Source organism: Fundulus heteroclitus, chromosome 15, assembly GCF_011125445.2.
Source record: "Fundulus heteroclitus isolate FHET01 chromosome 15, MU-UCD_Fhet_4.1, whole genome shotgun sequence".
In the NCBI taxonomy this organism is placed as follows: Eukaryota; Metazoa; Chordata; class Actinopteri; order Cyprinodontiformes; family Fundulidae; genus Fundulus; species Fundulus heteroclitus.
In genome coordinates this window covers 14026650-14098738 of record NC_046375.1, presented here as the reverse complement: position 1 = coordinate 14098738, position 72089 = coordinate 14026650, and the positions used below count along the sequence as shown (strand labels likewise).

At 40.9% G+C, this 72089-nt stretch overlaps 3 protein-coding genes across 3 annotated transcripts; all 3 read right to left on the bottom strand.

Moving 5' to 3' along the window:
• Positions 1-36080: 36080 nt before the first annotated feature.
• LOC110368805 (gastrula zinc finger protein XlCGF57.1) lies at positions 36081-46776 on the bottom strand. The gene is made up of 2 exons (XM_021318900.2): positions 46514-46776; positions 36081-38248 (listed from the first exon to the last, which is right to left on the bottom strand). Exons 1-2 carry the CDS (start codon positions 46632-46634, stop codon positions 36669-36671), a joined length of 1701 nt encoding a protein of 566 aa, XP_021174575.2. The 5' UTR covers positions 46635-46776; the 3' UTR covers positions 36081-36668.
• Positions 46777-49182: 2406 nt separating this feature from the next.
• On the bottom strand, positions 49183-55019 carry eif2b2 (eukaryotic translation initiation factor 2B, subunit 2 beta). The gene is made up of 8 exons (XM_012867370.3): positions 54848-55019; positions 52838-52958; positions 50440-50591; positions 49995-50158; positions 49817-49912; positions 49600-49737; positions 49455-49521; positions 49183-49373 (listed from the first exon to the last, which is right to left on the bottom strand). The coding sequence occupies exons 1-8, from the start codon at positions 55017-55019 to the stop codon at positions 49216-49218; spliced, it is 1068 nt and encodes a 355-aa protein (XP_012722824.1). The 3' UTR covers positions 49183-49215.
• A 7823-nt stretch (positions 55020-62842) lies between these two features.
• tmed10 (transmembrane p24 trafficking protein 10) lies at positions 62843-71271 on the bottom strand. The gene is made up of 5 exons (XM_012867389.3): positions 71073-71271; positions 68637-68757; positions 68282-68355; positions 65309-65435; positions 62843-64131 (listed from the first exon to the last, which is right to left on the bottom strand). Exons 1-5 carry the CDS (start codon positions 71256-71258, stop codon positions 64010-64012), a joined length of 630 nt encoding a protein of 209 aa, XP_012722843.1. The 5' UTR covers positions 71259-71271; the 3' UTR covers positions 62843-64009.
• Positions 71272-72089: the final 818 nt, after the last annotated feature.

The following is a 72089-nucleotide window of genomic DNA, read 5'->3' as shown; positions in this document are numbered from 1 at the left end:
GAGGACATATGCCACTACAACCTGCTCCAACTTCACTGCTTCATTGACTTGAGAAAATCTTTTCTGTCAAACAATCATCTGCGTCAAACGTGCAAAACGAAATTCTCAAATTTACTGAATCTAATTCTCATATTTAGAAAATTGAACATCTAGAAGATCATAGAGGTCTAAAAACAGTAAACCACGCAAAACATTTACTCGTATTCAGAAAACTTAAAAATATGAAAAGAAAAAATCAGGTCAGAGAGACCAAGTTCAAAATTCTTTAGTTTATTCTTCTATAAAATGTTTGATAGATTCAGCTGAGGACAGGTGAACTTATTGTGTCTTTGCTGAAGGCAGCTTGTAGAAAAGTTGAGCTAACTTGTCAATCACTCGGTTGATCAATCAATACAAACTAAACAAGTTTATACAAAGAGAATGTAACATATACAGAAAGTAGAAAGCAGTAAAAAGCAACTAGAACAACACAAACAAGTTTGGACAGAGGTGAAAAAGCTCTAAAGAACAGTCAGTGTCTAAAGACAGAAAGACTTTAAATTAAGAAAAAAAAGCAGAAATGAACATGTGCAGTTGTTATTTCCACCACTTGGTGGCCCTCTCCTGTCTCTCCTGCATGCCACCACCTCCTCTCTCCTGGTCATGCTCCTGTCGGAGCAGCTTCTTCTTGCCGGGTGGGGTGGCTCTCACCTGTAATCCAAGCTACCTGGAGGCTGAGGCTGGAGGATTGTTTGAGCTCAGGAGCTCTGAGCTGCAGTGGGCTATGTTGACCGGGGGTCTGCACTAAGCTCAGTATAGATATGGTGTTCCTGGGGGAGCCCGGGACCACCAGGTCGTCTAAGGAGGGGAGAACCGGCCCAGGTCGGAAACGGAGCAGGTCAAATCCCCCGTACTGTCCAGTAGTGGGTTCGCCCCTGTGAATAGTTGCTGTAGTTCAGCCTGAGCAACACACTGAGACCCAGTCTTTTTATACTCACCACTACACTACCGTCACACCATCAGTTACATTTCAATACCACGCAGATGCTTTATCGCTCATTTTACCTTCTGATTTCATCAAAAACCTTCAAATACCAGCTGTGATAGTCATCCAACAGCGCCTCTTTCTGGAGGACATATGCCACTACAACCTGCTCCAACTTCACTGCTTCATTCACTTGAGAAAATCTTTTCTGTCAAACAATCATCTGCGTCAAACGTGCAAAACGAAATTCTCAAATTTACTGAATCTAATTCTTATATTTAGAAAATTGAACATCTAGAAGATCATAGAGGTCTAAAAACAGTAAACCACGCAAAAAATTTACTCGTATTCAGAAAACTTAAAAATATGAAAAGAAAAAATCAGGTCAGAGAGACCAAGTTCAAAATTCTTTAGTTCATTCTTCTATAAAAGTTTTGATAGATTCAGCTGAGGACAGGTGAACTTAGTGTGTCTTTGCTGAAGGCAGCTTGTAGAAAAGTTGAGCTAACTTGTCAATCACTCGGTTGATCAATCAATACAAACTAAACAAGTTTATACAAAGAGAATGTAACATATACAGAAAGTAGAAAGCAGTAAAAAGCAACTAGAACAACACAAACAAGTTTGGACAGAGGTGAAAAAGCTCTAAAGAACAGTCAGTGTCTAAAGACAGAAAGACTTTAAATTAAGAAAAAAAAGCAGAAATGAACATGTGCAGTTGTTATTTCCACCACTTGGTGGCCCTCTCCTGTCTCTCATGCCACCACCTCCTCTCTCCTGGTCATGCTCCTGTCGGAGCAGCTTCTCCTCGCCGGGTGGGGTGGCTCTCACCTGTAATCCAAGCTACCTGGAGGCTGAGGCTGGAGGATTGTTTGAGCTCAGGAGCTCTGAGCTGCAGTGGGCTATGTTGACCAGGGGTCTGCACTAAGCTCAGTATAGATATGGTGTTCCTGGGGGAGCCCGGGACCACCAGGTCGTCTAAAGCCGGGCGTACACTGTACGAGTTTTTCAGTCGTGGTACTTATATACATCTCAAACTGTGCGAGGGAACCGCGGGGTTTAAAAGTTCACCGCTCACGATCTGTGCGGCGCGACGCTCGGACGAGACCGGACTGCTCACACTGTACGTCGTGTCCCCTCTGGGACCGCTCGCTGTGGTGGCAGAGGCAGGCGAGCGACGGTAGGTGACAGGGACCCAGAGCAGGGGTTCGAGCCCAGCTCTGGCGAAGCCCGCAGGAGGCACCGGGCGTCAGGGGAACGGAGGGGAGAGAGGAGGGACGAGATGCACCGGCGGCCGCGCGGCACGGCAGGTCGCCCAGCCCGCCCCCCCCAACAAGCGGAGGAGTGCCGAAACAGGCAGCCTGCGCGTTGCGGACCGCGGAGGAGTGCCGAAACAGGCAGCCTGCGCGTTGCGGACCGCGGAGGAGTGCCGAAACAGGCAGCAAGCGCGTTGCGGACCGCGGAGGAGTGCCGAAACAGGCGGCCAGCGCGTTGCGGACCGCGGAGGAGTGCCGAAACAGGCAGCAAGCGCGTTGCGGACCGCGGAGGAGTGCCGAAACAGGCGGCCAGCGCGTTGCGGACCGCGGAGGAGTGCCGAAACAGGCGGCCAGCGCGTTGCGGACCGCGGAGGAGTGCCGAAACAGGCGGCCAGCGCGTTGCGCGGACCGGACGGCTCGCCCTCCCCAACACCGGCCGGAGGTTGCTTCAGGGACGCCCGCTTCCCTCCCTCCGCTGGCGGGGACGGAGAGGAGGGGAGGGCGCCCCCTCGTAGCTCTGCTTGAACAGCAGGATGCGCTCACGAAAACCTCACGACAGCCGACTGAATTTCAAACATGTTTGATTTTCACCGATCGTCCGATTCCTGATCTGGAGGTAGTCGTGAGAAGCCAGTCCCCCCTCCTCCCCCCCTCTACGGTCAAGCTGAAATTCGGCCGATTCAAAAAATGCTCGCACGACTGAAGAATCGGCCCGAAAAGGGGAAAAACTCGTACAGTGTACGCCCGGCTTAAGGAGGGGAGAACCGGCCCAGGTCGGAAACGGAGCAGGTCAAATCCCCCGTACTGCCCAGTAGTGGGTTTGCCCCTGTGAATAGTTGCTGTAGTTCAGCCTGAGCAACACACTGAGACCCAGTCTTTTTATACTCACCACTACACTACCGTCACACCATCAGTTACATTTCAACACCACCCAGATACTTTAACCCTCATTTTACCTTCTGATTTCATCAAAAACCTTCAAATACCAGCTGTGATAGTCGTCCAACAGCGCCTCTTTCTGGAGGACACATGCCACTACAACCTGCTCCAACTTCACTGCTTCATTGACTTGAGAAAATCTTTACTGTCAAACAATCATCTGCGTCAAACGTGCAAAATGAAATTCTCAAATTTACTGAATCTAATTATCATTTTTAGAAAATTGAACATCTAGAAGATAGTAGAGGTCTAAAAACAGCAAGCCACGCAAAAAATTAACTCGTATTCAAAAAACTTTAAAATATGAAAGGAAACAATCAGGTCAGAGAGACCAAGTTCAAAATTCTTTAGTTTATTCTTCTATAAAATGTTTGATAGATTCAGCTGAGGACAGGTGAACTTATTGTGTCTTTGCTGAAGGCAGCTTGTAGAAAAGTTGAGCTAACTTGTCAATCACTCGGTTGATCAATCAATACAAACTAAACAAGTTTATACAAAGAGAATGTAACATATACAGAAAGTAGAAAGTTGAAGCAGTAAAAAGCAACTAGAACAACACAAACAAGTTTGGACAGAGGTGAAAAAGCTCTAAAGAACAGTCAGTGTCTAAAGACAGAAAGACTTTAAATTAAGAAAAAAAAGCAGAAATGAACATGTGCAGTTGTTATTTCCACCACTTGGTGGCCCTCTCCTGTCTCTCCTGCCACCACCTCCTCTCTCCTGGTCATGCTCCTGTCGGAGCAGCTTCTCCTCGCCGGGTGGGGTGGCTCTCACCTGTAATCCAAGCTATCTGGAGGCTGAGGCTGGAGGATTGTTTGAGCTCAGGAGCTCTGAGCTGCAGTGGGCTATGTTGACCGGGGGTCCACACTAAGCTCAGTATAGATATGGTGTTCCTGGGGGAGCCTGGGACCACCAGGTCGTCTAAGGAGGGGAGAACCGGCCCAGGTCGGAAACGGAGCAGGTCAAATCCCCCGTACTGCCCAGTAGTGGGTTCGCCCCTGTGAATAGTTGCTGTAGTTCAGCCTGAGCAACACACTGAGACCCAGTCTTTTTATACTCACCACTACACTACCGTCACACCATCAGTTACATTTCAATACCACGCAGATGCTTTATCGCTCATTTTACCTTCTGATTTCATCAAAAACCTTCAAATACCAGCTGTGATAGTCATCCAACAGCGCCTCTTTCTGGAGGACATATGCCACTACAACCTGCTCCAACTTCACTGCTTCATTCACTTGAGAAAATCTTTTCTGTCAAACAATCATCTGCGTCAAACGTGCAAAACGAAATTCTCAAATTTACTGAATCTAATTCTTATATTTAGAAAATTGAACATCTAGAAGATCATAGAGGTCTAAAAACAGTAAACCACGCAAAAAATTTACTCGTATTCAGAAAACTTAAAAATATGAAAGGAAAAAATCAGGTCAGAGAGACCAAGTTCAAAATTCTTTAGTTCATTCTTCTATAAAATGTTTGATAGATTCAGCTGAGGACAGGTGAACTTAGTGTGTCTTTGCTGAAGGCAGCTTGTAGAAAAGTTGAGCTAACTTGTCAATCACTCGGTTGATCAATCAATACAAACTAAACAAGTTTATACAAAGAGAATGTAACATATACAGAAAGTAGAAAGCAGTAAAAAGCAACTAGAACAACACAAACAAGTTTGGACAGAGGTGAAAAAGCTCTAAAGAACAGTCAGTGTCTAAAGACAGAAAGACTTTAAATTAAGAAAAAAAAGCAGAAATGAACATGTGCAGTTGTTATTTCCACCACTTGGTGGCCCTCTCCTGTCTCTCCTGCCACCACCTCCTCTCTCCTGGTCATGCTCCTGTCGGAGCACCTTCTCCTCGCCGGGTGGGGTGGCTCTCACCTGTAATCCAAGCTACCTGGAGGCTGAGGCTGGAGGATTGTTTGAGCTCAGGAGCTCTGAGCTGCAGTGGGCTATGTTGACCAGGGGTCTGCACTAAGCTCAGTATAGATATGGTGTTCCTGGGGGAGCCCGGGACCACCAGGTCGTCTAAAGCCGGGCGTACACTGTACGAGTTTTTCAGTCGTGGTACTTATATACATCTCAAACTGTGCGAGGGAACCGCGGGGTTTAAAAGTTCACCGCTCACGATCTGTGCGGCGCGACGCTCGGACGAGACCGGACTGCTCACACTGTACGTCGTGTCCCCTCTGGGACCGCTCGCTGTGGTGGCAGAGGCAGGCGAGCGACGGTAGGTGACAGGGACCCAGAGCAGGGGTTCGAGCCCAGCTCTGGCGAAGCCCGCAGGAGGCACCGGGCGTCAGGGGAACGGAGGGGAGAGAGGAGGGACGAGATGCACCGGCGGCCCGCGCGGCACGGCAGGTCGCCCAGCCCGCCCCCCCCAACAAGCGGAGGAGTGCCGAAACAGGCAGCCTGCGCGTTGCGGACCGCGGAGGAGTGCCGAAACAGGCAGCCTGCGCGTTGCGGACCGCGGAGGAGTGCCGAAACAGGCAGCAAGCGCGTTGCGGACCGCGGAGGAGTGCCGAAACAGGCGGCCAGCGCGTTGCGGACCGCGGAGGAGTGCCGAAACAGGCAGCAAGCGCGTTGCGGACCGCGGAGGAGTGCCGAAACAGGCGGCCAGCGCGTTGCGGACCGCGGAGGAGTGCCGAAACAGGCGGCCAGCGCGTTGCGGACCGCGGAGGAGTGCCGAAACAGGCGGCCAGCGCGTTGCGCGGACCGGACGGCTCGCCCTCCCCAACACCGGCCGGAGGTTGCTTCAGGGACGCCCGCTTCCCTCCCTCCGCTGGCGGGGACGGAGAGGAGGGGAGGGCGCCCCCTCGTAGCTCTGCTTGAACAGCAGGATGCGCTCACGAAAACCTCACGACAGCCGACTGAATTTCAAACATGTTTGATTTTCACCGATCGTCCGATTCCTGATCTGGAGGTAGTCGTGAGAAGCCAGTCCCCCCTCCTCCCCCCCTCTACGATCAAGCTGAAATTCGGCCGATTCAAAAAATGCTCGCACGACTGAAGAATCGGCCCGAAAAGGGGAAAAACTCGTACAGTGTACGCCCGGCTTAAGGAGGGGAGAACCGGCCCAGGTCGGAAACGGAGCAGGTCAAATCCCCCGTACTGCCCAGTAGTGGGTTTGCCCCTGTGAATAGTTGCTGTAGTTCAGCCTGAGCAACACACTGAGACCCAGTCTTTTTATACTCACCACTACACTACCGTCACACCATCAGTTACATTTCAACACCACCCAGATACTTTAACCCTCATTTTACCTTCTGATTTCATCAAAAACCTTCAAATACCAGCTGTGATAGTCGTCCAACAGCGCCTCTTTCTGGAGGACATATGCCACTACAACCTGCTCCAACTTCACTGCTTCATTGACTTGAGAAAATCTTTACTGTCAAACAATCATCTGCGTCAAACGTGCAAAATGAAATTCTCAAATTTACTGAATCTAATTATCATTTTTAGAAAATTGAACATCTAGAAGATAGTAGAGGTCTAAAAACAGCAAGCCACGCAAAAAATTAACTCGTATTCAAAAAACTTTAAAATATGAAAGGAAACAATCAGGTCAGAGAGACCAAGTTCAAAATTCTTTAGTTCATTCTTCTATAAAATGTTTGATAGATTCAGCTGAGGACAGGTGAACTTATTGTGTCTTTGCTGAAGGCAGCTTGTAGAAAAGTTGAGCTAACTTGTCAATCACTCGGTTGATCAATCAATACAAACTAAACAAGTTTATACAAAGAGAATGTAACATATACAGAAAGTAGAAAGCAGTAAAAAGCAACTAGAACAACACAAACAAGTTTGGACAGAGGTGAAAAAGCTCTAAAGAACAGTCAGTGTCTAAAGACAGAAAGACTTTAAATTAAGAAAAAAAAGCAGAAATGAACATGTGCAGTTGTTATTTCCACCACTTGGTGGCCCTCTCCTGTCTCTCCTGCCACCATCTCCTCTCTCCTGGTCATGCTCCTGTCGGAGCAGCTTCTTCTTGCCGGGTGGGGTGGCTCTCACCTGTAATCCAAGCTATCTGGAGGCTGAGGCTGGAGGATTGTTTGAGCTCAGGAGCTCTGAGCTGCAGTGGGCTATGTTGACCGGGGGTCCACACTAAGCTCAGTATAGATATGGTGTTCCTGGGGGAGCCTGGGACCACCAGGTCGTCTAAGGAGGGGAGAACCGGCCCAGGTCGGAAACGGAGCAGGTCAAATCCCCCGTACTGTCCAGTAGTGGGTTCGCCCCTGTGAATAGTTGCTGTAGTTCAGCCTGAGCAACACACTGAGACCCAGTCTTTTTATACTCACCACTACACTACCGTCACACCATCAGTTACATTTCAACACCACGCAGATGCTTTATCGCTCATTTTACCGTCTTATTTCATCAGAAACCTTCAAACACCAGCTGTGATAGTCGTCCAACAGCGCCTCTTTCTGGAGGACACATGCCACTACAACCTGCTCCAACTTCACTGCTTCATTCACTTGAGAAAATCTTTCCTGTCAAACAATCATCTGCGTCAAATGTGCAAAATGAAATTCTCAAATTTAATGAATCTAATTTTCATATTTAGAAAATTGAACATCTAGAAGATCATAGAGGTCTAAAAACAGTAAACCACACAAAAAATTAACTCGTATTCAAAAAACTTTAAAATATGAAAGGAAACAATCAGGTCAGAGAGACCAAGTTCAAAATTCTTTAGTTTATTCTTCTATAAAATGTTTGATAGATTCAGCTGAGGACAGGTGAACTTATTGTGTCTTTGCTGAAGGCAGCTTGTAGAAAAGTTGAGCTAACTTGTCAATCACTCGGTTGATCAATCAATACGAACTAAACAAGTTTATACAAAACAATGTAAAATATACAGGAAGTAGAAAGCAGTAAAAAGCAACTAGAACAACACAAACAAGTTTGGACAGAGGTGAAAAAGCTCTAAAGAACAGTCAGTGTCTAAAGACAGAAAGACTTTAAATTAAGAAAAAAAAGCAGAAATGAACATGTGCAGTTGTTATTTCCACCACTTGGTGGCCCTCTCCTGTCTCTCCTTCAAGCCACCATCTCCTCTCTCCTGGTCATGCTCCTGTCGGAGCAGCTTCTCCTCGCCGGGTGGGGTGGCTCTCACCTGTAATCCAAGCTACCTGGAGGCTGAGGCTGGAGGATTGTTTGAGCTCAGGAGCTCTGAGCTGCAGTGGGCTATGTTGACCGGGGGTCCACACTAAGCTCAGTATAGATATGGTGTTCCTGGGGGAGCCCGGGGCCACCAGGTCGTCTAAGGAGGGGAGAACCGGCCCAGGTCGGAAACGGAGCAGGTCAAATCCCCCGTACTGTCCAGTAGTGGGTTCGCCCCTGTGAATAGTTGCTGTAGTTCAGCCTGAGCAACACACTGAGACCCAGTCCTTTTATACTCACCACTACACTACCGTCACACCATCAGTTACATTTCAACACCACCCAGATGCTTTAACCCTCATTTTACCGTCTTATTTCATCAGAAACCTTCAAATACCAACTGTGATAGTCGTCCAACAGCGCCTCTTTCTGGAGGACACATGCCACTACAACCTGCCCCAACTTCACTGCTTCATTCACTTGAGAAAATCTTTTCTGTCAAACAATCATCTGCGTCAAACGTGCAAAATGAAATTCTCAAATTTACTGAATCTAATTCTCATATTTAGGAAATTGAACATCTAGAAGATCATAGAGGTCTAAAAACAGTAAACCACGCAAAAAATTAACTCGTATTCAGAAAACTTAAAAATATGAAAGGAAAAAATCAGGTCAGAGAGACCAAGTTCAAAATTCTTTAGTTTATTCTTCTATAAAATGTTTGATAGATTCAGCTGAGGACAGGTGAACTTATTGTGTCTTTGCTGAAGGCAGCTTGTAGAAAAGTTGAGTTAACTTGTCAATCACTCGGTTGATAAATCAATACGAACTAAACAAGTTTATACAAAGAGAATGTAACATATACAGAAAGTAGAAAGCAGTAAAAAGCAACTAGAACAACACAAACAAGTTTGGACAGAGGTGAAAAAGCTCTAAAGAACAGTCAGTGTCTAAAGACAGAAAGACTTTATATTAAGAAAAAAAAAGCAGAAAAGAACATGTGCAGTTGTTATTTCCACCACTTGGTGGCCCTCTCCTGTCTCTCCTGCATGCCGCCATCTCCTCTCTTCTGGTCATGCTCCTGTCGGAGCAGCTTCTTCTCGCCGGGTGGGGTGGCTCTCACCTGTAATCCAAGCTACCTGGAGGCTGAGGCTGGAGGATTGTTTGAGCTCAGGAGCTCTGAGCTGCAGTGGGCTATGTTGACCGGGGGTCCACACTAAGCTCAGTATAGATATGGTGTTCCTGGGGGAGCCCGGGGCCACCAGGTCGTCTAAGGAGGGGAGAACCGGCCCAGGTCGGAAACGGAGCAGGTCAAATCCCCCGTACTGTCCAGTAGTGGGTTCGCCCCTGTGAATAGTTGCTGTAGTTCAGCCTGAGCAACACACTGAGACCCAGTCTTTTTATACTCACCACTACACTACCGTCACACCATCAGTTACATTTCAACACCACCCAGATGCTTTAACCCTCATTTTACCGTCTTATTTCATCAGAAACCTTCAAACACCAGCTGTGATAGTCGTCCAACAGCGCCTCTTTCTGGAGGACATATGCCACTACAACCTGCTCCAACTTCACTGCTTCATTCACTTGAGAAAATCTTTTCTGTCAAACAATCATCTGCGTCAAACGTGCAAAATGAAATTCTCAAATTTACTGAATCTAATTCTCATATTTAGAAAATTGAACATCTAGAAGATCATAGAGGTCTAAAAACAGCAAACCACGCAAAAAATTAACTCGTAATCAAAAAACTTTAAAATATGAAAGGAAACAATCAGGTCAGAGAGACCAAGTTCAAAATTCTTTAGTTTATTCTTCTATAAAATGTTTGATAGATTCAGCTGAGGACAGGTGAACTTATTGTGTCTTTGCTGAAGGCAGCTTGTAGAAAAGTTGAGCTAACTTGTCAATCACTCGGTTGATCAATCAATACGAACTAAACAAGTTTATACAAAGAGAATGTAACATATACAGAAAGTAGAAAGCAGTAAAAAGCAACTAGAACAACACAAACAAGTTTGGACAGAGGTGAAAAAGCTCTAAAGAACAGTCAGTGTCTAAAGACAGAAAGACTTTAAATTAAGAAAAAAAAGCAGAAATGAACATGTGCAGTTGTTATTTCCACCACTTGGTGGCCCTCTCCTGTCTCTCCTGCATGCCACCATCTCCTCTCTCCTGGTCATGCTCCTGTCGGAGCAGCTTCTTCTCGCCGGGTGGGGTGGCTCTCACCTGTAATCCAAGCTACCTGGAGGCTGAGGCTGGAGGATTGTTTGAGCTCAGGAGCTCTGAGCTGCAGTGGGCTATGTTGACCGGGGGTCCACACTAAGCTCAGTATAGATATGGTGTTCCTGGGGGAGCCCGGGACCACCAGGTCGTCTAAGGAGGGGAGAACCGGCCCAGGTCGGAAACGGAGCAGGTCAAATCCCCCGTACTGTCCAGTAGTGGGTTCGCCCCTGTGAATAGTTGCTGTAGTTCAGCCTGAGCAACACACTGAGACCCAGTCTTTTTATACTCACCACTACACTACCGTCACACCATCAGTTACATTTCAACACCACCCAGATGCTTTATCGCTCATTTTACCTTCTGATTTCATCAAAAACCTTCAAATACCAGCTGTGATAGTCGTCCAACAGCGCCTCTCTCTGGAGGACACATGCCACTACAACCTGCTCCAACTTCACTGCTTCATTCACTTGAGAAAATCTTTCTGTCAAACAATCATCTGCGTCAAACGTGCAAAATGAAATTCTCAAATTTACTGAATCTAATTCTCATATTTAGAAAATTGAACATCTAGAAGATCATAGAGGTCTAAAAACAGCAAACCACGCAAAAAATTAACTCGTATTCAGAAAACTTAAAAATATGAAAGGAAACAATCAGGTCAGAGAGACCAAGTTCAAAATTCTTTAGTTCATTCTTCTATAAAATGTTTGATAGATTCAGCTGAGGACAGGTGAACTTATTGTGTCTTTGCTGAAGGCAGCTTGTAGAAAAGTTGAGTTAACTTGTCAATCACTCGGTTGATCAATCAATACGAACTAAACAAGTTTATACAAAGAGAATGTAACATATACAGAAAGTAGAAAGCAGTAAAAAGCAACTAGAACAACACAAACAAGTTTGGACAGAGGTGAAAAAGCTCTAAAGAACAGTCAGTGTCTAAAGACAGAAAGACTTTAAATTAAGAAAAAAAAGCAGAAATGAACATGTGCAGTTGTTATTTCCACCACTTGGTGGCCCTCTCCTGTCTCTCCTGCATGCCACCATCTCCTCTCTCCTGGTCATGCTCCTGTCGGAGCAGCTTCTTCTCGCCGGGTGGGGTGGCTCTCACCTGTAATCCAAGCTACCTGGAGGCTGAGGCTGGAGGATTGTTTGAGCTCAGGAGCTCTGAGCTGCAGTGGGCTATGTTGACCAGGGGTCCACACTAAGCTCAGTATAGATATGGTGTTCCTGGGGGAGCCCGGGACCACCAGGTCGTCTAAGGAGGGGAGAACCGGCCCAGGTCGGAAACGGAGCAGGTCAAATCCCCCGTACTGTCCAGTAGTGGGTTCGCCCCTGTGAATAGTTGCTGTAGTTCAGCCTGAGCAACACACTGAGACCCAGTCTTTTTATACTCACCACTACACTACCGTCACACCATCAGTTACATTTCAACACCACCCAGATGCTTTAACCCTCATTTTACCGTCTTATTTCATCAGAAACCTTCAAACTCCAGCTGTGATAGTCGTCCAACAGCGCCTCTCTCTGGAGGACACATGCCACTACAACCTGCTCCAACTTCACTGCTTCATTCACTTGAGAAAATCTTTTCTGTCAAACAATCATCTGCGTCAAACGTGCAAAATGAAATTCTCAAATTTACTGAATCTAATTCTCATATTTAGAAAATTGAACATCTAGAAGATCATAGAGGTCTAAAAACAGTAAACCACGCAAAAAATTAACTCGTATTCAAAAAACTAAAATATGAAAGGAAACAATCAGGTCAGAGAGACCAAGTTCAAAATTCTTTAGTTTATTCTTCTATAAAATGTTTGATAGATTCAGCTGAGGACAGGTGAACTTATTGTGTCTTTGCTGAAGGCAGCTTGTAGAAAAGTTGAGCTAACTTGTCAATCACTCGGTTGATCAATCAATACGAACTAAACAAGTTTATACAAAGAGAATGTAACATATACAGAAAGTAGAAAGCAGTAAAAAGCAACTAGAACAACACAAACAAGTTTGGACAGAGGTGAAAAAGCTCTAAAGAACAGTCAGTGTCTAAAGACAGAAAGACTTTAAATTAAGAAAAAAAAAGCAGAAATGAACATGTGCAGTTGTTATTTCCACCACTTGGTGGCCCTCTCCTGTCTCTCCTGCATGCCACCATCTCCTCTCTCCTGGTCATGCTCCTGTCGGAGCAGCTTCTTCTCGCCGGGTGGGGTGGCTCTCACCTGTAATCCAAGCTACCTGGAGGCTGAGGCTGGAGGATTGTTTGAGCTCAGGAGCTCTGAGCTGCAGTGGGCTATGTTGACCGGGGGTCCACACTAAGCTCAGTATAGATATGGTGTTCCTGGGGGAGCCTGGGACCACCAGGTCGTCTAAGGAGGGGAGAACCGGCCCAGGTCGGAAACGGAGCAGGTCAAATCCCCCGTACTGTCCAGTAGTGGGTTCGCCCCTGTGAATAGTTGCTGTAGTTCAGCCTGAGCAACACACTGAGACCCAGTCTTTTTATACTCACCACTACACTACCGTCACACCATCAGTTACATTTCAACACCACCCAGATGCTTTAACCCTCATTTTACCGTCTTATTTCATCAGAAACCTTCAAATACCAGCTGTGATAGTCGTCCAACAGCGCCTCTCTCTGGAGGACATATGCCACTACAACCTGCTCCAACTTCACTGCTTCATTCACTTGAGAAAATCTTTACTGTCAAACAATCATCTGCGTCAAACGTGCAAAATGAAATTCTCAAATTTACTGAATCTAATTCTCATATTTAGAAAATTGAACATCTAGAAGATAGTAGAGGTCTAAAAACAGCAAACCACGCAAAAAATTAACTCGTATTCAGAAAACTTAAAAATATGAAAGGAAACAATCAGGTCAGAGAGACCAAGTTCAAAATTCTTTAGTTCATTCTTCTATAAAATGTTTGATAGATTCAGCTGAGGACAGGTGAACTTATTGTGTCTTTGCTGAAGGCAGCTTGTAGAAAAGTTGAGCTAACTTGTCAATCACTCGGTTGATCAATCAATACGAACTAAACAAGTTTATACAAAGAGAATGTAACATATACAGAAAGTAGAAAGCAGTAAAAAGCAACTAGAACAACACAAACAAGTTTGGACAGAGGTGAAAAAGCTCTAAAGAACAGTCAGTGTCTAAAGACAGAAAGACTTTAAATTAAGAAAAAAAAGCAGAAATGAACATGTGCAGTTGTTATTTCCACCACTTGGTGGCCCTCTCCTGTCTCTCCTGCATGCCACCATCTCCTCTCTCCTGGTCATGCTCCTGTCGGAGCAGCTTCTTCTCGCCGGGTGGGGTGGCTCTCACCTGTAATCCAAGCTACCTGGAGGCTGAGGCTGGAGGATTGTTTGAGCTCAGGAGCTCTGAGCTGCAGTGGGCTATGTTGACCGGGGGTCCACACTAAGCTCAGTATAGATATGGTGTTCCTGGGGGAGCCCGGGACCACCAGGTCAGTCTAAGGAGGGGAGAACCGGCCCAGGTCGGAAACGGAGCAGGTCAAATCCCCCGTACTGTCCAGTAGTGGGTTCGCCCCTGTGAATAGTTGCTGTAGTTCAGCCTGAGCAACACACTGAGACCCAGTCTTTTTATACTCACCACTACACTACCGTCACACCATCAGTTACATTTCAACACCACCCAGATGCTTTAATCCCTCATTTTACCGTCTTATTTCATCAGAAACCTTCAAACACCAGCTGTGATAGTCGTCCAACAGCGCCTCTTTCTGGAGGACATATGCCACTACAACCTGCTCCAACTTCACTGCTTCATTCACTTGAGAAAATCTTTACTGTCAAACAATCATCTGCGTCAAACGTGCAAAATGAAATTCTCAAATTTACTGAATCTAATTCTCATATTTAGAAAATTGAACATCTAGAAGATCATAGAGGTCTAAAAACAGCAAACCACGGAAAAAAATAACTCGTATTCAGAAAACTTAAAAATATGAAAGGAAACAATCAGGTCAGAGAGACCAAGTTCAAAATTCTTTAGTTTATTCTTCTATAAAATGTTTGATAGATTCAGCTGAGGACAGGTGAACTTATTGTGTCTTTGCTGAAGGCAGCTTGTAGAAAAGTTGAGCTAACTTGTCAATCACTCGGTTGATCAATCAATACGAACTAAACAAGTTTATACAAAGAGAATGTAACATATACAGAAAGTAGAAAGCAGTAAAAAGCAACTAGAACAACACAAACAAGTTTGGACAGAGGTGAAAAAGCTCTAAAGAACAGTCAGTGTCTAAAGACAGAAAGACTTTAAATTAAGAAAAAAAAGCAGAAATGAACATGTGCAGTTGTTATTTCCACCACTTGGTGGCCCTCTCCTGTCTCTCCTGCCACCATCTCCTCTCTTCTGGTCATGCTCCTGTCGGAGCAGCTTCTTCTCGCCGGGTGGGGTGGCTCTCACCTGTAATCCAAGCTACCTGGAGGCTGAGGCTGGAGGATTGTTTGAGCTCAGGAGCTCTGAGCTGCAGTGGGCTATGTTGACCGGGGGTCCACACTAAGCTCAGTATAGATATGGTGTTCCTGGGGGAGCCCGGGACCACCAGGTCGTCTAAGGAGGGGAGAACCGGCCCAGGTCGGAAACGGAGCAGGTCAAATCCCCCGTACTGTCCAGTAGTGGGTTCGCCCCTGTGAATAGTTGCTGTAGTTCAGCCTGAGCAACACACTGAGACCCAGTCTTTTTATACTCACCACTACACTACCGTCACACCATCAGTTACATTTCAACACCACACAGATGCTTTAACCCTCATTTTACCGTCTTATTTCATCAGAAACCTTCAAATACCAGCTGTGATAGTCGTCCAACAGCGCCTCTCTCTGGAGGACATATGCCACTACAACCTGCTCCAACTTCACTGCTTCATTCACTTGAGAAAATCTTTACTGTCAAACAATCATCTGCGTCAAACGTGCAAAATGAAATTCTCAAATTTACTGAATCTAATTCTCATATTTAGAAAATTGAACATCTAGAAGATCATAGAGGTCTAAAAACAGCAAACCACGCAAAAAATTAACTCGTATTCAGAAAACTTAAAAATATGAAAGGAAAAAATCAGGTCAGAGAGACCAAGTTCAAAATTCTTTAGTTTATTCTTCTATAAAATGTTTGATAGATTCAGCTGAGGACAGGTGAACTTATTGTGTCTTTGCTGAAGGCAGCTTGTAGAAAAGTTGAGTTAACTTGTCAATCACTCGGTTGATCAATCAATACGAACTAAACAAGTTTATACAAAGAGAATGTAACATATACAGAAAGTAGAAAGCAGTAAAAAGCAACTAGAACAACACAAACAAGTTTGGACAGAGGTGAAAAAGCTCTAAAGAACAGTCAGTGTCTAAAGACAGAAAGACTTTAAATTAAGAAAAAAAAGCAGAAATGAACATGTGCAGTTGTTATTTCCACCACTTGGTGGCCCTCTCCTGTCTCTCCTGCATGCCACCATCTCCTCTCTCCTGGTCATGCTCCTGTCGGAGCAGCTTCTTCTCGCCGGGTGGGGTGGCTCTCACCTGTAATCCAAGCTACCTGGAGGCTGAGGCTGGAGGATTGTTTGAGCTCAGGAGCTCTGAGCTGCAGTGGGCTATGTTGACCGGGGGTCCACACTAAGCTCAGTATAGATATGGTGTTCCTGGGGGAGCCCGGGACCACCAGGTCGTCTAAGGAGGGGAGAACCGGCCCAGGTCGGAAACGGAGCAGGTCAAATCCCCCGTACTGTCCAGTAGTGGGTTCGCCCCTGTGAATAGTTGCTGTAGTTCAGCCTGAGCAACACACTGAGACCCAGTCTTTTTATACTCACCACTACACTACCGTCACACCATCAGTTACATTTCAACACCACCCAGATGCTTTAACCCTCATTTTACCGTCTTATTTCATCAGAAACCTTCAAATACCAGCTGTGATAGTCGTCCAACAGCGCCTCTCTCTGGAGGACACATGCCACTACAACCTGCTCCAACTTCACTGCTTCATTGACTTGAGAAAATCTTTTCTGTCAAACAATCATCTGCGTCAAACGTGCAAAATGAAATTCTCAAATTTACTGAATCTAATTCTCATATTTAGAAAATTGAACATCTAGAAGATCGTAGAGGTCTAAAACCAGCAAACCACGCAAAAAATTAACTCGTATTCAGAAAACTTAAAAATATGAAAGGAAACAATCAGGTCAGAGAGACCAAGTTCAAAATTCTTTAGTTCATTCTTCTATAAAATGTTTGATAGATTCAGCTGAGGACAGGTGAACTTATTGTGTCTTTGCTGAAGGCAGCTTGTAGAAAAGTTGAGCTAACTTGTCAATCACTCGGTTGATCAATCAATACGAACTAAACAAGTTTATACAAAGAGAATGTAACATATACAGAAAGTAGAAAGCAGTAAAAAGCAACTAGAACAACACAAACAAGTTTGGACAGAGGTGAAAAAGCTCTAAAGAACAGTCAGTGTCTAAAGACAGAAAGACTTTAAATTAAGAAAAAAAAGCAGAAATGAACATGTGCAGTTGTTATTTCCACCACTTGGTGGCCCTCTCCTGTCTCTCCTGCATGCCACCATCCTCCTCTCTCCTGGTCATGCTCCTGTCGGAGCAGCTTCTTCTCGCCGGGTGGGGTGGCTCTCACCTGTAATCCAAGCTACCTGGAGGCTGAGGCTGGAGGATTGTTTGAGCTCAGGAGCTCTGAGCTGCAGTGGGCTATGTTGACCGGGGGTCCACACTAAGCTCAGTATAGATATGGTGTTCCTGGGGGAGCCCGGGACCACCAGGTCGTCTAAGGAGGGGAGAACCGGCCCAGGTCGGAAACGGAGCAGGTCAAATCCCCCGTACTGTCCAGTAGTGGGTTCGCCCCTGTGAATAGTTGCTGTAGTTCAGCCTGAGCAACACACTGAGACCCAGTCTTTTTATACTCACCACTACACTACCGTCACACCATCAGTTACATTTCAACACCACACAGATGCTTTATCGCTCATTTTACCTTCTGATTTCATCAAAAACCTTCAAATACCAGCTGTGATAGTCGTCCAACAGCGCCTCTTTCTGGAGGACACATGCCACTACAACCTGCTCCAACTTCACTGCTTCATTCACTTGAGAAAATCTTTTCTGTCAAACAATCATCTGCGTCAAACGTGCAAAATGAAATTCTCAAATTTACTGAATCTAATTCTCATATTTAGAAAATTGAACATCTAGAAGATCAGTAGAGGTCTAAAAACAGCAAACCACGCAAAAAATTAACTCGTATTCAGAAAACTTAAAAATATGAAAGGAAACAATCAGGTCAGAGAGACCAAGTTCAAAATTCTTTAGTTCATTCTTCTATAAAATGTTTGATAGATTCAGCTGAGGACAGGTGAACTTATTGTGTCTTTGCTGAAGGCAGCTTGTAGAAAAGTTGAGCTAACTTGTCAATCACTCGGTTGATCAATCAATACGAACTAAACAAGTTTATACAAAGAGAATGTAACATATACAGAAAGTAGAAAGCAGTAAAAAGCAACTAGAACAACACAAACAAGTTTGGACAGAGGTGAAAAAGCTCTAAAGAACAGTCAGTGTCTAAAGACAGAAAGACTTTAAATTAAGAAAAAAAAAGCAGAAATGAACATGTGCAGTTGTTATTTCCACCACTTGGTGGCCCTCTCCTGTCTCTCCTGCATGCCACCATCTCCTCTCTCCTGGTCATGCTCCTGTCGGAGCAGCTTCTTCTCGCCGGGTGGGGTGGCTCTCACCTGTAATCCAAGCTACCTGGAGGCTGAGGCTGGAGGATTGTTTGAGCTCAGGAGCTCTGAGCTGCAGTGGGCTATGTTGACCGGGGGTCCACACTAAGCTCAGTATAGATATGGTGTTCCTGGGGGAGCCCGGGACCACCAGGTCGTCTAAGGAGGGGAGAACCGGCCCAGGTCGGAAACGGAGCAGGTCAAATCCCCCGTACTGTCCAGTAGTGGGTTCGCCCCTGTGAATAGTTGCTGTAGTTCAGCCTGAGCAACACACTGAGACCCAGTCTTTTTATACTCACCACTACACTACCGTCACACCATCAGTTACATTTCAACACCACACAGATGCTTTATCGCTCATTTTACCTTCTGATTTCATCAAAAACCTTCAAATACCAGCTGTGATAGTCGTCCAACAGCGCCTCTCTCTGGAGGACAATATGCCACTACAACCTGCTCCAACTTCACTGCTTCATTGACTTGAGAAAATCTTTACTGTCAAACAATCATCTGCGTCAAACGTGCAAAATGAAATTCTCAAATTTACTGAATCTAATTCTCATATTTAGAAAATTGAACATCTAGAAGATCGTAGAGGTCTAAAACCAGCAAACCACGCAAAGAATTAACTCGTATTCAGAAAACTTAAAAATATGAAAGGAAAAAATCAGGTCAGAGAGACCAAGTTCAAAATTCTTTAGTTCATTCTTCTATAAAATGTTTGATAGATTCAGCTGAGGACAGGTGAACTTATTGTGTCTTTGCTGAAGGCAGCTTGTAGAAAAGTTGAGCTAACTTGTCAATCACTCGGTTGATCAATCAATACGAACTAAACAAGTTTATACAAAGAGAATGTAACATATACAGAAAGTAGAAAGCAGTAAAAAGCAACTAGAACAACACAAACAAGTTTGGACAGAGGTGAAAAAGCTCTAAAGAACAGTCAGTGTCTAAAGACAGAAAGACTTTAAATTAAGAAAAAAAAGCAGAAATGAACATGTGCAGTTGTTATTTCCACCACTTGGTGGCCCTCTCCTGTCTCTCCTGCATGCCACCATCTCCTCTCTCCTGGTCATGCTCCTGTCGGAGCAGCTTCTTCTCGCCGGGTGGGGTGGCTCTCACCTGTAATCCAAGCTACCTGGAGGCTGAGGCTGGAGGATTGTTTGAGCTCAGGAGCTCTGAGCTGCAGTGGGCTATGTTGACCGGGGGTCCACACTAAGCTCAGTATAGATATGGTGTTCCTGGGGGAGCCCGGGACCACCAGGTCGTCTAAGGAGGGGAGAACCGGCCCAGGTCGGAAACGGAGCAGGTCAAATCCCCCGTACTGTCCAGTAGTGGGTTCGCCCCTGTGAATAGTTGCTGTAGTTCAGCCTGAGCAACACACTGAGACCCAGTCTTTTTATACTCACCACTACACTACCGTCACACCATCAGTTACATTTCAACACCACACAGATGCTTTATCGCTCATTTTACCTTCTGATTTCATCAAAAACCTTCAAATACCAGCTGTGATAGTCGTCCAACAGCGCCTCTCTCTGGAGGACATATGCCACTACAACCTGCTCCAACTTCACTGCTTCATTGACTTGAGAAAATCTTTACTGTCAAACAATCATCTGCGTCAAACGTGCAAAATGAAATTCTCAAATTTACTGAATCTAATTATCATTTTTAGAAAATTGAACATCTAGAAGATAGTAGAGGTCTAAAAACAGCAAGCCACGCAAAAAATTAACTCGTATTCAGAAAACTTAAAAATATGAAAAGAAAAAATCAGGTCAGAGAGACCAAGTTCAAAATTCTTTAGTTCATTCTTCTATAAAAGTTTTGATAGATTCAGCTGAGGACAGGTGAACTTATTGTGTCTTTGCTGAAGGCAGCTTGTAGAAAAGTTGAGTTAACTTGTCAATCACTCGGTTGATCAATCAATACGAACTAAACAAGTTTATACAAAGAGAATGTAACATATACAGAAAGTAGAAAGCAGTAAAAAGCAACTAGAACAACACAAACAAGTTTGGACAGAGGTGAAAAAGCTCTAAAGAACAGTCAGTGTCTAAAGACAGAAAGACTTTAAATTAAGAAAAAAAAGCAGAAATGAACATGTGCAGTTGTTATTTCCACCACTTGGTGGCCCTCTCCTGTCTCTCCTGCATGCCACCATCTCCTCTCTCCTGGTCATGCTCCTGTCGGAGCAGCTTCTTCTCGCCGGGTGGGGTGGCTCTCACCTGTAATCCAAGCTACCTGGAGGCTGAGGCTGGAGGATTGTTTGAGCTCAGGAGCTCTGAGCTGCAGTGGGCTATGTTGACCGGGGGTCTGCACTAAGCTCAGTATAGATATGGTGTTCCTGGGGGAGCCCGGGACCACCAGGTCGTCTAAGGAGGGGAGAACCGGCCCAGGTCGGAAACGGAGCAGGTCAAATCCCCCGTACTGTCCAGTAGTGGGTTCGCCCCTGTGAATAGTTGCTGTAGTTCAGCCTGAGCAACACACTGAGACCCAGTCTTTTTATACTCACCACTACACTACCGTCACACCATCAGTTACATTTCAACACCACACAGATGCTTTATCGCTCATTTTACCTTCTGATTTCATCAAAAACCTTCAAATACCAGCTGTGATAGTCGTCCAACAGCGCCTCTCTCTGGAGGACATATGCCACTACAACCTGCTCCAACTTCACTGCTTCATTGACTTGAGAAAATCTTTTCTGTCAAACAATCATCTGCGTCAAACGTGCAAAATGAAATTCTCAAATTTACTGAATCTAATTCTCATATTTAGAAAATTGAACATCTAGAAGATCATAGAGGTCTAAAAACAGTAAACCACGAAAAAATGTACTCGTATTCAGAAAACTTAAAAATATGAAAGGAAAAAATCAGGTCAGAGAGACAAAGTTCAAAATTCTTTAGTTTATTCTTCTATAAAATGTTTGATAGATTCAGCTGAGGACAGGTGAACTTATTGTGCCTTTGCTGAAGGCAGCATGTAGAAAAGTTGAGTTAACTTGTCAATCACTCGGTTGATCAATCAATACGAACTAAACAAGTTTATACAAAGAGAATGTAACATATACAGAAAGTAGAAAGCAGTAAAAAGCAACTAGAACAACACAAACAAGTTTGGACAGAGGTGAAAAAGCTCTAAAGAACAGTCAGTGTCTAAAGACAGAAAGACTTTAAATTAAGAAAAAAAAGCAGAAATGAACATGTGCAGTTGTTATTTCCACCACTTGGTGGCCCTCTCCTGTCTCTCCTGCATGCCACCACCTCCTCTCTCCTGGTCATGCTCCTGTCGGAGCAGCTTCTTCTCGCCGGGTGGGGTGGCTCTCACCTGTAATCCAAGCTACCTGGAGGCTGAGGCTGGAGGATTGTTTGAGCTCAGGAGCTCTGAGCTGCAGTGGGCTATGTTGACCGGGGGTCCACACTAAGCTCAGTATAGATATGGTGTTCCTGGGGGAGCCTGGGACCACCAGGTCGTCTAAGGAGGGGAGAACCGGCCCAGGTCGGAAACGGAGCAGGTCAAATCCCCCGTACTGTCCAGTAGTGGGTTCGCCCCTGTGAATAGTTGCTGTAGTTCAGCCTGAGCAACACACTGAGACCCAGTCTTTTTATACTCACCACTACACTACCGTCACACCATCAGTTACATTTCAACACCACACAGATGCTTTATCGCTCATTTTACCTTCTGATTTCATCAAAAACCTTCAAACACCAGCTGTGATAGTCGTCCAACAGCGCCTCTCTCTGGAGGACATATGCCACTACAACCTGCTCCAACTTCACTGCTTCATTCACTTGAGAAAATCTTTTCTGTCAAACAATCATCTGCGTCAAACGTGCAAAATGAAATTCTCAAATTTACTGAATCTAATTCTCATATTTAGAAAATTGAACATCTAGAAGATCGTAGAGGTCTAAAACCAGCAAACCACACAATTAATTAACTCGTATTCAGAAAACTTAAAAATATGAAAGGAAAAAATCAGGTCAGAGAGACCAAGTTCAAAATTCTTTAGTTCATTCTTCTATAAAATGTTTGATAGATTCAGCTGAGGACAGGTGAACTTATTGTGTCTTTGCTGAAGGCAGCTTGTAGAAAAGTTGAGTTAACTTGTCAATCACTCGGTTGATCAATCAATACGAACTAAACAAGTTTATACAAAGAGAATGTAACATATACAGAAAGTAGAAAGCAGTAAAAAGCAACTAGAACAACACAAACAAGTTTGGACAGAGGTGAAAAAGCTCTAAAGAACAGTCAGTGTCTAAAGACAGAAAGACTTTAAATTAAGAAAAAAAAGCAGAAATGAACATGTGCAGTTGTTATTTCCACCACTTGGTGGCCCTCTCCTGTCTCTCCTTCATGCCACCATCTCCTCTCTTCTGGTCATGCTCCTGCCGGAGCAGCTTCTTCTCGCCGGGTGGGGTGGCTCTCACCTGTAATCCAAGCTACCTGGAGGCTGAGGCTGGAGGATTGTTTGAGCTCAGGAGCTCTGAGCTGTAGTGGGCTATGTTGACCGGGGGTCCACACTAAGCTCAGTATAGATATGGTGTTCCTGGGGGAGCCCGGGGCCACCAGGTCGTCTAAGGAGGGGAGAACCGGCCCAGGTCGGAAACGGAGCAGGTCAAATCCCCTGTACTGTCCAGTAGTGGGTTCGCCCCTGTGAATAGTTGCTGTAGTTCAGCCTGAGCAACACACTGAGACCCAGTCTTTTTATACTCACCACTACCGTCACACCATCAGTTACATTTCAACACCACACAGATGCTTTATCGCTCATTTTACCTTCTGATTTCATCAAAAACCTTCAAACACTAGCTGTGATAGTCGTCCAACAGCGCCTCTTTCTGGAGGACACATGCCACTACAACCTGCTCCAACTTCACTGCTTCATTGACTTGAGAAAATCTTTTCTGTCAAACAATCATCTGCGTCAAACGTGCAAAATGAAATTCTCAAATTTACTGAATCTAATTCTCATATTTAGAAAATTTAACATCTAGAAGATCGTAGAGGTCTAAAAACAGCAAACCACGCAAAGAATTAACTCGTATTCAGAAAACTTAAAAATATGAAAGGAAACAATCAGGTCAGAGAGACCAAGTTCATAATTCTTTAGTTTATTCTTCTATAAAATGTTTGATAGATTCAGCTGAGGACAGGTGAACTTATTGTGTCTTTGCTGAAGGCAGCTTGTAGAAAAGTTGAGCTAACTTGTCAATCACTCGGTTGATCAATCAATACGAACTAAACAAGTTTATACAAAGAGAATGTAATATATACAGAAAGTAGAAAGTTGAAGCAGTAAAAAGCAACTAGAACAACACAAACAAGTTTGGACAGAGGTGAAAAAGCTCTAAAGAACAGTCAGTGTCTAAAGACAGAAAGACTTTAAATTAAGGAAAAAAAAGCAGAAATGAACATGTGCAGTTGTTATTTCCACCACTTGGTGGCCCTCTCCTGTCTCTCCTGCATGCCACCACCTCCTCTCTCCTGGTCATGCTCCTGTCGGAGCAGCTTCTTCTTGCTGGGTGGGGTGGCTCTCATCTGTAATCCAAGCTACCTGGAGGCTGAGGCTGGAGGATTGTTTGAGCTCAGGAGCTCTGAGCTGCAGTGGGCTATGTTGACCGGGGGTCCACACTAAGCTCAGTATAGATATGGTGTTCCTGGGGGAGCCTGGGACCACCAGGTCGTCTAAGGAGGGGAGAACCGGCCCAGGTCGGAAACGGAGCAGGTCAAATCCCCTGTACTGTCCAGTAGTGGGTCTGCCCCTGTGAATAGTTGCTGTAGTTCAGCCTGAGCAACACACTGAGACCCAGTCTTTTTATACTCACCACTACACTACCGTCACACCATCAGTTACATTTCAACACCACCCAGATGCTTTAACCCTCATTTTACCTTCTGATTTCATCAAAAACCTTCAAACACCAGCTGTGACAGTCGTCCAACAGTGCCTCTTTCTGGAGGACACGTGCCACTATATCCAGCTGCAACAACTCACACAATTATTTCAGCCAATTACGTGCGTCATAACAAAGAAATGATAATTTTACTTGGCAATCTCGTTTAAATCCCTCTACTCTGGTTATTTGTTGAGATTTTCCTGAATCAGAGATGTGATTATTCAGCAGAAGAAAGTATAGTTTAAATATTTAGGGCTTTTCTTTAAGAATTTTGTCAGCTGCCTCAAATCTCTGATGGCACTCACATCAGAGGGAGATAATTTTACAACAAAGTACAGTTACATAGACCCCCTTTTTCTATTAAAAAAATTATTTGTAGTTCAGTGAAACCTAGCAGTTAAAGTAATGATGTTTTTTTCACTGAATCAGCCTTGTTTGAGGATTAGTATATTGATTGTAAACTGTACAACGAGCAAATTTTAAGTACATGTATTAACTTGCGTAATATTTTTCGTGACAGCCTCATAGTCACAAAATATAGTTATCAGAATATGGTGCAGCAATTGTACTCTCATTATAGTGGCTAAAATTAGATTCAGTATACCCCCTTTTTGTTAAAGTTGATAGATTAATTGATAACCCAAATCATCAATATGCCCAGCATTATTTTCTATTTAATTAGGCCCTTAATTGTTTTCTTAGTCCCAAGGAGAAGCCCAACAGATTTACTTTCTCAAGTGGAGCATTATTGCTTTCGCTATAATGCTCTGGATGATGTTCGAATGTATATGAAATACTTTCTTTGAAATTATTTGGGGATTTTTATCAAATGCAGAGATCAAGGAGATAGAAATGAAAGGGAAAAATGAAAGATTATATGAGAGGTTGAGGCAAAAAGTTAAAAGGGAGAGAATCATAGAGAGACAAGAATAAAGCGAATACAAGACAAAATCCTAGGATTCTGCTTCTAAACTATACACAATATTATTTAATGCAAGATTAAATTAGTGGCCGCTGCAGCTTAACAGTGAGTAAATTGGTATTTCTGTCTATCTGTAATCACATGAATCACACATACGACTTTAAGAGTATGTGTGAACGCAGAAGTACCAAAATGTTTGCTCTGTAAAAACAAAAATGCTCAACAAGAGACAAAGAACAGAACATGACAAAAAGTTTCTCTTCTAAATGAGAAAGACAAATACTGTTTATTTGTCAAATGGATGGATCAATATAACTTATAGCTGCAGCCCAAATCTTGTTTTCAATATAATTATATTAGGTTGGTTAATTCATAAATCGGTTAAACTTCATCTACAAGAAACAGACCCAGTTTATATCCAGAAATATAAAATCAAATCAACAAATCTGATTACATTGCCAGACTTAACTACATGACAAAAAATAATTAAACCCTGTTTGTAAGACAACGAAGCCGATATTAGGATACAACAGCAATTAGTAAAAAGTCATCCTTTCAAGGGAGTCTAAATAACATCATAAAGGCATTGATTTTGCTGCAATCTTCTGTAGTGAGCAAGCATGTGGGGACATTGGAAAGGAAAAACTGAGTTTCAACAGGACACTTTCAGCAGAATCCAGGTCTGTATGAATCTGTTGTGACCAAATGGTGGTTGACAGGACAAAGTGACACACAGAAATTATCTTCACCAATGATTCACTTCATTAAGGTTTGTAGACAACAATTTAAGCACGGCTCTGGTGACATCCTAATATTTCAATCAAGTTTTGGTCTGGCCTTTAAACAGATCATTGCAGTCCCTTGATTCCTTATTTTTATAGTCGATTGGGGAGTTCATGGTCAACTGAATGATGGCAGCGAGCCCTGGTTCTGTCTCTGAAACCATAAAAGTATTTACGCACACCTGTTCGATATTTCGGTCTGAACAGAAGATCAAACACGGTAAATAAAGCACAAGGAAAATACGGTAAGTGAAATATTTTTCATGCCACTAAACAAATCTGTAGATTTAAATGTTCAGGAATGAAAATTAGCCCCTAGAGAAATGCTCTAGGGGCTCAGTTTCAGTGAGTATTCATAGCTGAGCCAATTCCCCTCGAGTATGGCTTCTCATGTGTGCATTTAAAGTTGTTTTTTGGCCAAATCTTTTCCCACACAGATCACAACAGAAAGGTCTCTCTCCTGTATGGATTCTCATGTGTGTGTTTAAATTGGCTTTTTGGCTAAATCTTTGTCCACATAGATCACAACAGAAAGATTTTTGTCCTGTGTGGATTCTCATGTGTCTGTTTAAATTTGTCTTTTTGCTGAATCTTTGCCCGCATAGATCACAACAGAAAGTTTTCTTGCCTGCGTGAATGCTAATGTGTGTATTTAAATTTCTCTTATCACTAAACCTTTGTCCACATAGATCACAACAAAAAGGTTTCTCTCCCGTGTGGATGCGCAGGTGGGTGTTTAAGTTTGTTTTATGGCTAAATCTTTGTCCGCATCGATCACAACAGAACGGCCTCTCTCCTGTGTGCATGCGTTTATGTATGTTTAAAGAGTATTTTCCAATAAATGTTTTACCACAGTCTTCACAGCAAAACTTCACTCTTGTCTGGATTTTTGTTAGAGAGTTCGCATTTTTCTTCTCTGTAAAAGATTTATCTGCACCCAGCGAGCTCGAAGACTCTATTTGTGAATTTGTCATGTCTTTTTGAGGAAAGCAATGGTGAACAAATTGTTCAGCAAACTCAGAGGAGCTAAAAGGTTTGTTAATGTTTCCATCTGACTCGGGAGTTCTGCCCTCCTTCCACACATTGCTAATTTCCTTCGTTTTCAGTCCAGTTTCTGACAAGTTTGTCAGCTCAGAGTCGCAGTGCTTTGCATCATCATCCTCTTCAGTCTTTATGTAAATGGACCCATCTTCATGGTCTTGTATCTTGATGGATTCTCCTTCTCCGTCGTTTTCTTCTGAGAGCTCTCTGAATTTAATTTGTTCTGGATAAAGCGATGAGAGCAGAGAAGGCCGTTCATTATCGACAGTCTTTATGAGAGTAGGAGTGACTGGAAAACTGATGCCATCAATCTCCTCCTTCCCACTGAGCTGCTCTCCCCAGAGAGTTGTGCAGACTTCGTCCTGCTCCTCTTTTACAGGGGGGTTCTTTGGGTCATCCAGGTCGGCACAAGGTCTGTAGTCTACAGGAGCTTCTTCTTTGACAATCAGCACCTGCATAATATCTGCAGGAAACAATGAAATATTTTGCATATTAGAAATTTTGACCTTAGCCTTGACTGAGTTGCTTTTTAACAACGAGACATGTAGGTGCTTAGGTTAAATTATTTATTTTGCTTACTATATTTTTATTATTTTGCCATATTGTTTCTGTTTATTTACAATTCTTTACAAAAGCAGTCCCCCTTAGCATGTTTTGTTTGTTTTTTGTTGCCTCACACTCTGGAAGTGTTACAGAACATACCAACAACAGTGTAGATGTATATTTTTATTGTGACTGAGGAGGGCGATAAATCAATTTGACTGATTAATTTGAATTAACAATGTGTTAAGATATAAAATTAGGAAAATCTGGATTTTATTTTTTCAATGCACCCGTTGGGCTTTTATGTAGAGAATAGCATGCAATGCTGAATATATGTTTAGGAAAATATATTGTCAAAACATTGTAAAGATTAATCTTTTTTACCATAATAAGAGGCACTAATATTTACTTATTTTTTAAGTTAGTTTGAAGTTGCACAAGTGAAGCCGCCTGTTTCTAGATTACTCTGTATCACCACTGGCAGCAAACCTTTTGTTAATTATTTCATTGTTCACAATGCCAGAGCTGCCATCTTGTTGTTAGTTGCACTTTGAATTCAGGTCATCTTCCAGACCAAAAGCTTGACATAGATACAAGTTTTAAAATAATTTGTTTTTGTGGAATGAAAAGGAGGGGGGATGTGGGGGGAGCGGTTTGGTATAATAAAATCTGCTATTTCGTTTTTAAGCCATATCGCCCAGCCCTAATCTTAAAATTCAAAGATGAAAATCCCTACTGTCCAGAAAGAGCACAAAGGGTCAATTAAAATGGCCAAAACACACCCTGATTATCCTCAAAAATTTGGGGAAACTACCTTTTGGACTGATGAGACAAAAAGGAGACTTTTCTAACCTAACCTAAATCAGATCGGCAGATTTAATGAGGCTTTCTCTCATTTTACACTGCACTGAACATTTTGTCTCGGTAGCAAGCAGAGAGAAGAAAGGGAAGGAACACGCCGGCGAGTCACCACAGAGCCTGTATCAAAAATATAAATATATTTCACTGCGGTCAAAAGTCCAATTTTTGCACTTTAAAGTCCTGTTGTTCTCAATAGGGCTGCAATGATTAGTTGACATTATCGACAATGTCAATAAGGAAAAATTGTCGATGCAAAAATTCCTGCGTCGACGCGTCGTTTAAAAATATAGAAACATTGCGGTGGCCTCAAAGTTTCACTTTGAGGTGTAGTTTAAATCACATGCAGTTCACTAAGGCTGCAGAGGGCAATATAGGGTCGGTTTCTTGGTGAGCAAATAGCATCCCTACCACAGGACCCTCTCACATGGCTGAAGGCACTTAAGTTGGTAAAGTTTCTTATTTAACTTTCTGTGATACAAAATTAACTTTCAGATTGGTCTTAGGACAGAATGTGGCAGTGTAAAGCTAAAATATCTGCTTGGTTTATCAATATATGTGGCTTAGTTGTAAAATGCTTGCTGCACTTCAGACACGTTTAAAATGTAAATATTTATATTAGATCATTTACCTTAGTCATGGTGGGAGCGAAAAGAACATGTTAACATAAAAAATTTCTAACCACAGCAAAATAATTTTTTTATTAGTTTGATTAGACACAGACTTCCTCGCTGTGGCCAAGAGAACTCCTCTCGAGTCAGCACAGGTTGACCCGGCTCTTCGGTATATAAGATGTTATATAGCATCTTGAAATATTTTGATCTTTCTCTGCTGAGTCTCAGGATCTGAAACAACAGATAAAAAGGGCAAGACCTGCAGCTGTCTGTTAGCAGTTTTGCAGGGTTTATTTACAACATGCAAGGTTACAGCAATTAACTACCTTTCTAATTATTTCTTAAGATCTTAATAGATGTCTTACCAATCCGATTAGCTTGCAATCATTTGTAGTTCCTAAAGTTGAACACCCATAGTTTATTTCCTGGTTTGGTAAAGCTTTCTTTTCTCTAAAGCCGCTTGTAAATCTCGTGAGTCGACAGTTGTAGTTTTTCTTTTCACACTGACCCTGCACCGGAATTTCATAGAGATTGAATGTGTTTAAATGCCCCCTGATGGTATTTGTTTTCATTTTACTGTATAGCTTTGTTCTCTACTGCCCTGCATTCCTGAATAAAGTCCGAAGCTCATATCCTGATCATAGACATCATATACGTAGACGCGTCGTTGGGCGGGTTCTACCTATGCTGCCACGCATCAGAGCTTCCGCCATGTTAAATGTGGCAAATTTGCAGTTACTTAAACAGTATCAGAGGGACTTTAATCTCAGAATATACTTTGTATTCGGAATATTTTTATTTTTGTAATATTACAAGTTTATTTTCGCATCCCTTTGGCTTCATTCTCCTGAATTTATTCTCGTAAAGAATAAAAATAATTAAAATAATCTAATCTGGCCCTATTACTCCAGGAGTGAAATAATTCTGCAAACTGTGGCTATTCTGGAAATGTTCCCCCTTAATTCTCATAATATGACATTTTTCTCATAACATTACCACTTTTATGTTTTGTTTTGTTTTTTTACTTTATTGTCCTAGGTCATTTTTTCCTCATATTAGTAATTTTACCTCTTTAATACTCCCCCAAAAAGTCTGTTCCTAAGGTTTCACATGTGACACGGTTTTATGAAATAATGAAGACCACAATGTTTAGATTTAAGAAATTGATCCTTACATTCATAACACATACACACACACACACACACACACACATAAATAAATAAATTATATATATATATATATATATATATATATATATATATATATATATATATATATATATATATATATATATATAAAAATCACACAGCTATTTATTTGGCTTATTTATAATACTTGAAAATCTATATATGCACATTTATGTCTAAATACAAAAGTCTGTACTGTATGCAAGCTAAAAACCTTGAAAAAGAATGGTCTTGCACAGCTTTTTTCTAGTGTTGCCACTCTGCAGCTTTAGTGTGTCCAGTTTTGCAACATGGTGCAGTCTTAGTTTATAGAAGGCAGATACAAGTAGTGAAATCAGCCCGAATACATTTCCATGAAACACAGGAATGAGGCATCTTCTCTGATCCACGTTCACTACAACAGAACTTAACTTTTTGTCTGCCACATACAATATGGCGGTGACGTTGACGTGCGAACCTGCGCCCAACGACGCGTCTACGTATATGATGTCTATGCCCATAATGGTGTTCTTACTGTGGATCAAATGAAAGATCAAATAACAGGACCTGTAACGTTTTCAGATGGAGCCGCAGTTTCGACAACAGGAAGTTCAGCGACCGGTTGGGTTTTAACGCCTCATTTGCTTATAAAAACGAACTATGAGTTCTTTCGGGGGAAAAAATCATTATTTATATATATTTTTAAAAATCTAGATAAACTGTCTGAAAATCCCCGTTTGTAGTAAGCTAGTACCGGTTTCCAAACTCGACTTACCACTCACAATATGGCGGACACGGTCGTTTCTACTGAGTGACGACGAGTTTACCGTTTTACGGATACATTTGGGCTTCAAAAAGCTAACCCATTAGCCGCATATGTTTATAAACTATTAGCTGACATGAAAACATATAAACCTGATCGGTGCAGCAGAACTTTGGGGTTGAAATCAGCCTCCAGGATGTTGTGACGCAGCTCATCGTCTTTGTCCTCTTTTTCTGCTGCCTCGGGAATCTCTCCCACTGCTGCCTCCTGCCCCCGTTCAGCCTGCTGTCTCCACATCTCTGCTTCTCCTCAAATGCTCAACAGTTTCTGTGCAGTTAGAGCTCAGCTTTCATCCAAACTCAGCGAAGCTTAGAAACGCTCCTTTGTTCGGATGAAGTACTTATTATTATTATTCTACTAGGATTTTTTTTCTTTGTTGGTTGAGAAAAGACTGAAAGTGCGCCTTACTTCCACCAGCTGGTATGGAGTGTAGACTGGAACGATCCCCCTCATCATTTCAAATAAACGAGTCTGTTTGTGATACCGTATCGAAAGCTTGAGAACTATCAGATTTTTTACTCCTCCGTAATAATTCAACAGGATTTAACCAGTTAATTTTAAATTTCAAATCCCTTGAACTATTTTATGTCTGTATTGCTAGCCGTAACCAAATCTGTTTCTACACAATAATCACATTTAGGCTACATGTATTATGTTTCTCTATTAGTAATAACGTATTGTTTAATCTTGAATCTAAGACTTTATATGACTTTTTCTATCCTCGTGTTCCTTCCAGCAGTCATTTCTCCCGTTTTTTCACTGAATTCTCCAAACCACCTTCTCTTTCCTCTTCCTAATACTTTTTCCCATATTTTAGTTGCTTTCTTTTTTATGACACTTTTAACTTCTGTTCAACTAAACTTAATATCTATATCAGAATCAGAAAAAGCTTTATTTGCCAGGTATATATACCCATATGAGAAATACTGTGAGGTATTAAAAATACAAATATAACCATTAATCCCAACATTTTTATTCTAAACACTGTTGTATTTCTTTCTAGATGTCTGGGCTGCTTTTTTTTAGTACAGTGAACTAGAATCAGAACAAACTATTGATTATCTTCAATCGACCAAATAACTGGTAAAATTACTACTATTTCTTCTGTAAAAGACTTATCACTTATCCTCTTCCCTACTTTCTCTCCAATCTCAGGAATGATGCATGCATACTACTGATCTTTTGTAGTCTTTGATTCATCTGTGTGTTTTGCAAGTCCATATTTCTGAAATGTATTACATGACTGTGTCTGGACTTAACACATTTTTATTTCTTATGTATTCTAATAACTCCTGATCTACTTTTCATTCAGTGAGAATCCATGTATTGGTGATCGGTACAGGTACTATTAAACTGACATTTCCAGAGATTCAGTAATTATCTAAATCAGAAGATGCCTCTTCTTCAGTCATCTGCCATGAACAGAGCCATCAGCCAGGAGGTGTGTCATCAGATGGTCATCGAGTGTTTCAACCCTTGATAAATAGTTCTAAATTTACTTATATTTGCAGAATCCTCTTCTTTTGGGATGAATAAACCTTCTGCTTTTTGCCAGCTTTGTGGTACAGCGCCTTTTTTCAAAATCCTCTGAAGAGCTTCCATAGCCACCGGAGAAGCTTTGGGCATTTCTTCTACACCCTGTGGGGTATTCCACTGGGGCTGAATCAGCTTGTTCCTTTTTAACTACTTCCTGTACCTCTTTACAGGTTGGTTCATTGTCGTTAAGCATAATAGTGAGAGGTTCTGCTTCCCCAACTTCTGGATTTGTGTCTAATGATAAAGGGTTATAAGGGTTGCAAAACATTTCTTTCAGGAATGCCTCTACCTCATCTTTGGGGCAGCTCAGTCTCCCAGACGTTCTTACTCCCAAAAGAGATCTGGTAAAGATGTTTGGGTCCTTTAGGAATTCAGCCCTCCTTCTCTCCTCTCAGCATCCTAACCCTCTCAACATTTCTAAATTTGTTGAGACGTGAACTAAGACTGCACGTAAGCTCCTCTATTCCTTCCCTTTCTTCAGCATGATTTATTTTGAACCTTCTGTTTAGGTTTTTGATCTCTGCCCTTAAGTTACAGATTTCTCTCTCTCTCTTGTTTGGTTGTTTTCTTGTGTTGGTGCCAACCGTTTACTCTATTTTCCCAAATTGCTCTCCTGCGAGACTGTATGTGATCTCCGTGGGAGCAGTCGTGTTTTGTTTTGTTCTGCTATGCTCATTAATGTAGATTCAAGGATGTTATCCAGGTCATTGTTAAACCAGGCCCACTCTTTGCTATCATCTTAGGCCACTTAATCCTCTCCTTCATGGGCTCAGCTGGCAGAGCTGCATTCGTGGCGATGCTCCCTTAGGTTGTGGGTAACACAGGTGCTAAAAAATCTCCTGTACTGTCGGGTACTTCCTGACTGGAGTTTCCCATTGTCTCACCAGACTCTGTCTGTGCGCTGCCTCTCTGTCTCCCACTTCCCACACCTGATCTTGGCAAAGTCAACTTTAACCAAATCTGGCAGTTTTAAAATATGCATTGTCAATTCCTGTATCTCTCCTCTCCTTTCAGCTACAGAGCCATGGCGTTATCCTGGACAGCCCTCTCCATCCTCTCCTTCACTCTCTACATCCATGCCATCACCTGGTTAACTTACTTTCATATTTGCAGCATCAAGCAGGTTATTCCTTCACACTTTTGACAAACTGGTTCACAGTCCACTCACTTCTCGACTTTACAATTTCAACTCCCTTTCCTCCCTGTAACCCAGAAAACCCTCCATAAACTGCGACTAGTACAAAAGACAGCAGCTTGCATCATTACATCATCTGCTTCACACCTGTCTATTAACTCCCTGTCACAGTCAATATAAATCAATCCTATGAACAAACAAGGCCAACCACAACCCTGTCATTTTGTTAATTTCTTTCATATCTATCCTTCAATGTTCAATTTGAAAAATGTTCTATTTGCTAGTTTGACAAAGTTTATAATTTTATCATACAAATGAAGGACCATAAATTTTTCTGAGTAGGTTTATATTGATTTTTAATCAATGTGTGACAGTTACAGCATCTATAATTTTGACCTTTCTGGAGGCCAGATGCAGAATCAACACTTCACCCAAGTCATCATCTTAATCGCACTGGTACATTAGTAATTCTGTTTGCATTTGTTGACTCATCTGCATTTAAACAAAACACCTTTTTTTGCAGTTTGGCGACAGTTACGTTTTATACTGAGCAGCAATTCAATGGGTGCAGAGATAAGAGACATGTGCATTTGATACCGACTGTCTTGAAAGTGCCCTCTGATCTTCAGCAACGACTTGATCAGGTCAAGGAGAGGCTGAGACATCATGAGGGACAGGTCATTCTCCGCCACATGTGCAAACTTTCTGATTACACGCACAGTCGGCCATGAATACAAGTGCCTCGGTTCTGCAACTCTTTCACAGGTAAAGAGGTGTGCTGCAGAAAACGTGTGGTATTTAGTGGCATATTATGAACATAAACAGTCCTGGCAGGTTACATTTTTTTTGCCCCAGGACCGACAGTCTTCCCATTTTCGTCCGTGTCTCTCAGCCAAGCACATCTCTATTTATTCTTAACACCACCATTAACGGTCTATATATCCAACCCTTCTTCCGCACAGTAATGCTAAATTATCATGAGCTAGCGTGCAACTCTTCTTTGTGTTTTAAACAAAACGTATTAGTGAATCGCGAAGAGATCCCTGGATGGTTGCCCGCATTTGTCAGCTGGAAGTGAGGAAATAAACGCTGAAAACTGATATGGCCACAGGTGGAAACACCACTCTTTAATATAACAAGAGCAGCGATAGACACACTTACCGAGGCAGTTGTTCTCAGATGTTTAAGCCGCTGCACTTTATGACTTGTTGGTTTGCATAAATCCAAAGAAAACCTTTGACCATCACCACTTTCATTCATGCCATCTGTGGCCAGTTTGATATTTTCTTCCAAAAGTTAAAAATGACTGAACACCAACAAACCTCAGACTAGTAGATGTCCACTTTGCAAAGACCCGCCTTACTCTCTTCCTGATTGGCTAATGTCGCGACTCTGCTAAGTTTCATTGGTTGAGAGCAGCTTAAGTTTAAAACCTTGAATGAAAAGTCTAAACGGAACCACGTGGATCTATTGTTTGCCCTTATTTTCAAATTGACGGATATCCATTGCAGCAACGGAGAACTTCAACCCATGTGTTAGACACATTATCAAAAAAATATTCAACCGATTAATCATTTAAAAAAAACAATTGTTGATTACAGCCCTTGTTACAGTGTCTAATGTTTTAGAGAGGGGGAAGTAGAGTGTGAATAGTGGTAGCCACCACTGCTGACACACCAACAGAGGAGAGCTGTAGTTAAGAAGTTACTCAAAGTATCCTTTTTTTAGGATAACTTGAAAAACAATTTATAACTGAAATAATTAATAGCTGCAGCCTCGATATTATATTAAATCATATTTTTATTTTGTTCATTTATAACTGGTTAAATTTCATCCAAATGCACTTTATAACAGATTCAGTTCACATCCACAAATGTAATATTAAATCATCACAACTGATCACATAGAAAGATTTAAATTACATAAAAAAAAAATAACTCAAGCATAGCTACATGCTCCCTCTAGCTCAGATATTAAAAAAACAACAACAGTTATCATAACTATGCAGCTCACACAAGAACTAGAACCAAACATGGAGAAGCCGCATTTAGTTCCTAAGTTTCACTTATCTGGAACAAACTGCCAGAGGACCGTAAAAGTGCTGAAACCCTAAATTCCTTTAAATCTAGGTTAAACCTATCTATTTAGAACTGCCTTTAACTGTTAACGTTGAAGTTTGTAGTCCAAATTAAATTTTCAATTCAATTTTATTTATATAGCGCCAATTCATGAAACATGTCATCTCGCGGCATTTTACAAAGTCAAAATCAATCATATTATACAGATTGGTCAAAAATTTCCTATATAAGGGAACCAGTTGATTGCTTCAAAGTACCGACAAGCAGCATTTGCTCCTGGAGAAGCGTAGAGCTACAGGGAGAGTCGTCTGCATTGTCCATGGCTTTGCAGCAATCCCTCATACTGAGCAAGCATGAAGCGACAGTGGAAAGAAAAACCACCCATTAGCAGGAAGGAAAAACCTCCAGCAGAACCGGGCTCAGTATGAACGGTCATCTGCCTCGACCGACTGGGGGTTACAGAAGACAGAGCAGAGACACAACAAGACAGACAAAAAGCACAGAAGCACACAAATTGTCTTATATCTTGGTCTTTCCACTGCAATGTGCGTTCCTTTGTAATGTATTCCCTGTGTGTAATGTTTTTCTTTCATGTACAGCACTTTGAATCATCTTGTTACTGAAAAGTGCTTTATAAATAAACTTCCCTTAAGATTTGCAGACATTGATTTCAGCTCAGCTCTAGTGAGATCATAATATTTCAATCAAGGTTTGGTCTGGGCTTTAAATAGGGCATTGCAACACCTTGACTCCTTATTTTTTAGTTAATCCTTACTTTGGTCCAAGCTTCAGCTAATCAGCCTTGACTCAAACATATTTTGGTTACAGAGGAGCTCATGGTTAAGTAAATGACAGCAACGTGCCCTTGTTCTGTCTCTGAAACAATAAAAGTGCTTATATAATGCACTAAAAACACACCTTAGCTCGGCTTGTTGTATTTTAACACATGCATTTGATAGCCATCTATAGCGGTGCAGTTTGAGCGATAAGTCATAGCTGACTAATCACTCCCCTTCAGTATGGATTCTGATGTGTCTCTTTAAAGTTACTTTATGACCAAATCTTTTTCCACACAAATCACAACAGAAAGGTTTCTCTCGTGTGTGAACTCTCATGTGAGAGTTTAAAGTTGGTTTCTGACTAAATCGTTGTCCACACAAATCACAACAGAAAGGTTTCTGTCCAGTGTGAATTCTTATATGTGCGGTTAAAACATTTTTATAGCTAAATCTTTGTCCACACTGATCACAACAGAAAGGTTTCTGACCTGTATGGATCATCATGTGTCTTTTTAAATTGGTTGTATACCCAAATCTTTTTCCACATTGATCACAACAGAAAAGTTTCTCTCCTGTGTGGATTCTTATATGACTGTCCAAGTTTGCTTTTTGGCTGAATCTTTTTCCACATTGCTCACAACAAAAAGATTTTTGTTCTGTGTGGATTTTCATGTGTGTGTTTAAATTTCTTTTATCACTAAATCTTTGTCCACATCGATCACAACAAAAAGGTTTCTCTCCTGTGTGGATCCTCCGGTGTATTTTTAAAGGTGCTCTTTGCCTAAATCTTTTTCCACATAGATCACAACAGAAAGGTTTCTCTCCTGTGTGGATTTTAAGGTGAGTGTTTAAAGATGCTTTTTGGCTAAATCTTTGTCCACATTGACCACAACAGAAAGGTTTCTGTCCTGTATGAATTCTCATATGAGCGTTTAGATTTGTTCTATATGTAAATTTTTGGCCACATCGATCACAACAGAAAGATCTTTCTACTGTGTGGATTTTAAGGTGTGTGTTTAAATACGCTTTTTGGCAAAATCTTTGTCCACATTGACCACAACAGAAAGATTTCTGTCCTGTATGGATTCTCATGTGAACGTTTAAATTTGTTTTAAAGGTAAAGCTTTGTCCACAATGATCACAACAGAAAGGTTTTTCTCCTGTGTGTATTCTTCTATGCATGTTTAAAGGGCAATTTCCATTAAATGTTTTACCACAATCTTCACAGCAAAACTTCCCTCCTGTTTGCACTTTTCTTAGTGGGTCCATATTTTTCCTCTCTGTAACACATTTGTCATCCAGCGAGAAACAGAAAGCTTTGTTAATGTTTCCATCTGTTTCAAGAACTCTGCCCTCCTTCCACAAATTGTTCATCTCCCTAGTTTTCAGTCCAGTTTCTGATAAGTTTTTCAACTCTGATACACAGTGATGTACATCATTGCCCTCTTCATTCTTCTCAGTGTCTTCCATCCTTAAGGAAATTAAATTATCTCCATGATCTTGTATCCTGATGGATTCTCCTCCTCCACCATTCTCTTCTGGAAGCTCACTAAATTTAATTTGTTCTGGATAAAGGGGTGAGAGCAGAGGAGACAGTTCATTATCGTCAGTCTTTATGGGAGTAGGAGTGACTGGAAAACCAATAGCATCAATCTCCTCCTTCCCACTGAGCTGTTCGCCCCACAGACTTGTGGAGACTTCCTCCTCCTCCTCTTTTACATAGGGGTTCTTTGAGTCCTCCAGGTCAGCAGAAGATCTGTCGTCTACAGGAGCTTCTTCTTTAACAATCCACATCTGCATAACATCTGCAGGAAACAATAAAACATTTTGCATATTAGTAAGAATTTTGACCTTAGCCTAGACTGAGTCACTTATTAAATATAGGTGCTTACGTTCCATTTAATTATTTATTTTGACTCATATGTTTTAATTGTTTTGCATTGTTGCTTTTGTTATATGAAAGTGTTACAGAGCACACCAATAAACTTTGTAGAGGTATATTTTTTATTGTGATGCAAAGATTCCAAGGTGGAAATCCCTACTGTCCAAAAAGAGCACAAAGGATCATCTTCCAGTGGCCAAAACACTTCCTGGTTATCCTCAGGATTTTGGAGTAAATATGATTTGGACTTATGGGACAAAAGGAGAACTTTCTGGAAGATCCCATTAATTATATCCCATAGTTAGCACAGCATTTAAGAAGAAGAACATCCCACAGAAAGTCAAACATGTAGTGTTGTTTAGAAATTGGGTTGAGGGATGGTGGGACCTCCAGACAAGACTGAATCCATTACAGGCGGTACACAAACCACGGGCTCACACTGAATACCGTGCAGATACAGTTACAGCGCTGCAAGGAACCCACATATTTAAAAATCAGTGTGTCCACTCACATCAATTACATGCGGTTGCGGGTCCGTTTACTGAGGCCGTGCCGCGCTGCAAAAAGTTCTGTAAGAAGGAAGTTTGACCGGACGCTGCAGCGGTCCCCGGATCAAACTCCTGAATGAGAGTTTTTTAATCATTTATGAGGGATAGCAACAGAAAGGACCACATGAACTTCTGTTTTTGCCAGCACGATTTCTGCAGCCAGAGCCAAAGCTGGCCACTGTTTCCCTATGAGCAGTGTGAGTTGGGGTTTGCGGAAAACCGGAACTGGATCAGGACCACAATCTGCACCGTAGTCAGTGTGAGCCCCAGGTAAGTGTAAAGGTGCGTTCACATTGAGCGTGAATGTGTCATGCAGAGTGACAGATTTAAATAATCTCCCTATGCACAGGTGCCACACGGGAGCTACGTGACGCTACGCAAGCTAAGCGAGGCCACAGAGGTAATTCTAGCAATGCAAAACGCACAATTTTGGCTATCAAAGCGAAGGCAGAGCAACACGAGCCCTGCGATGGATGCAAAGCAACAGTTGTTGAAGTTGAAAAAGCTGAACTTTTGTATCTTGCCGTGCTTCAACAACCAATCAGGAACTAGATGTGTCTGTGACACGGAATGCAGGACTGCAGCAGAGATGAGGCTGCTTTCATTCAAAATTAAAGAAATATATTGAAAAAGTCCACTAGTAAGATGTATTTTTTTTAAAGCTATTAAATAATGGTTGTTTGACCACAAAGAAATGTGAGACTTTTACAGGCACCAAGGAACTGCTTTTTGACCCTAGCCAGATGTATTTCGCTCCGCCTAGCTCCACTCATCCATCTGGGACAGATCTATAAGAATTGCCTTTATTGAAGGCTGGGCCTTATCAAAAATCCTTGCATATGATTGGATAAGCCACTTGTCTGTCATCTTTATCGACGTGCTATTTCAACCACTGACACCGAAGCTAACCCATGACGCTGATGAGAGCGACGCAGGAAAAAACAAAACTTTTTTTTTATGTGTTTGTGGCTCTAGAGGCACTCGTTTTATTAACAGTGAGCTGACAGGAAGAGGGGGGAAGACAGGCGGCAAAGCGCCACGGGTCGGAGTCGATCCCGGGCCGACCGCGTCGAGGACTAAAGGCCTCCTAATATGGTTCGTGCTAATCGCTAACCGCTCCGCCACGGGCGCGCCCTGGAAAACAAAACTTGCCAAATCCGGTCGGGAGAAGGGCGAAAACATCGTTTCCACCAACGAAAGCCTTCAGAGCCGTTCTCTGATGTTCTTTTAATGAAACAATATTAGGTAGATTGGACAACACGGAAGAAATGGCAGCATCAATGTTAACGCTTGCTTCCTCGATGCGAGCCGCCATTGTTGTCTGAATCAAAAAAGTCTCACGGTCGCTTCTCCACTACGTCACATCTATGAAACTCCAGCCCTGCGTCCTGATTGGCTGGACAATAAAATTGGTTGGAGAAATCACTCTCTATGGGAGAGGTCCCAGATGGATTTGAGTGAAGCTAGGCGGAGCGACATCCATCTGGCTGGGGTCAGGTTAGGAAGCTAAACCGACCCAGGAGAGATCCACACGTTGCAGCCCACACAGCGTTGAGTTTCCGACAGCCTTAGACCCGCATGAAGGATTGGGAGCCTCATCCTCAGAGCCCTGCTTCCAGCTAGCCGCCTGCTTGCTGTCTATGCTCAGTTAACCAGCTATACCTTAGAGTAAGTCACGTTGCCACAACCAGAGACAACGGCAGTTTGTCAGAGTCATAAACAGGGAAAGTTTAGAATATTTTACGTAATGTGTTTTCAAAGCTTGACAGAGCTAACGCTAGCATTCTGGAAACCAAGCTTGGCATGATAAGTTGAAAGTTTTCTTCTCGATAGCTTGCTGGGTAAATTTCCTGAATAATATCTCTGGAAACACCACAAGTAGTCAAGGCATTTGTGTTCATTAGGGCTGTGCATTAATTTTAAAATCAATGTTTTTAAAAACGATTCAATATCGATATTCTGGCTTTCAATAACTATATACCTCCCAACCCCCAGGGGGCGACATTACAGCACACCATTACTGTTCACAGCGAGGAAGTCCAAGTGAGACGAATGTGTGGAATGGCCGACAGGATTTTAGAAGCGCCTCCGTCCCTAAAATCAGACGTTTGGGCACATTTTTGGTTTCTGTGATACGTTAAACGCATTGAACCAAATGCACTTTATTTTCCTTTAAATATTTCAGTGTTCAATAAATTGAACATAAATATAATATTTGGCTGGTTTTGTTTACTGAATGACTTTGAACATTAATTTGAATTAATTTGAAAGTAATAATTATCGATATTGGAGTCAAATCAAGCTGAGCTATATCGAGAATCGTATTGTATCGGCTCATCCTAGATGATACCCAGCCCTAGTGGTAATTGATTCCTTCATGTGATCCATTTTAGTGATAAATTCACATTTTTCAGACAAGCTAAAAACTGGAAAACCTGTCAGAGAGCTCTTGCAGGATTGTGTCGACAATGACATTGAAAACCATGCATCTAAACTGCCTTTTGGGTTCCTTTTCACAATGACCAGTGCTGGAAATGTCATATGGGAACCTTTTTTGCTTCTAAAACATCTCTCTTTGAATTCTGGAGAAGCATCGATTTAAATTGCCATCCCGTGTGCAATGTCAAGAGACATCTGAAAGCCAGCTACTCTATACTTAAGCAAGGAGAATCAATTAATCTAATGGCTATGTCCATTGAGATATCTGCTGCTTGCAGTGCCTTGCTTGCAAAGTTGATCTCCAAACGTAAGTCATACTAAACTAAGAGGCAAACAAGGAACTCCATACAGGCAATCTAGTCAGATAGGGACTTTGCCTCTGAGAGAATTTTGCTGTCTCCTACTAATTCTTCAAGCTTTTCTAGCGCATCTAAAATCCCCTCCAACAGGAAACGAACAGCTTTGACAGAGTCTACCTTTACTTTACCTTTACTTCCCGCCTGGTATCACTCAGAGGCTTCTGTGTGATGTAAACAAATTCAGTGAGAATATCCCATCTCTTCACAGAAGATCAAAACATGGTATACAATATCCAAAGGGTGCCAAAGAAGGTTAGACACTCTGTTGGATGAGGCTGCATCACCTAACAAATAGTTTGGGCTGTGGCTACAGCAGGAAATGAACAGAGCCTCTGGACATGATGTGTTATTAACATTTACACATGCACAAGAAGCTGTTAAATACAGAAAATAGTGACTTGAAATAATTTTTCCGCCCTTGCTTGAGGAGCCCTCTCTAATGTGCCTCATATAGCACATACCCACTTTATGTGGCACTGTTTGCAACTAGGGCTGGAGCTTAAATTACTTCTCGAATCTGAGATCGACCAACTCGGAAATACATGCATTAGTGACCATATTTTCAAAAAATGTGGCATTAAGATCATGATTGCACCGTTAAAAGTTTTTTTAAGGACTTAAAATTGTCTCTCGGCGACCACTAGGCTGAAAATCCACAATTTGGGGTCACGTGGTGCGATGACGTAATTCGTAGGTGTAGCCCAGGCTACGCTACAGAGATTTCAATGAAGTACACCACAACAAGTTCAGATGGCGATTCACAAAGTGATGATTTTAACACGAAAGACAGCGCAAGCGTCTGTTACGACTCAGGTAAGTCTGTCAAAAACATTTTAGGAGAACATTTTAGGGGTTCCGAACCGAAAGGGCTGTGGGTCTATCCCCACCACGCCTCAGGGTTCTGCGGGGTAGCAGCGCCGTGCTGAGAGGTAGTGTGGAGAGCATGTCGCTTCTCAGCGAGCTGCTGTGATGACGCCGATATTTCTCCGCTTCACTGCGCGATGAGTGAGGAGGAGAGGAGAGAATGGACATTTCAGCTGCCTAAAGACAGCGTTTATTTATTTTTATTTTACAATTTTGTAAACAACAGCTGCCGATTAAACTGAATGTTACAATCTTGACATGATTATATGAGTTGTTTTACCCAGAAACCGATCAGAAGCGCCGTGAAACCCCGCCTCTCTGGCTGCAGCGCGCCCCACACAGAGGGGAAAAGATTTTTACAGGGGAGCTGAATTTCGCACAACACCGGGACTTTTTTGGGTTCGTAAATGTGGGTAATGAGACATTATCCTTGTTGGTATTTGACCAACCATAAGCCACACACTTTTTAGCCATGTTTAATCCATCTATTTGTGTTTGAGAAAGCGAGTTTGCAACCAGGAAGTATTTTGTTACCATGTCAACAGATCAACGCTTGCCTGCAAATTACGTCATCGGTCATGCAAAAAAAATTTATGAGCCTTGAGCTAAAAAGCCTTAAAAATCCACTTTTTTATTGATTTTTTAATTATTTTTTTCCTAGGGTCATAATAATATGTAAACTTTCTAACATATAGCAACTTTTATGATCTCAGATTCAAAAAGTACTTTAAGACTAGGGCTGCAACCATGAATTGACAAAAATTGACAATTAAAAGTGTTGGCAACAAATTCTCATCATCAATTCGTTGTGTCGCATGAATAATCCGTCACTCGCTGTGTCGCGTAACCGTTTACCGCACATGCAAACCGTCGTCAATATTGACTGGCTGCAGAGCGATGTAAACGAAGCGAGGCAGAGCGGAGGCGGCATTTTTAAATTCTACTTTTTTGTAGTAAATTCTATAAATGATGACACAGAGGACGCAGCTCAAACTGAGTCTGCAAAAGATAGGGAGCACGTCGCGCTTCACCCCGACAATGCTTGGCTTCCGGGTTGTGAGCGGAGTCCCGCGCAGCCCAAGTTGTGCTTCACGGTGCCCCCTGAACGTCAGTCTGATGGCTATCTAATGGCAGGCGCTCACGATCACCTCAAGAGGGCCGACTGAATTTCAAACATGCTTGATTTTCATCCAGTGGTACGATTCCTGATCAGGAGGTGGTTGTGAAAGGCTAATGACCCCTCGTTACACCCTGTAAACTACACGGCGCAGGACAGGCAATGAAACTGAAACTTAGCCAGATTCAAAAAATTCTCACACGGATGAAGAATCGGCGCAGAAACGGGGGGGAAACAAATTGTAGTGTGTGACTGTTAGCTTGTTAGCTGGTTAATGACAGGAGTTTGTTTAAATGTGCAATGTTCTACAATCAGCTTGAAATGTGTTCGATTAAAAAGGAAAAAGTATTCCGAAAGCACCGTTGATATGGGCTCAAAATCATATAATCCGATAATGACGTGCGTTTACTTCCACCAAGCTTCATTCAAAGTAAAAACTTTGACATTAGCAGTTGTTGAATTTCCATAAAACAAACGCAGAAGTTTTCATGCGGAACAAAACAACAACAAACGCAAAGGTGCGTCGGTTCTGAGCGCACAGAATGGACCCGCACCAGATTCTGAGATGGTTGAGAACTCCTGCTGTTGCTGTTGAGAGAGCGGGAAGAAATTATGATCCTCCCAAAATGTTCTGTGCTGCACAGCGCTGCGGCTCCATCCTCCACATGCAGGGGGCAGTAAGTTAATCGGAACAAGCATTTAGATAGAAGCTGATCAGATTATGGATCATAAACAAGCCCTCTCAATCAGAATACAGTTCTGGTGGTAATAACTTGTTGATAAAGCTTTAAGTTTTAATTTGCTGACAAAGTGAAGGTACTGTGTGTGAGAGAGGAGCTGGGCCCTAAACTAACTTCTCAAAAATCAAGAGTCTTGATTAATAGTATTGTTGTTCTGTAACCATAATGACATTTTGGTGAGACACCAAATTAACAATACTTGTTAACATGAGACATAAGCATCCCCAAAGGACACCCTCAAAAATTTAAAACCCTCAGAAGAAATAAAAACTATTAAATATCCAACACCATTTTGACTCTTCGAAGAAACATCAGAAAACCTTATGTAATAAACATTATTGGAAGTAAAATACCTAAAAGGACAAATATAGCATGTAGTATTAGCATAAAATGCAGTTTGAGCTGAAATAGTCTATGATATGGGCTGGTGAGAGAGACTCTAGGGGGAAATGATTGACCCCTCAATCGTCTCATAAATACTTGGATTATGAGACGTCATTGCCTTATAAAACTGAACAATTAGTTACTTTGACAACATATTTAGTTATATAAATAACACTTTAGTTGAAAATCATATTCAGTAATTTTCTTACACAGGAACCACCGTTTATAGGAGGATTGTACTGGTTTCCAAGCCCTACTCACCACTCACAATATGGCGGACACGGTTGTTGCCATAGACCAGGGGTTAAAGCAAAAATAATCAATTTGACTGAAATTTTTAATAGTCAGCCCATATATTCCGGGGCCATGGACGTCATAGTAACCTCATTCGCTTATTGTGCAAAGTCCACTTTAACCAAATCTGGTAGTTCCCTTGACAATTCCTTTATCTCTCCCACCTTCCAGCTTCAGAGCCTTGGCGCCATCCTGGACAGCCCTCTCCATAATCTCCACATCCATAACATCACCTGGTTAACTTTAATATTTGCAGCATCAAGCAAGTTCTTCCTTCACACTTTTGTCAAACTGGTCCACTGTCCACTCACCTTTCCACTTTACAATTTCAAAACCCTCCATAAACTGCAGCTAATTCAAAAGACAGCAGCGTGCATCATTACATCATCTTCTTCACACCTGTACATTAACTCTACTGTCACATTCAATATAAATCAATCCTGGATATATATATAGATATATCCTGTTGTGTGTTTCATATGGCAGCAGAACATTAAAATAAAAGTGCTCTTTACACTACTTTTGAATTCATTCTTGGAGTTTGTAAATACAATGCGATTAATCAGGCAAATTATGCGATTAATCGCGATTAAATATCTTAATCGTTGCCCAGCCCTAATATATATATATATATATATATATATATATATATATATATATATATATATATATATATATATATATATATATATATATAAGCTCAATCTATATCCTTCTATCTGAATACTTAGAACTTATATACAGGGAACATAGACGTTCACTACTTTTTGCCACATACAATATGGCGGTGACGTCGACGTGCAAACCTGCGCATAGACATTATATACATAGACGCGTCGTTGGGCGGGTTCTACCTATGCTGTGATATATATATATATATATATATATATATATATATATATATATATATATATAGCTATAATCTTGACCTATAGTTATATATAATCACACAGCTATTTAATTCGCTTATTTATAATACTTGAAAATCAATACATGCACATATATGTCTAAATACAATAGTCTGTACTGTATGCAAGCTAAAAACCTTGAAAAAGAATGGTCTTGCACAGCTTTTTTCTAGTGTTGCCACTCTGCAGCTTTAGTGTGTCCAGTTTTGCATCATGGTGCAGCCTTAGTTTATAGAAGGCAGATACAAGTAGTGAAATCTGCCCGAATACATTTCCATGCAGCACAGGAACGAGGCATCTTCTCTGATCCACGTTCACTGCAACAGAACTTTTTTCTGCCACATACAATATGGCGGTGACGTTGACGTGCGAACCTGCGCCCAATGACACGTCTACATATGTCTGTGGTTGTTGCAACTGAATAACGACCAGTTTGCCGTTTTACGTCTATGGGGTACATTTGGCCTTGCAGAAGTTAACCCACTAGTGACCTACAAACGACAATGAATCGTAGCTGAGATGAAAACATATAAACCTGATCGGTGCAGCAGAACTTTGGGGTTGAAATCAGCCTCCAGGATGTTGTGACGCAGCTTATCGTCTTTGTCCTCCTTTTCTGCTGCCTCCTGCCCCCGTTCAGCCTGCTGTCTCCACATCTCTGCTTCTCCTCAAATGTTCAACAGTTTCTGTGCAGTTAGAGCTCAGCTTTCATCCAAACTCAGCGAAGCTTGGTGAAATTCTTTTGTTTTTCCCCGATGTGAGAAGAGCCTCCACGCTTTTCTCTGCCACAGTGTTTTTTGATCGGTTGACAAAAAAACTGAATGTGCGCATTATCGCCACCTACTGGCATGGAGTGTTGACTGGAACGACATAAATGAACCCCCTCATGCTTTCAACAAAAAAATAAAAATAAACGCGTCTGTTTGTGATACTTTCATTTCTCCTGTTTTCATCTTGAAGTCTGTCAAAACCATTTAACTTTCCTTTCCTCTTCCCATTGTTTTTATCTTCTTTCTCTGACTTTTTTCCTTTATGATGCTTTTAACATCTGTTCAACTGAACTTGATATCTATTTCAATGAAAATGTGTTTGATAGCTTCCTTTACAACTTTGTCTGCCATTTCAGAGTCCGCTTTATTTGCCAGGTATGTGTACGCATGAGGAATTTGACACTATGTCCTAAACTTTAGGTCTAATTCTAAAAATCCAGCCTTGGTCTTATAGGATCCAGTGTTGGTCTTGGAGGGTCTGGTCTTAGGCTTGGTCATAGTCTCGGAAGACCTTTCCTTGACCGGCCTCCATTTCTCTTACCTTTCACTCTAAACTCAGGAATGATGTTCTAATCTGTTACATGTTTTTACATATCCATAACATTTATTAAAGTATTTAGTGGCTATATCTGATTTTGACACAATTTGTATTTCTTGTCTTTTCTAACAATTCCAGATCTACTATTGGTTATTTGAGTATCCATGGATTTGTGATTGGTAAAGGTACTTTTGAGCTGAAATGAATATTGTAACCTTGATTCATTATATTTACCTTTAATTTTGCTGCTATTAATTGGATAACACCCTGTTATTTTTGGTTCCTACCGGCACTGTTTCAGGGAGAACAGGGGAGGAGTGGAGAGTTGAAAGTAAGAGCTGCTACATGTTTTATTATGTAGAGCCGTCCTGCTGATGAGAATACCAAAGAAGTTAAAATAACTACTACCGTAGTCCGCTTTTCCATTCTACATGTGAGACTGGAGAGGCTACCAGGGTCACAAAAATAAGGGCTTTTATTTACCTATCCTAACATGTTAATTCATTTTATTCTTTGTTTTATCACTAGACATCACTGTTACCGTGGCTGACTTTTAATGATGATGGAAAGCAGCAGCAGGAGTGCAGACTGTGTGCTCTTGTGCTTGATGAAATTGCACGATTGCAGCAAAATAACAAATTTAAAAGAAGCTTTTTCCAAAAAATGATGGATAAGAATTCCCTGTAGGACAATTATGACGTTAAATTCTACAGGGCTTCCATCTTTTGCCCTTTTGATTGGTGTGCTGTTACAAATGTTACTATTAATTATTATGCACCCACGACCTAAATTTACCCCTGGATCGTTTAGCTTACATTTTTGACATTAGCATGCCACATCAATATGTCAAAATGTTTGGTGATCATGTCAGCGTCATTATTGACTGATTTGAACCGTATATTGAGAAAACTCAAAATTTATGTGCAAAAATGTATACAGAAATCCATTTAAACTACAAAAGCAGCCACACAATTAAATACCTAACTCGCGTTACTTCACAAGAAGCCATGTCTTTGATTTCAACAGGGCAGGGGCATGCCAGTGACAAACAAATAACAGAGAGAGCTGTGGTTTCTTCAGAAACTCTCACTGGGCGACATAGTGCTGGCAGATCTTGGCTTTGATGTTGAGGAAAGTGCTGACCTCACGGGTGCTACACTGAAAGTTCCAGCATTTACAAGAGGTGAAGGAACCGGGAAGCTTGCACATGTCAGGGTTCATGTGGAGCCAGACATGGGGCGTAAGCGCTCCAAGTGCACAATACTTAATGACGCTTAAAGAGAAGCTGTGACAGTCGGCCAACAGCATCTCCTTCTGGAGGACAGCTGACACTGTATCAACCCTATTCTTAACCATATTCTTAAATATTTTTTTGAATGTCTCCGAAAATAAAAATAAATAAACGACTATGTGCCAACACAACGAACTGCATAATTCCAAAAAAGTTTAAAAAAAACAACTGGACTTTTTTTCCAAATGGAATGACCATGAGTTGGATGACTCTTCACCAGCGACCTGCATATTTGTGTGTAGAGAGAGTGATGACAAACGGCTTTATGATTTTTCCAAATAAAAAAAACTTTGTGGCATCTATTTTTGTTCAGTCCCCTTTAGTTTAATACCCATCAATAAAATGCAATGTCATATTTCTTTAGAAGTGACCCACTAAGGAAATAGCATTGTTGATCTGTTTTTCAAGTAAACGCAAAGTGAACTTCTGTTTGGCACTTTCACTTCTCGTCATTCTGAGGTCTGTTTGACATCGTAACTTCAAGTGTCATTTAGTTGCATAGTGCTTCTACCAATGAGCCAGTTTGAGACATTATTATTATTATTATTATTATTAGGCATAAAACAGTTTAGCTGCAAAAAGAAAAAACAAGCTCTGCAGACCCATTTTAACTTAAATGAATTTATTTGTTACAATGATTAAAGCTCGTGATCCTCTGGGTGGTACAGTTCACTCATCAGCCTGTAGATATAGGAAGGTGCGTGTCCCCCAATGTTAGAGATGAACAGCGTGATGAGCTCAGGAGGGACGTAGTCGAACACCGGACAGTGCACGTTGACCTTTGAGAGGATCTCGCCTGAAACAAGTAAAGTTAAAACAATTGGCATATTCTACCAAAGATGAACTTTAAACTTAAGGTCGAATGGTGAGGGTGTACCTTCAGTGAAAGGGAGGACTTCATGTGGGGAGACGAACTTATGGAAAGTATCCTCCTCGTTTGGGAACTACATACAGAAAAAAATTATTATTTTTTTTACTTGTGTTTGAGAGTTGGTGCAGAAATCAACCGAGTGTTTTCCCACCTGTGGCGACAGCTTGAACATGGGGGCACAGACGATAAGAGGCGTTGAGTGATGCTTGGCTGCTAAGGCGAGAGTGTGCGTCCCGTTCACGGCCCTCAAACCTCCATTCGCTAGAACCGTCTGAGTTCCTATGATGACCTGCCAAACAGACCCACGTTAAAATACACCGCCTGACCATGCAGTTGCAAAAACACTTGTCTTCTGTGGGGGTAAATACCTTATTGACCCGAGACATGACTGCAAATATCGCAGCGTCAGCAATTACTGTTGTCTCTATGCCGGCTTTGGATAAGTTGGTGGCCATTTCATGTCCCTGTTAAGAAATTAAAGTTTGTTTCTGAGGCTTTCCAAGTAGCCGTTCGCTTTTCACGCTCGTCTCAATGCACTTCAGATACCTGACAGAAGGGGGCGCACTCTGCTACGATGACGTGAAACTTGCGTTTCCGAGCAGCATCTCCGAGGAAAGCCTCCACCGTGCGAGAGCGCCCGATGGTCATGATGACCTCGTTGGAGTGGATGTGCTCCAGGGCCTGCATGGAGATGTTGTCTGTTGTTCCCTCTGGAAAGGAAAAAATCAGAAAAAAGGAGAAAATTAAAAACTCTTCAAACACTCAGTTTGTAATTGTTGTCCAGTTTCCTTGTTAATGGCGTACACCTCTGCTACCTGTAAATAACCAATCGTGTTTGTGTGTATTTTCATTTCAGAATGAGTGTACTGTGACGTACTCTTCGTTAGAGAAGATTAGTAAGCAAACAACCACATAAAGAGGAAGGCCAGACTCTGAGCCGTGGGTAGTTAATTGGACGTGGATGCGGTGTAAAGCAGCTCCGCCGTCTTACCCAGCTCAGTGAGGAGCTCGTTGATGGCCTCAATGACATTAGCTTTGAGGGGGGCAAAATGCTGCCTGAAGTTCTCCTCGCTGAGTCCTCCAGAAGTCAGCAGCTTATGGAGGGACTCCTGCTGGTCTGCCTCCTCGCTGCTACCTCGAGATCTGAGGGAGGGGGGAAAAAAATCCCAACAGGTCAAAACATTTGAGAAAATGTTGTCGTTTTGTTTAAACAATGAGTTTAGGTATCCGAAGTGTAATTTAGCAGCTTCCATCTCGATTACATATAAACCCTGACTCTATACCATTATCAAGTGAATCAGGAGATATCAAACATAACTGGTAGCCGTCTGGTGATGTCACATGTGTGGAACGTGATTTAAAAGCTTTCATTAAAGTCTGGAGAATGAAAGTTGAGGCATAGTGCGTACAAATAAAGAGACTCAAACACATGAGCTATAGACAAATCTACAAGAGACAAAAGCAGACTGAACCGTGCAAATGGTTTATTTTCAAACGCTGAAAATGTTTCTCATATTCTTGTGGATGAATTCTTGAACCCCTTGCTTACAACATTGCCTCAGTTCTGCGACATACATGATCCAGTTTTACTCCAGCTTCGGCTGTCAGGTAGGTGCACTCACATTTGACTCCGAAATACGTTCAAGGTGGCCTTAATAACTGCAAGTTGCTTATGGTCCCATGGCTGCAAAGCAAGCCAAAATCATCACGGCTATGATGGGTTTGTGCTGATATGCTGTGTTTGGTTTTGGAGCATTACAGCCAAAGCTTCTCTACCGCGGTCTCATCTGTCAAAAGGCAATTATTCCAGACGCGGTAGTGGATTTAATGTTGCAAACATAAGCCACGCTGCGGCATTCTTTTTAAAAAGAAGGGGCTTTCTCTTGGCATCGCTTCCAAATAAGTCCCATTTGTTTAGTCTTTTTCCTAATTGTACTGTGAGGAATTTTAACATTTAACTCATGAAATAAAGCATACAGGGTGTTAGACGCAGCTGTTGAGTGTTTTTGCCATTTTTTCTAAGCACTGCATTGTCTAAACTTGGGGCTACTTTCATAACTTTTACAGAGATACTTTCCACACGCTCCAATAAACAGCTGCTTTAATTGCCAGCACCTGGTTCCTACTTTCCCTCTTAAATACTATTGAAGCAGCAAGTGGTACCTATAGTGTCTATCTGCCCTCGGTAATCAGATTTCAAGACCTCCGGGTCGGAAAATGTTGGAATTATTTGTACTATTCTCTACATGTTTTATTTTATTTCCCATATTCATCGTATTTATCATGTATTTACTCATTACTATTAAAAAGGTTTTACGGTTTGAGTTTATTCAGATATTAAAGTGTCTTTCAGATGACTAATCTTTCTCTCCTATGTGACAGAGTGAGGTTTTGTGAAGAGAAAAAGTCTCTTGATATAAAGTTGTTTTTGCAGCACTATCTGCAACTGTGAGGAATTGCACCTCGCCATATGTGGCAACTCCTTTCCCTGAGAACTGAATGCTCAATTGTTCTGTATAACTGAACTGCTAGTTTATAATGTTGAAGGTCACACTGCAGTTTGCTTCCCTGGGAAAATAAAAAGTAAGGGGAGGCAGGGATACACTTCAGAGCGATGGGAGACACATGCCTGAATGTGTTTCTGGCGTTCTCCTTGCCAGAGAAGATCTGTTGTCTTTCCTTTTTGTGTTGTTTAAATGAATGTTTTAGGTGTTTAAACCTGGCAGAAAGGTTAACTGGAACGGTCCCTAAAGTCAGTATTACGAGTCGGAAAGTTGCTGCAACAGGATGCTACCCAACATCAGCCTTCATGATGGCTGCTACTCGCAGCAACACTGAGTAAAACCTCATTCTATTACTGTTTGTAGCAGCTCTCTATAATTTATGTAACATTTAGTTAGTCCTACAGGAGCTACCTCTCAGTGCTCATCAGACGGGATGTTTCAGCTCCGTTTATTTGCACAAAATACCGCCTAGAGCAGCGTTATTGTCATTGTTATTGTTTTAACAACAGTGCGAGCATCCATGTTTTTTTTCCCCCTCCTGTCCGACAAGAGGGAAACTGGAACACAAAAAGGCGGAGATGACGTAATCTGCTGTGTTTGTACATTTAAGGCAGGATTCAAATATTGTACAACCTGGCAAACAACAGATGATATTAAATACGCTCACACACACACACAAAATCACAATTTACTTTTTACCATGACTGTATGTGGACGGATATTTATTTGTCCAGTCATACCACATGTTACAATAACTTGATGCGTTACGAACACATTTAGCGACATAATCTGACTATCTTTACGTGCTGCTGTCATTTTGTCCAGCAGGGATTATCTTGCATTCCCACAGCATGAATTAGGTGACTGTCTGCAGTCTCTCCTCACCTCGCGTACTCCTCTCTGATGATCTTCAGGACCCTCCTGATCATGTTGCCCACCGTTGTCTCTGAAGGCTGGGCGGCCGTCATTCTCCTTCCTTCTTTCCGGATTATCTCCATCAGATCACCTAAAATCAGAAATCAAACACACGTTTAATGGGGTTTATCGGTCGTTTCTCACATTTGTGTTGTTTTAACAACTCAAAAAAAAAAAAAAAAAGTAAAAAACAAAGCAACTGGACTTGTTTTCAGTAGTTGAAGACGTTTCGCTTCCTCTCCAGGAAGCTTTCTTAATTGAAAAAGTCTGGAGTAATGCAGAGTAACAAACTTTATACCATTGCCCAACAAAGGCCTTGTAATGGCTTAGATAACATGCAAATTCAATCGAAACAGGTCCATCCCTTAGTAATGGGCGGTCGTTAAAGCCATTAAGCCAGGAGATTGGACCGAAACTGGTCCACTCCTCTGTAACGAGGAGTCGTTAGGGTTGTTGTTGGCTTGGCTTAAAGGGGAAGTCCGGTCAACAAGGAAAAATCAGGGTATCATTAGCTATAACTAAAACTAATACGTTTGTGGTTATTTAATGAACTTATCTTTAATCAATAAGAAAATAAAAACATAAATTGTCGTCTGAATCACTGTGTATGGGGGCTGACATTACTGCCCATATTTGGGCAGTAAGGGGCGTTTGACATCACATCCTGGGGCGTGGAAAAGCGGAAGCGGCGACAGCATTTCTCTCCGCTTTCCATGCAAAGTCAATAGGAGCCGTTCTACATAGCTGCGATCATCAATAATTTTTTCGTATTTACAGAGGACTTCACTGCTGACATTCCCACGAGCAATTGCTAAAGGAACAATGCCCACGTACATGGCCATCGGATGTTCCAACACAACTGGTAAAAGTGGAAAAAAACATTGCTTATTTCAACACAGTCACTTCAGCGATCTCTCCTCCGCTGTGTGTGCGTGTGTGTGTTTGTGTCTGTGTGTGCGCGCGCTCAGCTGCAGCGCCGTGCAAAGCTGTGCTCTGCCCAGCATGTGCTGGAATGCTCTTATATTTTAATACTTATACTATAATAATCAGCTAACTTAAGTCACTTCAGCGATCTCTCCTCCGCTGTGTGTGTGTGTGTGTGTGTTTGTGTGCGCGCTCCACGGCTCAAAGCCGTGCTGCGCGGAGCGCGCACATACACACAGACACACAGACACACAGACACACACACACAGGCGTGTATAGATATATTCTGTAGGACCCGACTGAGTTTGCAATGGAAAAAGGTGCGCTGGATTCCGTCAAAAGTCCGGTTTCTGTCAAGAAACTCTTCTAAAAAATCCATATCGCTATCAGATGATGATGACTCCACAGAACTCTCATCACTGTCACTAAGTACTTCATCACTCTCTGCTTCGTACAGAGCACCAGCCCTCGCCATCTTGGAAAATAGTGCGCGTGACAAACAGAGCGTTGAAACTTGCTCAACAGCGGGTCCGCCGAGTGACGTCAAAAAATGGGAGGTGACAGTACTATTCTTGACCAAGATGGATTCCTCCAAATAAACATGATTAAATGAGAATTATTATTAATTAAAAAAACTTATAATTTTTTGCACAGTATGTAGTAGTTTTATATTTAAAGTACTTTCAGCAGTTTGAATTCTGATTTTGACCGGACTTCTCCTTTAAAGGAACAATGTTTTGATCACCCGAATGAGGGGTGATCAAAACACCCCTAGACTATCCATCCTCTTTTCTCAAATGAACACTGTAGAAAGCAAAGTCGTTACTTTGTAGTTTTAACAACAGTTTGTTTCAAAACTGAGCCTAAATTGTTGCTAAATTTAACAAACACACAAGTTTATCACGTGCAGCCCGCCCCATTTCTATGATTTAACAGATGTTACATCAGGGGTCTAAGATGTTTGTAACCAAACTACGAACACCTTTACAGCCACTTGGCCCTGTGCAGTATTACCAGATGCCGCTCTGAAATGTACAGTAAAAAAAGAAGAAGAACCTGCGCTGCTCCAGCGGGCCTGCGCTGTAATTTTGCGGAGCAGAGCGGTCGTTTCTCGGGCGGTCTCCGCCGAGCCCCGCAGAGGTCCCGCCCCGCTGCCGCCGCGCTTCAGGTCGGACAGAAAGGCTTCAACCCGCTCCGTCAGGTCCGTTTCTTTGTCGGGGCCCGGCATGGTTGTCAAACAAAACCGACGAGCCGTTCAGGAAAAAGAAGACAGCAGCAGGTTTCCCCTGTGAAATGTTGACCCGGAAGTGCTTGCGATGAACGACATCCGGTGTTGTTACCAGAAAAAGCGTCCCGGTTAAGCTGTCAGATATTTATTTATTTATTTATTTATTTATTTATTTATTTATTTATTTATTTATTTATTTATTTATTGTATTTTTGTATTGAAGTTAACGCCTTTAAATAAAGCCAGGCGATCAGACAGATCAAAAATGAAAATTAGAGTTATTACGAATCACACACCATGTGCATACCAAGCTTGCAATAAAATCATACATAGGTAAAGGATAGAATAACAAAAATGAAAAAAATAAATAAATAAATAAAAACAAGAAAAATAGTAAAGTTCAATTAGGGGTTTTCCATAAGATTAAGCTTCTCTCTACCACCTTGAAGAGTTTCACATCAGTCCGTTTTTCATGTTTCAGTGACGAGAAGAATGGGCACAGTTTTTTATGAAAAGCAATAAAGTTTGGTCTGGATTTGTAAACTCTATTTTTTTGTATAAAAGAAACCTAGCTAAAATGGCTACAGAGTTAATTATGAGGTCATGCTGATAGTTCTTTAAAGTGTAACCATACATAACACGTTCCATTTTCAAAGCTGCATATCTAGACAACCACAGATGTAAATTCTTCAGGCACTTGTATACATACAATCGTGGACTATGTGTTCAGTAGTTTCAGCTTGTTTGTTGCAGAATGAACAATCATTGCATTCAAATCCAAAACGTTTTCATAAAAAATAATTAGAAGGGGACACTTCATTGAAAATCTTAAAATTAATCTCTTTTGCTTTTGGTGTAATAGAATATTTGTGGAATTTGGATCCCAAGGGTTCAACCTCCTTTCTGGAGAAAAAAATGTATAGATAGATTTGAAGAAGTTACAAAAGGGTAATGTTCTTTGTTGAATATATGTCGAATGACAGAGTTGGTTAGTTTGAAGTCCAGTAAGTTTTAACTATTGACCAGAAGTGATAGATTTGGAATTACACCATATGTATGTTAAATTACGAGACACTGATTTAATAATTTGAGGTATTGCGTCGTTAACGTTATATATATATATATATATATATATATATATATATATATATATATATATATATATATATATATATATATATATATATAGATAGATAGATAGATAGATAGATAGATAGATAGATAGATAGATTTGTGGTTATATAATATGAAACTGCAATCCCATTATGGAGTATTATGGGGACTTAAATTGTGTTTAAAAATAATTTTTCCAATAAAGCAAAACTTGTTGGTGAAATAGTGAGAGTTTATGGGTAAGCTTTTGGAAGTCATAGTCACATTTTAGGGGGGAAAAATCAGTGCCTCTTATCTTCAAAAACATTTTGTTTGTGACATAAAACCAAAATTTATTTTGATGTTTAAGATTGCTTCTTAAACAATTTATTTTGATTGTACCATTAGTGCAGTCAAAGTCTATTGCCTTAAATCCACCTTCATTATATTCTTGAACCACAATCCCTATTTAATATAGTCTCTTTTCCCATTCCAGATGTAATAGAAATGTCCTTGATTTACAGCTTTAATCATGTGTTTAGGGATGGACAGAAAATAAGATAAAACGAGAGATGCATTCCATTTTTGTCAGAATAGTTCTGCCTATAATAGACTGGTCTCTCTGGGACCAAGAGTTTAGGTGAGTTTTACTTTTCTTCCAGCTTGTTCCAGATATTAACTCTAGTTAGAGTCCATGTCTAAATATTTGACTGTGGTTTTAACACAAATATTGTGAATAGTAAATTCACTGCAGTTATGACCAGGAAGTAAATTACACTTAAGAGTCAATTTATGTCCAAATGCTTTGGAGAAAAATTATATTGTATCAAGAATTTTAGGGATCTGATCAAAGTTTTTCATGAATATGGCTGTATCATCAGCCAGCTGCCTGATAGATAATTGTTTACCCAAAACTGAAAGTTTTTCAAAGTCAGATTTTTTGACAAGAATGGAGAGTGCCTCTGCTGCCGCAATAAATAGTAAGAGCAAACTTGGACATCCCTATTTAAGGCCCTTATCAATTGAACATCTTGGGAATGTACCTTGAGGTAGTAGAACTGAACTGTTAGTATCCTTATGAACTAAGTTAATTAGATTTAAAAAAGTGTTTACCAAATCCAAAGAGCTCCAGAGAACAGAACATAAATTTGTGTTCAATCATGTCGAAGGCTTTACAGAAATCATAGAACAGAATAAAGCCATCATCTTCTACTAGGTGGTTGTAATCAAGTACATCAAATACAAGTCGTATGTTGTTGTGAATTGAGCAACACTTAATGAAATCCGATTGTGTCTGAGATGATATCATTGATACCACTTTTATGACTGTTTGCATATATATGGTTTAAAAGTTTGTAATCATTGTTTAGTAGAGTCATGTGGTGGAGATTATCAATTGTTGTTGGATCCTTGTCAGGTTTGGATATCAGGGATACGACTCCTTGATTTATTGTGGTTGGTATGATCCATCCATCCATTTTCTTACTCGCTTTATCCCTCATGGGGTCGCAAGGGGTGCTGGTGCCTATCTCCAGGAGTGCAATGTGCGAGAGGCGGGGTACACCCAAGACAGGTCGCCAGTCTGTCGCAAGGCTGTATGATACACATTATGTACATTTCTTTGAGCATATCGAACATTACGTCTTTTAGATGAATCCAGAAGTGTCTATAAAAGTAACTTGATAAGCCATCTGAGCCTGGAGATTTGTCTAAGGCTAAATATTTCGGTGCTTTTTCTACCTCCACCATTCGGATTTCTGCATCACAAAATTTTTTAAGACACTCTTCAACAGTAGGGATTTTTCTGCATCTATATTGGAATAGGAAGAGGAGTAGAATTGGCTGTAAAACTAACAGAATAAACTGAATGACCCCAAAAAGTATTTTCTTTTAGTGGTAACTGGTTATTCGGTAGTATAGCAACCCCTGCTGTCCTATTTGTGCCATGACTACAATAAATCTCGTACCCCCCACTGATTTGACCAAAAATATTCTGCTGTGCTGAATAATTTCTGTGAAGAATTTGTGCTTTTTCATAAAAAAAGAGTCTATCAAACCCCTTACATTGAGGGAGTGTTCAGGTATTGCATGTTCTCGGCCTCCCCTGGTTCTTTTATCTGATAATGTGGTGTTTGTGTTGTAGACTTCTGTAGTGATAAAAAGACTCTTCAAACCATAACTATATTTTACTGTATTTAATCTAATAGGCAGAGGAATGTTTTACAGACACATCAGTGCTGACGTGTTCTTGGTCGAACACGACGCAACGGCAATGAATGCGGCAAGAGCCCCGACTGATAATTTCTTAAGCATTATAAAGAAGTCTAGGTACACGCCCATGCAAGGACTGAACGCTTCCTAATATGTCTTCAGTAAAATAATGTGTCACCACTTGGGTGCTATCTGATGACCTTGTGTCCCAGACTGTCTAGGTGTGCATGCCGCTCCCAGGACTGACGTTCCACTCGTTCATCCCATTTCTACATTGTACTCATACGCCGCATTTCTAACAGGAGACATCCATAAAGTCAGAGCTAAGAGAAAATATGAAGGACAGAGAAACATAGATAAAATAGGATCAACTAAAATAAAACAGAAAAAAAGAGTGTAAGTTTAAGCTTTAAACTCGCTGTGAACCAAGCAGTATCTGTCACTGAGGTATTTGTCTTACTTGGTCATTTCATTTTGAATGGCATTGGAATTTAACAGTTTTGGTATAACTTCCTAGTACTGAATAGTGCAAACAACCAAGAGTTATAAGGTCTGCCTTAAACAAAATATATTGAACTGCAAAAAGAGGTAGGGATTTAGGTGCAAACACCAAATACCACCAAGGTTGTCTGAAACTGTAACATTTTCTTATATAAACAGTGAAATTTAATAGAATTTAAGCCTTATATAATAGAATAGTTATATAAACCCTTTATTTAAACTTAAGGCTTCGTATCCCCAGAGGTATGATTGCGTTCTTTAAGAGTTTACAATAACTCTTCTATCATCAATTTATCCAACAGGACCCTTGTAGTAGACGTTCTTCCAGCTCAAGCTTCCTCCATCTGTGCTGCAGCTCGGGCCTCCCTGTAGAGTTTGCAAAAGTCCTCTTTGAAGCGGATCCCAGCTTGTTTGCAGAATTTGGAGTTCTTTTGAGCCTCCAGTTCTCGTCACATTGGGACGTCAGGACAAATTGGATTATGACTTGATGGTTTCTTCCTTCCTCTCGGTTGCCAAGTCGATGAACACTGTCAAAAACTGTGTCCGTGGTTGAAGCCCACTATGGTGTGATTTCTTTCAGTAGGTCAATGATTTAATGACTAGGGTGTTTATTGTCATTTCTCTTCAGGCCTAGTATTTTAAGATTTTAAGACTCTTGGATCTGTCCAACTCAGTTATTCTTTCTTTCAGATCTTTTTCCTTGGTAAGTTGAAAAGGAAAAGGACCCTGCGTGCTTCCTTTCGCAGCTAATTTAGCATAGGAACGTCACAATGTCCCTTACCGGTGCTAAGGAGCTATATCCATCCGTGTTTCCGTGACACGATGATGTCGGAGTTAAAGGCTGCCTGAAGTTGGCACAGCAGCCTGAAGTTTCTTTCCTACCCAGGATAGTGTTCTTACTGTTGACACCATGAAAGGTCAAGGAACAGGAGCTAGGAGCTTTGATCAAAGGTATGCGGATGGAGCCTATGTCAGATGCAAATCGATTACCTCTGCTGGAACGTTAGAAGCTATTGCTTAGTGTAAGTGGAGTCAACTGAATCCTGATGAGACTGGTGATGTGATCTATTTGGAATGGGTTGGAGGACCGAGCCGTAAACACTGGGGAGTTGGAAGCGCAATCCTCCCCCTCTTTTCAGTTTTGGCCTTTCTCCTTTGACCAAGATGGCTTCCTCTTTGTTCTCCTGTTCTAGATCCAAAATATATATATATTTTTTAGATCCTCATATTTGCCTGTATTGCTGCTTCTCTGTGGAAAATGAAACAGATCTCCACAGCATCCGAGTGCGTGCTTATAAAAATTATCAAATAAGTAGTTCAACATTTCTACAGTACATATTTTGACCATCTAAAGTTGAAATAATCTAGATAGATGCTTCTTTTGTTGTTTTTAACTATTAAAAGCACTTCAGTGGCCTGTTTTTGTCTGTCATATTTGTCTTCGTAGCATTAATTAATCTGCTTAGTCATTTCTGGTTTGTAATTTTGGCTTTTTTAGTACAGCACTTATAAACAAATTATTATTTAAATGTGCTTTGTAAAAAAAAAAAGGATTTGGATTGCATTGTTTCTTGCTGATTGTTAAAGGATGTCAAAAATAAGATGGTCAGCAAAGTAATGACCACGGTGTACCTACAGTAAATTGCACACACCTGATCTTTAATGGAAAGGTCATCCACAAGATTTCTAAATGCGTGTCATGGTCTCCGCTCTAATTTAGCCCAAGAATGTTTTACCACGTTGAGGTCACAGTTCTGTGTAACCCAAAAACAATTTGCTGAGACCACAGTCGCTCATCCATGTCTTTCAGGATCTTGCTTTATGAACTGGCTCCAGGTAATGTTTGAACTTGAAGGGGCCCATCTTCAAACTGTCACAAATAGGGGAATGAAATTAAAAAAAAATAAAAATACATAATATGCTCAAACATTCAGAACTCATTAGCCTGAAAGGTGCGTTCAAATTAACTGCAGACAAGGCGAACGGAGCAAGTTATTTACACGCTATCATGCAAAGGCACGATCAGGAGCAGTTGCCAAAGCGAACAACGCGTTTCGAGCGATGCGAATGGCTCGAATTGGGCAATGTAACTAAGACCCGGTTCGTTACTGTGAAGTAAAAGCATGGCTCTTACCTGAAAAGCTTGAACATGCACATAGCACTTTGGATAGCACACTGCACTTTAAAGTTTTTACTAATTTGCACATCCCCAGGCTCCAGCCTGTAGAAATAAGAATGATGAATGTGATTTTGGTGATATCTTTTGGGTGTCAGTGTATTGTGTATGTGGTATGTTTTAAAGGGTTTTAGAGTGGTGTAATGGTTTTTTTTCCTAACCTTGTGTCCAGGTGTCTGGCAAAAAGATTCCCCAGAGACCAGACACCTATTTGAAACCTTCCGGGCCAGACCAAGAACAAAGAAGGCATGGGGGAGTGGTTTACTGGTTTTAGAATTGCTGGAGAATTATTTATTGTAGTTGTGTTTTGATTTAGAATTTTGTCTTTTTAATTAGTGGGTTTATTTCTACATAATTATTGGTGGGTTTTTTTGGAGGAATTTTACATTAGTTTTAAAGGAACAAATGTTTGTACACCCCTAGTTGTTTTAAATGGTTTTTATCTAGTTGGGCATGGCCCCTTTAAAAGCCATCTGGTTCACTCAGAGAGTTGGGAGTTTCTGCAATGTCACCTGCTGTTCTGCTGCTACTAGATAAAACCTTAACCTCCATGCACATACTGACTGCACTTGCACTTTTTTTTTATTGAAAATAAAAGGACATCAAAACTGCTTGACTTTTCAATTTTTGTTCATTGGTACCAACTTTGTTTGTTCCACCGCTCGTGCCAACCTGACTGCACTGATCCACATGGTGGGATAGTGTTGAAACTGTGAATAGTTTGTGCGACTGGAGTGATTTGCTTGAGTTAAACAGTCTGAACGTTTTGTCATTTTGCATTGCGTTAAGGGTCCTCATCCATTTATTTAAGCGTAAAGAAGTATTTTGTTATTTAGACAGTACAATTAGGCTAGATTTGTATTGAGAAATGAAGACAGATGGACGGATGCAGCTCTTGGAGCAGGTGGTGGTACCCACCGAACTGGCTGCATCTCTAAAGGACCTGGTGGGCCTAGGGACGCCAGCGTTTACCTTTCACCTTACATACAGCACCATGACTCGTGTAGGTCTGCCACGGTGGGTTGAACAGACAAGAGGAACTGGCAGGAGGACAGATGCTCCTCCTATTTGCAAATTGTTTGCAAGTGGCAAAATGTCAAGTGACCAATGCAAAAACTATACCTCACTTGCATTTAAAATTTTGCACCAAATCTAACCTCCAAAGTACATCAGACCACGTCCTCCTTTGACCAAACATTACAGTTGTCAAAATACAAAGAGGCAATTACCTTCCTACCAGCAATTTCCAAACCATGATTAAAACTATCAAACTAGAAGATAGACGTTAATTCTCCCCGCTGCTAAGTATCCAGCAGCACATTCTCATTAAATGCTTTACATCACACTTGATGCAAGGGAGCTGCTTAACCACAGAAACTCATTGTAAGAAGCCCTCTAGACACAGTTGTCGACTTAATCTGAAAGCCAAAAGATATTTGGAAGTTCGTAGATGCTGAATCAGAAGAACGTTGCCAACTCTTACATGCTGTGTATCTACAGCCCTCCATCTGTGAGTGTTATAGCCTATCGTTATGTGGGTGAGCTTGCTTTGTTCTCAGCTGACTTTTGAATGTTTCATAGTGAGGAAATCAATGAATGAGCTTCTTGCTCAGGAAGCATCCCATCAACCATGCTTTGTTTGACTTAAGCTCTTAAAAGCAGCTCAGTGTTTCAGCAGTGTTCTCTGGAAAAGTTACCTGCTTGCACTTATTTGGATGGAATTTGGTTTAGGGATTTTTCATACCCTAAACCAATATCTGGAACAATTATTCTTCTGTCTACACAAAAAAAAAAAAAAAAAAACACACACACACACACACAGAAAACACAAAAAAGCAACTCATGTAAATCCATCCAATATTTTATTGAATAAAAGCCCAACACAAATTTACAAAATTTACCAGTCAACATAAAAATTGGCTGCGCTCCATGCGCATGTTTGTTGTTAAAAATGTACCAGGACAGCCTTCAATACGTCCTGTCAAAACAAAAAAAAAAAAAAAAAAAAACAATATGAATATCTGTAACCACCCGCATTCCTGTTAGCCAGGCCTCAGATATTTGAATGAAAACGGGAACACTGGATGGATCAGCAAGTGATATTCTGAAACTTAGACTTGCTAGAATGTGAAGCAAAAGGGTGTCGGTTCAAATCTTGTCACAGCCTCAAATCACTGTAATCCGACAAGACAAAGTTTGCATAAATACATCGAAAAGGGGAAAAACTGGATGTTGGAAGGATATTGGTTTCAGGATACTTTTGATGTATGTAAAAAAAAAAAAAAAAAAAAAAAAAAAAAAATTATCTGAACATGCGAAAGTTTAAAGAGATTAAATTTATAATTGAGAAAACATTAACCTGAAAACTCAAACCCCACCCACCCGAGAAAAAAAAAAAAAAGATACCAGTAGAAGCAACTAGGTGGTAATTACCATATGAAAACAAACTAAAGACACAGTTAAATTTAGCTACCGAACACGTATGTAATTTAGGTGACAACACGGAGGTTCAGAGGTTGCCAACTGTCTTAAAGGAACAAACTCACCAAGTCTCAAAAAGCCTCCACTTGATAAAAGGGTGTTTAGTTTGTGTGGCTTTCCAAAGAATGTGTACAATAACAGAAGAGCAGACATTCACTTGTGGCACATCCACTCAAACTGAGCTCAAAAACAAAAAGAAACAAACTTTTCAAACGTTTCATGGAGAGAAAGATCTTATTTAACAAAAGCAACATTCACAACAGTGTAGAAAGAAATGGCCATCCCCCATGTCCCACAATGCATTTCTCTCTACAGGGTTGTCATGTTTCCAACGACTAAATAAGAAGCAGGTAAATCTTATTTTCCCCCAGAGGAAACATGGATACTCTCAGAGCTTCGAAAACTAGATTTTGAGCCCCCTAAACCCCACTTGCTGTTTGTTGAAGCTAGTCCAAGGAGGGTGGATGCTGGGATGTGTTTGCTGACTGGGAGGCAGCGTCCCTCGAGGGAAGGAGCCAGATGAGTGGATCTACTCGATCAGCTTCTTTGCCTTGAAGAAGCGCCGCAGGTAGAAGACCTGCCACGTGGCCAGACCGATGAGACAGCACATGGAAAATATGCTGAAGTACAACACGCGCGTGTTCGTTGACTCTGTAGAGATCAGAAAGAGTCATGTTATTCAAAAGCAAGAAAAATGAGTTCCTCGGGCAATAAATTAAAAAGTAATTTCATTTAGATTAGGAGTCAGCAACCTCTGCAGTTCAAAGAGCTTTCTTTGCCCTTGCGCCATCAAAATTCAAAGTGTCTCAACCCACAAATCCTTGAAATTTATAAATACACAATAGGGCTGAACAATTAAATCGCATTTTCAATATACCGGTAATCGTGATTTTAAAAAAACGCAATTTCCAAATCGCAGAGGTCTGCAATTTTTGGCTATGTAACAATTAGGGAATTAGACGCGTCCTTTAGGTGTCAGTAAAATGTTTGAAGTGGTTTTGCCTCCACATGGAAGGGAAGACAGTTGCAGCAGTGAGATAATCTAATTGTATTACTTGTTTTAGAGTTTGTATAATCATACAAAGCATTAAGTAACTTACTGGTCAATCAGTTTAATACATAGACTTGCTTGTTGGTTGGACTTTGCACTTTATCTTCAACAAGGATTGATGTCTAATTAAATTAAAAGCTGTTCTCTTGAATAATATTCTGATCAATAGAAACATTAAAAAGTTCCTATATAAAATAGTCCTTGTTTACAAACATCTTTATTAAGAGGCCATTTTTGTTGCATTAAATCACAATATTAAGAAAAAAAAATCGCAATTAGATTATTTTAAAAAAATCGTTCAGCCCTAATACACTATACATAACTTTGCTTCATTGTTAAATTTTATTTAAGAACTCTAAACTATTACTATAAAAAGGTATTTCCCTCAGAAAATGAGGCAAACTGAGACCTTTCTATATCCTTGAACACTGTAGAAAAGTAGCTAGCCAACTAAAAAATAAAAATAAAACACCAAACTGTAATTATGATGTCGCTGACAAAAATAAAAAAAATCCCATAAGCCACTAGGATCAATATATTGGAAAAGAGCTACTTTGATGTTGCATAAAAATGTTGCAACTGCTCACACCAGCCTTGCCTTAACATTATCTATGCAACCAAAAACGTTGCTCATTTTACATCGTTATTGTCCCAGGTTATGAAGAGCCCCCTTTGGCTCCGGAGCCTCTCCCTGACCCTGACCCCGGCTCAGGGTTTTTATCCTCATTTTAAAATGACGTAGAAATGAAAACCTGTGTAAATACTGTGTTGGCGTACCATTGGTGTCCCGCATTTCCTCTTCTCTCTTCTTCATATACGCAAAGTCATTGACGATGGACTCAGACAGGTCTTCCAGCCGCCTGAGCTCAACCTCCAGAGGCTTCAGTTTTTCCACCTTTGCAATCTGGAGGAAAAAAAAAAAAAAGAACAAGCTTATAAAACCACTAGAAGATAATAGAAAATAAGATAAAACAAGATGGAAAACAGAACATTTGAAGTGACATTAAATGCTCAGTCCAGCAGGTGTCACTCTTGAGCTAAAAAAATAACACTGTTCACCTATAGGTTTGAACACATAACAGAACTTAGATTTACTGAAAAAACCTTTCCATATTTGTCTGGCATTTCCTGCATTTGTCCAGTTTGCACATTTCATAAAGCCCCGCCTCTTTCTGGGAACATTACAAACACTGGAATTACTGTTGCTTAAGTTCACTTTAAAATGTGATAAGAGCATCTGACTCCTTAGAAGCAAGTCAAGTGAGTAAGTAAAAAAGAGAAGAAAAAAAAACCCTGTACACATTCCTGTATTTGGTGCAATCCCCCCATCCTGTTCTATTTATTGGTGGGATTTCTGAGCCTAATCTGACACAGAGAAAATAGTTTAAACATTTAAAACCCAAAATAGTATGATATCCAAACTCAGGGAGCCAAAATATTAATCTTAGACTCCCTGCTTGTTTAATACGTGTGCCTCCATACTTCATGGCTTCGTAGATTACCACTGTAGGGACAGCTTTTATAACAGATCTATCGGTAGAGGTCAGGGGTACTCTGACTGGAAATGCTGATGGAAAACAGACGTGTAGATATTATCATAAGTCAACAAGTCTTGTTGGACATTCCAGGAATGCTCCTGCACTGTAAAGCTGCCAAGATGTGGGTTAGTAATATTGACCTGGATCAAAGTCAAGTGTGCTTAGTTTTGCGTTTTAGGCTTTTCCGACTAATAGGGCTGGACGATATATTTTTTTAAAAAGCATATTGATGAAATAGAAATCATAATCGATATCAATAATTATCAACAAATTCAAAACATATTTTAAGTGCAGCCTGGACCGTTTTATATTGTTGCTTAGCGACCCATTTTTGGATAAAGAACACAAAAAACACTGAATTCAAATTCAACCCTTCATTCAACCAACTTTTTACCAAAAGTGCAAGTTTTTAAAAAAGAAAAAAAGAATGTATTCTCTCTGGACTCTCTGAAGGGGACTCTCTGCAGCTTGATGACAGAGCTCTTGGTTCTGCGTTGTGATTGGTTGGGAGGATTTAATGACTGTAGTATTAACCAACATGGCTAGAATGCATAAGGAAGGAAACATTTTATTCTTTTGAACTTTTTATTGACCCTCTTTTCTATCATCGATATACGTCTATCGGTCGATATATATAGTTATTGAATTATCGTCCAGTCCTACTTATTAAAGTGCTACAATAAAACTTATTTATTCCTAACATTTATAGCTAGGGCTTTTTTTTCCTTTCTTTTTTTTAAAGAGACTATGAGACTAGATTGTTTATATCAAGATGGTCCATCTTATGTTGTAATTATATTTTTGATGTATTCCAGTAAGTTATTTTTCAGCCATTTCTCATATACATTTACAACTGTTTGTAAAAAAAAAAATTGCCTGGGAGACATTTGGGATAAAACTTTGGTTCATAGATGCCTTTTTATAGTTACTTTATTAAAAGAAAAACATCTCGAGATAAATATCGTATATGGGCATTCAGCCTGAAAATTTGCGGTATATAATTTTTGGCTGAATATCGCCCAGCCCTTTTTGCAGTGAATCTCGAACTCCTTATTAAAACTGAGCACAATAAAAGGTCCTCTTTACGGTTATTTCCACAGGCTTGTTTTAGATTTGAAGGATATTTTTTATGAAAACTGTTTGAGTGTTTGAGAAGAAGATGGACTATGCTGTGAAATATTTAGTTTTTAGGTTGCATTAAATAAAAGAACCAAGTATTTCCTGAACCAAGACCCAATAGTCTTTAATTTCATTAGTAATGTACTGTTAATTTTGTTTTTAAATTATTTTCTATTTGAGTAAAATACACTCATGTGGTGCTAAATAATTTAATATGCAAGTTGTTGGTCAATTTTCTATAAAAAAAAATAAAAAAAATTTGCTTTCCATAATAAGCGAAACTACAGATAAACGACACTTAAAGTCAATGAAATCCTGCACAGTAAAGAGGAACTGACAATCAGGAGAAAGAAAAGGGAAAAAAAAATTCAGAGCACAGCTTGTGTCTGCCAAACAGACAACGTTGTGCAACTACGTTTTTTTTCTTCTTTCAAGTACACCCTCTTCTGAACAGGTTGCTATACATGCGCAACTTGGGCTCCGCCTTCTTGCTAACAGACAGGAATGCCCTCTTCAAGTTCAACCCAACATCCGCCGACGCAGTCGCTTAGCTGAACAGTATGTAATGTTTGCACAACATGTGTGGGCAGAGAAAGGCGACTCTCAGCTTCGAGCGATCTATTCTTTTTGCAGCCATTAAGAATCACCTGAGGCAACCAGATCCCTAGAAAGACGCACAACAGATTCCCACCAACATGCCATTTTAAAAAAAATAATAATAATATTGCTGTGCCAAAATTTTATTTTTTTACATTTACTGGCTGTTTCTTAAAAATGACAATTTCACATTGTTGACATATGAAACCCACACAGGCTGTGTGGGCACAAGAAAGCAAACAGACTTTTTTTTTTTTTTAAACTGTCTTTCTATTCTTTAGCATCAAATAACCTGAATAAAGGATATTTAAAAACTGAATTAAACCAAAAGCTTGCAAAAAGAGTAATTTGCTTTATAAACACTGATGCCAACAGTTTCCAAACACGGCTGGAGGAAAAGTCCCCGCTGTTTAGTCCAGACATTTTATCTGCATGTTTGGATTTGAATCATTACTCATCATCAGGAAGCACAGACTTCAGTCGCCTGACATTTTACCTCTTCGTAGTTTTTGGCCTCGACACCATGCTTCATGTCCAGATTGACCAGTTGGTCCGGCACTCTTCCCGTTCCTGTGGATTTTCACATGATTTACGCTTTAACAGAATACAAAACTCAAAGTTGTGACTGATTTGCAAAGCACAGTTAACGTTCCGTAATAGCAAGCTAAAAATAAAAGGTTTTATTAATCAGAACATCTGAGGACTTACACATCAATGGAGCCTCTGAGTAATTTATTAATAAAGTAATTCACAGTACAATAAGACACCAAGACTGTGTTTTAGGTGGACACATCGGATGAGTTTTTATTTCTTTCATGCCTTGGTCGTGGAGCTTTGAGGCGAACACTTACCCATGGGGGATTTGCTTTCAAAGCAAACCTCAAACATGTCATAGTCCTCTGTGGTGAAGGCGAACTTTCCTTTTGTTGCATCTTCCTTAGAGTACAGAGTGTGGCTGGAAGAGTCAGTGATCTACAAAAGTTACAAAAACAAGAGTTTCTATGGACGTTTTGGCAGAACATACCTGTCAAAGTAGCTAGAAATCCTTTAATCGTTTTTATTTTAAGAACTTAAAACGCAGTCGTACAAATTTATTTCGGGAAAAGACTGCAGTCTCTAAACAATAAGTGTGAAACCTTTCATTTGGTTGGTTGACCTCGCGGAGGACCATTAAAATATTATTATTATTTTTTTTTTTTTTAAAAAGGGTCTGGAAGCAGAGAAGTCCGTTAATGAGTTAAAGGCGGTTTCCAGGGCCGATCTTTTCCCCAGGGTGGAGAGTTTGATTTCATGATGAAAAATATGGGCCTAAAAGCATGACATGACTCTGTAGCCCAACTGTTTTTAATAGTTGCTTTGTAATTTCTATTTTCCCATGTTTTATTTTGTATCTACATTTTATTCCAACTTGCTTTTATTGTTTTATTTTCCTATGTTTTAATCATGTAAAGCACTTTGCATTGTCTTTGTACTGAAATGTGCTATACAAATAAATTTGCCTTGCCGATCAACCGAGCTATTTTAGGTCGTCTCACTTGCTTTTTGATTTTAAATGGGTTCTCGATTAGTTATCAGATAGAAATCGGTGCTCTGTTTTAATTAAATTAAAACAAATACTGTGTAACAATGTTCAGTGTGTTCAACTTGTGTATTTTGTAACATTATTTAGTATTTTACCAGCTTCTGTTTCTTTTAATTAAAAAAAAAAAAGAATAATCTGTTTTTTTTTTTTTTTTATATGCGTCTTCTAGAGATGCGCCAATCAAGCTTTACCGCTCACTACCAACTTCCAGTTTTCTGTGAGCTTGACCCGCTGATTCTGATGTCCCAGGGACTGGATGCATTTCTTAACAGTCAAGCAAAGAAACCGCTTTGGTAAAAGCGATGGCAAAGTGAAGAAAGACGTTCCTCTAAAATTAAAAATGAAGACAACGTCACCAGGAGGAGGCCAGAGACAACCTGATAACTGGATTTCAGTTTATTTCGTCCATCAAATGAAATACAAGCTACCAGAGAACCCCTTCTTGTCTGAGGTTCACTAATGCAAATTTAATGAGTATTTTAAGACATTTTCAAGCAAACAGCTGTTACGTTTGTTCTAGTCGCACCTGTGTTCAAAGTGGTCACTTGCTGCCCTACAGTGACACTCGTGTGCAAACTCCCACCTGACAGACTGCCTGCATCACCGGGTGACAACTCGTGCACGCTAGACTACAATATACACAAATAATTTGTTTAAACTTTGAGTGCAATAAATGACCAAATTATATTATTAAAGTGACAAATGTGCAGCAGGTAGCAGCTTTGAATCAGAATGGAAGACGAAGGGATTATTAGTCCCATTTAAGCATTAAAGCTAATGTGCTAAAGGCAATCTTGAGTAAATTTAAAAGGTGCATCTAAAATATGCCATTCCTAGTTACGTTTCCAGACTGAAACAAGCAAACATTTCTCAGTTTTAATGCATTTGACAACCGGTAAGAAAGCCAAATCAAAAAGCAAAACTGTCTGACTTCGTGGTTGCAAATCTGAACTTATTTGGACGATTGCCATTTTAAATTCCTATATGCAGAACACTATTTATAGGCAGCCTTAGATTTAAAGTTATTTTTCTGCATGATAAAGCGCTTTTTATTTTGTTTTACATTCATTCTTACGGCCTGCAAATCCTAAACCTGACAGCTGTTAGCTTTCAAAACATTTAGATTTTAGATTTTGCTCAAAGTTTAAAAGGTGTAGTTAAAGATGCAATTATGAGCTGTGAAGATAAACGCGTCTCCAGACCCGGTTTATATCAATATTTCATAAACAGTAAATGTGACGTGTAGGTGGCTGAGCAGTCTGTTAGAGTGACGTGTAACAGCTACACAGCAGAAACCAACAGAAAATCTTAAATAAATCTAAAATAATTTTAGGTTTTTTTTAGAATTACAGAGTCACAGATAGCATCTGAGTAATCCGAGTTTATGCAACCTACTAAGTACAAAGAAACAAATTAGAAAGAAGACATCAAGAAGCATTAGCTAGCTAGCCAGCTAGCTAGCTAGCTAGCTAGCAGCCTGTTAAACCAGGAAGACGAGTTTTTTTTCGGGCCTAGCTTAGCAACGATGCTAACAACAGTTGTCACTGATTTAAGTCCTCCATCCCTTAAAACTATGCTTACAACAATATGTCATGGCCTCGTCTCACGGCTACCTTTCGTCGCTGTTGATATATGACCATTACAGCCATTGTGGTTTTTACTAAACCCTGAGTTTTGGCGTCAACGGCCGCAAGTGTGTGCTCACCTTCAGGTTAGTTTTGGTGTTCGCCTGCTCGCTGATCTCATAATCCCCCGTAACCAGGACGTCTTTGTGGATCTCCTCTCGTAAACACTTCCTGGAGTTGACCGGTAAAAAGAAAGAGATTGAAACGACCGATTCAATGAGAACCGGTAGCAGCAGTAGCGCAGCAAATCGAGCCATGGCTACCATGAACCGACCGACCAACCAGCCCGTGCCAGCCAACCAGCTTTACGCCGAGCTCCGGCTCCCGCAGGCGGCCTCGCTGAGCGCAGCAGCGCCGCCGCTGATGTGGAGGGACAACTGCGATGAAAAAACCTTGGAGCAGTGGCTGACTGCCTTTACAACCATGATGGGTGTCAGCGTTATATATAAAACAAAATCCGCGTGTGAAGGTGCCAGCTAAAGTTGGTTTAACGGAGTTTCTGTTGACATGTCCTGGAAGGCCACTCAGATAAGAAGAAGTCACTGCTCCTAGAGCAACATAAAAAAATTATCACAGCTTGGAAATGTGGGCGTACTAATGGACAAATATTATTTATTATACGCAAATGTCACACTCTTAAAAGTAAGCCCAATCTTTTGCTATGATCTTTTGTTACAGTGTAAAGTCCAATTTGGTTTTTGAGCATACAAAGGCAGGCCAATTGAGCTTTTAGCACAAATACTACAAGCTTGGACAGAAATGTGTTTGTAGAAAACTTGACTAGAGAAAATGTTATCAAATTTTAAGGCACAAATCGTTTATACCTCACCCAAATTTATATATATATATATATATATATATATATATATATATATATATAAAGAAAATGTGTCCAACGTGCAGGGAGTGAAGAACCTGAAGAGGACACAATTCACATTTTTACCCAGAAATTAATCTTAATTAAGGTGATGACAAAAATTACGAAACATTCTCTGGAAACCCCTTTTTTTCTTCCGGTGCAGCTGCTGTAACAATGTTTTGCAATTTGGGTGAGGGGGTAGAGATACATATTTACACAACTCCACTGTAATAAAAAA

Excerpts from the sequence above, each read along its gene's own strand:
- LOC110368805 (XM_021318900.2), bottom strand. The coding sequence starts at position 46,634 with ATGTGGAGACAGCAGGCTGAACGGGGGCAGGAGGCAGCAGAAAAGGAG. Across the intron at positions 38,249-46,513 it reads AGTTCTGCTGCACCGATCAG|ATGTTATGCAGATGTGGATT; the intron begins GTTTATATGTTT and ends TGTTTCCTGCAG.
- eif2b2 (XM_012867370.3), bottom strand. The coding sequence starts at position 55,019 with ATGCCGGGCCCCGACAAAGAAACGGACCTGACGGAGCGGGTTGAAGCC. Across the intron at positions 50,159-50,439 it reads CGAGCTCCTCACTGAGCTGG|AGGGAACAACAGACAACATC; the intron begins GTAAGACGGCGG and ends TTTCCTTTCCAG. Across the intron at positions 49,374-49,454 it reads AGTCCTCCCTTTCACTGAAG|GCGAGATCCTCTCAAAGGTC; the intron begins GTACACCCTCAC and ends TACTTGTTTCAG.
- tmed10 (XM_012867389.3), bottom strand. The coding sequence starts at position 71,258 with ATGGTAGCCATGGCTCGATTTGCTGCGCTACTGCTGCTACCGGTTCTC. Across the intron at positions 68,356-68,636 it reads TGAAAGCAAATCCCCCATGG|GAACGGGAAGAGTGCCGGAC; the intron begins GTAAGTGTTCGC and ends GAAAATCCACAG. Across the intron at positions 65,436-68,281 it reads AGGCCAAAAACTACGAAGAG|ATTGCAAAGGTGGAAAAACT; the intron begins GTAAAATGTCAG and ends TTTTTCCTCCAG.